This window comes from Mytilus edulis, chromosome 14 (genome assembly GCF_963676685.1).
Source record: "Mytilus edulis chromosome 14, xbMytEdul2.2, whole genome shotgun sequence".
In the NCBI taxonomy this organism is placed as follows: Eukaryota; Metazoa; Mollusca; class Bivalvia; order Mytilida; family Mytilidae; genus Mytilus; species Mytilus edulis.
In genome coordinates this window covers 43223122-43295210 of record NC_092357.1, presented here as the reverse complement: position 1 = coordinate 43295210, position 72089 = coordinate 43223122, and the positions used below count along the sequence as shown (strand labels likewise).

The 72089-nt window shown below is 32.5% G+C and overlaps 6 protein-coding genes across 6 annotated transcripts; all 6 read left to right on the top strand.

The window, feature by feature from the left end:
* Nucleotides 1-21610: 21610 nt before the first annotated feature.
* Nucleotides 21611-23068, top strand: LOC139504222 (uncharacterized). Its single transcript, XM_071294289.1, has one exon. It carries the CDS (start codon nucleotides 21611-21613, stop codon nucleotides 23066-23068), a length of 1458 nt encoding a protein of 485 aa, XP_071150390.1.
* A 440-nt stretch (nucleotides 23069-23508) lies between these two features.
* LOC139504221 (ankyrin repeat domain-containing protein 29-like) lies at nucleotides 23509-24171 on the top strand. The gene has a single exon (XM_071294287.1). The coding sequence runs from the start codon at nucleotides 23509-23511 to the stop codon at nucleotides 24169-24171; it is 663 nt and encodes a 220-aa protein (XP_071150388.1).
* A 326-nt stretch (nucleotides 24172-24497) lies between these two features.
* LOC139504220 (ankyrin repeat domain-containing protein 50-like) lies at nucleotides 24498-25634 on the top strand. Its single transcript, XM_071294286.1, has one exon. It carries the CDS (start codon nucleotides 24498-24500, stop codon nucleotides 25632-25634), a length of 1137 nt encoding a protein of 378 aa, XP_071150387.1.
* Nucleotides 25635-25776: 142 nt separating this feature from the next.
* On the top strand, nucleotides 25777-26913 carry LOC139504219 (ankyrin repeat domain-containing protein 50-like). The gene has a single exon (XM_071294285.1). It carries the CDS (start codon nucleotides 25777-25779, stop codon nucleotides 26911-26913), a length of 1137 nt encoding a protein of 378 aa, XP_071150386.1.
* A 17229-nt stretch (nucleotides 26914-44142) lies between these two features.
* On the top strand, nucleotides 44143-57628 carry LOC139502883 (uncharacterized). Its single transcript, XM_071292528.1, has 5 exons — nucleotides 44143-44546; nucleotides 52473-52702; nucleotides 53005-53194; nucleotides 55192-55266; nucleotides 55617-57628. The coding sequence occupies exons 1-5, from the start codon at nucleotides 44327-44329 to the stop codon at nucleotides 57086-57088; spliced, it is 2187 nt and encodes a 728-aa protein (XP_071148629.1). The 5' UTR covers nucleotides 44143-44326; the 3' UTR covers nucleotides 57089-57628.
* LOC139504217 (serine/threonine-protein phosphatase 6 regulatory ankyrin repeat subunit B-like) lies at nucleotides 57099-60911 on the top strand. The gene has a single exon (XM_071294284.1). It carries the CDS (start codon nucleotides 57099-57101, stop codon nucleotides 60909-60911), a length of 3813 nt encoding a protein of 1270 aa, XP_071150385.1.
* Nucleotides 60912-72089: the final 11178 nt, after the last annotated feature.

Genomic DNA, 72089 nt, shown 5'->3' with positions numbered 1-72089 from the left:
AATGATTTGTACTGCCTTGTAGGAGTTACGGCCTAACAATAATTAAAAATGACACTATTAAATGACAAAAAAAAAAGGTTTTCTGTCATTTTGACAACCTCTTTTTACATTTCATCAACCAACACCAGTGAAATATGATGTTTTCTAGATAATAAGTAAGTTTCTACATTATGATATGTATAATGAACAATCAGAAATGAAATCTGTTTTGCCTAGAGAACTTGGTAAGTGTCATGCTTATGAAAGAAATAATTAAGAAGCCTCAATATCATCTGTGTTTAAAAGTTTAATATTAAAAAAGAAAATACAGAGACATGTTTCACATTAGCAGATATTCCAAAGTCAGACACCTTTGACGTAACTTTGATGATAACATTACTGCGAAACTTAACACAGTTACCTGGTCCTCTGAAAGGATACGACCTATCACCTAGATCTACAGAGATAACGCCTGCTTCAGATTTGGCAAGGATAAAGTGTCACAGGAACCATTTAGCCCATCTGAAAAACAGCAAGATAGATAATGCTTTTTTCACTATTGCCTGGGAGGACATAAGTGAGGTATGTATGCAACCTAAAAATAAAAGTTGTATGATCTTGCAAAATATTTCAAAAGTTAAAAGAAAATAACTTGAACTGATTTAAAATATTAATGCGATACATCATATTGTGACCAATAAGAACCAATGGACAACAAAAGGCAAAGGTCACGACAAGAACAGAGAGAGTGAGATCATCAACACCAATACGAACTCTAAAATGTGTTTAAAAGGCGTTGATCCATCACATCAATATAAATAAAAAAGACAAACAAATAAATATCATAATGGCAACAGACACAAAGTATAGATCTTAGAGCACGAGGAGTTCATTAGAGCTAATTCCAAGCCCACTTTAAAATAATAGATACATAAAACCATGATGGTCGAGACACAAACGGTTCATTAAGAGTTCCGGAATTATGTTAACGCAAACGATGGGCCTAAATCGGACCGAATTCGGTTAAGTAGTCCGAACTTTACGATGAAGTAATGACATAAGGCTTCTGCAGTTGTCTTTACAGTCGGGTTGTATATTGTCATAGCCGGTGCATAACGGGAAAAAATATCCGCTTCAGTGGATATGTCTAAAGGTGATGTTAATTCTTCCTCATTAGTGGTAAGTTGACCTTGGATAAATACATGTAATAATTCTGCAACTATAACATTTGATGGAACGGTCAATATATGGTAATGTTCGAACGTTGAACAAAACGCTGATTTTTATATTTACAATCTATAAAGGAAGGTTTAATGTCTTAAATTGAAGGTTCAATAGATGTGGCTTTTTAATAGTACTATCGAATGTGTAGTGGTGGGGTAATTCATTGGACTTGTGTCTTTTATAGATACTTAGTTGTTTGTATGTTTGGTGACTCTTTCATATTCAGCTAGTCAAAGAAATGCTATTCTGTTGATTGATTTTCTATTTTTCTATTACCTCTTAAGTGAAGATCTAAACGGGGATACCAGATTGATAATACTAAGCCAATCGAGCATTCTCGAATCAAAACAGTTGCAAGGCCAAATCGAATACGAAGCTGAGGAGCATGTTTATTAAATTGTCTGAAGGAATCGGTTGCTAAATCAATCTTTATATAATCATTCACAATGGAAGCTAGCATTATTGTTAATAACAGAACGGGTACTTTTGAGTTGTACAAGTTGTACAGATTATCTAGAACGAAAAGTTTTACATATGTATAACGTTGACCGGCCTCACCGTTTTCAGAGACAAAGAGGGTGTAAAATGTCTATCATATCTTACATATAAGTATTCTGTTTGTTTTCCTGCGGAAAAAGTTTCAAATAATATTGTCTTTGTATGTAAATCGTACTTCTATGAGTGTCTTGTAAAAGAATTAGGAATAAATGAGCACTCAGGTAATTTCACATACAAAAACATATCATTTGACAAGGATGAGATTTTGGCGAATCATAAGTCCTTCAGGGCTTCAATGAACATTACATTGAACAGCAAATCGGAGGTCTTATCTTGTTTGTATAGGATACCCAAACTTCACAAAATTCCGTATAAACCACGTTACATCTGCGGGCTCGTCTGCATGTTCGACGAAAGAATTGTTCAGTAGATTGACAAATATTCTGTCCGCAGTGAAAGAAGGTCTTCAGAAATTCTGTGAAACTGTTTACTCACTTAGTGGTATAAACCATTTGTGGATTCTTAAAAACTCTAAAGAATGGGTGATTATTAAATCTCGATCTTTCTCTAAAATGAGTTCTATCAAAACTTTTGATTTTTCAACCCTGTATGACACCATTCCCCATGTGAAATTGAAAAATCGTCTAAAAGAAATAACCCATAAAAACGGTAACATACGCTATAAATTTATTACTTTGGGATACAATACAGCATATTTTGTTAATAATGAACAAAAAAGTAAAATATGCTACACAGTAAGCTAGAGTTTCTTATTGACAACATATCTGTTGAATTTGGAGGTTGAATTTTTCAACAAATTGTCGGCATTCCTATAGGAACGAACTGTGCGCCTCTCCTTGCCGACCCCTTCTTATTTTCATATAAGTCGGAGTTCCGTCAGACACTTGTCAAAAACAAGAAGATCACAGAAGTCAGTTTATTTAATTTCACATTCAGATATATTGATGATCTTCTTTCCATTAATGATCCAAATTTTTCTGATTGGGTTCCATTAATATATTTTCCAGAACTAGAAATTACAGAAACAACAGACAGAGCATCCTCTGCCTCATTTTTAGACTTATACCTCGAATTTGACACAAGTGGCCATCTCAGTACGAAACGAGACAATTTTAATTTTGAAATTATCAATTTCATCCACCTTTGTAGCAATGTACCAACTTCACCTGCATATGGGATATAATTTCCCAACTAATTCGGTACTCAACAGCTTGCAGCTGCTACTCAGACTTTGTGAAACATTACCAGTGTCTGAGCAGAAAGTTGAACCAGGGGTATGTCAAAGAACGTCTCTTCCTTTTTCTATAATACGTTCATCGTAAGACACCAAGACCTTGTTGATAAGTATTCCGTATCAACAAATAATACAGGATGATCTTGAAGTATAGATTATAGGTACTGACGATGTTTATCCTCTTAAAAACGTGTTATAGTATTCCTTTATTTGTCTTTGTAAATTATTATATTTACCGTTTAGCCTATTTTTTGGTTATATCCATTTGACATGATTCGGTAGTTATTCATACCGTCATTGTGTTATTGTGCTATGGTACATTTTTGTATTCTTGTCTTTTGTATTGCAAATGTGCTTTGTCTGTATGTTTTTTTGTTTTTCTTTGTGGACATATTTGTTTGTTTTTAAAGTAACTAATATTATATATCACAATGTTGACCTCTGTACCCCTGTTTTTGAAATTTTTACCTATTATGTCTGTTTATTTTGTTCACACATCGTTTTCAATATAATAGATTTTTATGCGACTGTCATACAAGTGAGAGGTTTAGCTAGCTATAAAACCAGGTTTAAACCCTTATTTTCTATATAAGGAAATGCCTGTACCAAGTAAGAAATATGACAGTTGTTATCCATTCGTTTGATGTGTTTGAGCTTTCAATTTTGCCATTTGCTTATGGACTTTCCGTTTAGAACTTTCCTCAGAGTTCGGTATTTTTGTTATTTTACTTTTTTCAGATGCTGACTACGGCAATGATTTGTCATCTGCGTATTAACTGATGATAATTTACTCCAGGGACCATGGAGACGTGTCCATAAAATGCTGAGTATAGAAATCTGAGCTATTGTTGAAACAGTGGACAATGCATTTAGTTAAAATGAACTTTAATTTGATTCTGTTGGTTGTCCACAAAGTCAAGATGGTATTTGATTTGCAAATATTGTATGCATGTTGTTGGTTAAATCTAGGGTTAAAGCTAACTGGAAACTTATATTTTTACTTGTATAAAAGCATCGTATATTATTGTAGGCTATTGGAAGATTAGGGGGACCCTCAATGAGGCTCGAATGTGATCAGTTAAAGACAAAGGTACTTGATCAAACAAATAAAGAAATCATTTTGGAAATTAAACACTCAAAGAATGAGATTGAGGAATTAAAATAGTCATTTAAGAATTTGAAAATATCTCACGAAGAGGAACAGGCAACTAATGCTAAAAGTAAGTGTGTGGTAAATATCAATAAGTTCCAATAAGTTAGTTCCAGTATAACATCATTCACATTTACAACAGAAAATATGGTATCACGAATTACATACAATAGTAAGCAATTGCAACCAGGTATCGAGTTCACAATTAATAACTGGTAACTACGAATGTGTTTGATTTCACTATTTGGGGGATTTGTTAGGTTCCTTTTTTTTAGAGGTTTGCGCTCATGGTGTATAGGAAAATCGATTAAGACAACAAATTGCCAATTGAAACAAAGAATCGAAAGGAGAGAAGATGGTGGGGTAATTAGATATTATTAAGAAGGAGCAACCAAAAAGTTCAATATTTACGTTGAATTTAGATTCAACGTTGCACATAGTTTGATTAGGGTCTTGATCATACTGTTAATATGTAATAATTCCTTGTGTGATGGAAAAAACATTCAGTAAGGTACAAACGTTTCACACAGTGTTGGCGTCAAGGTTTTGAGGAATACACATCACCCACTATTGAAGTAGTAGTTGTTGATTATACCATATTACTGATGAGTCTTTTGTAGCCGAAACGCGTCTGGCATACAAAATCATAATTCTGGTATCTTTGATGAGTTTATTTTTCACTGCATAAAGAACTAGCATATATTTTTGACTAAAAACAGGTCTCATATAATTTGGGAAAAAAACGATTAAAAGACAAGCAACAGTACACAAAACAGAAAACTACACTGAGCAATACGAACCCCCACCAATATCAGCGTAGGCCAAAGTATTGCTGATGACGAGAAGCTAAGCTGACAAGAACATGCAAAATTTGAAGTGCTGATGTCAATTTTCAAATCCTTTTTTTGAAAAGATTTGACTACTCTTTGTTCTTACCCATTGTATTTTCCCCTCATACAATAGATATAAAGATAAGGAGATGTAGTATTATTGCCAATGAGACAACTATCTACCAAAGTTAAAATAAAGTGGACGTATGAGAAAAACCCATACCGTGTGGTCGGATAGAAAAGGCCTCGACATGAAAAATTTGAAATAATTCAATGGCGAAAACTAACGGCCTAAATTAAAACAGTGTACGAAAAACAAATATGACAGACATGAACCTATGAAAACCACTGAACTACAGGCTCCTGACTCGGGATAGGCACAAAAAGAATGTGACAGTTTTACACATGTTTGTGAGCCCTCCCCTAACTGGAGACAATGGTGTGACAGTACAACATAAGAACAAACCATAAAAATCAGTTGAAAAAGGCTCAACTCATATGAAGGATACAAATAGAAATACATCTAACAAACAAACAATAGTTGGCGTGGATGGGTACTTGTACATTCCTAAAATATAAAGACTAAGCGTATAGATCTGAGAGTACTCGAAGTTACCGACATTTAGTTCAAACCTTATAGCAACTAATTTAAAAAAAAACGCATGTATCTAAGACTAAAATATCAATCAGTACACATCCAACATCCGATGGATTTAGTGTAAAGACGTCATTAACAGTCAGAATAATACATGACCTTGTGCAATGCCAAACTATATGTATCGATAGATGGTAGTACCGTGAAAGTACATACTAATATGAGGCAGGCATAACCTGTGAATGGGGACGAAGTCTGTATTTTTTTTAATTCAAACATGTTGATGAAAGAAACGGAAATACCGTAACGTTTCCGATATTGGTTCTTTTGTTAGGGATTTAGTTGTGACGTTATTTAAGTTAAGACGTCATATTCAATGTAAACAAAAAAACGCTGTTATCAGGTAACGTTTTTTCATATCAAACAATTATTAAAAATGATTGGGTGTTGAATTCCTTCCTATATTTGTTAATATGTTGATAAATATACATTTTGTTCAAAGTCTCGTGCAAACAAGACCTGAAAAAGAAGTAGATCTGAAAAAAAAGTTAACGATTTTGAGTTCATTAGTAGAATGAAAGATTTGGAAAATTTGCCCGAAATTTTTTTTTTTCTTTTATTGATTTATCTACCGTAATAGGGGACTTCAGAGTTTTAATCTACTGATAACAAAATCAATATTTACACCAATAAAAGAACAATATTCAAAGATTTTATAACAGTGTGGTAACCTTTTAGAATAAGTTTATTGGAAGGATTGACAAGTTTACCCTGATCGTATTTAAATTTCCGGACTTGAACTCCCCCTCCAACCAATTGTAAATTTGTCTTCTTACAAAACTATATTAAAAACAGTGGTTAATTTGTTTCCTAGGGTCTGTTTTCAGTATTTTACTATGACATCGGGGAAGCTTATCATGCGAGTCAAAATGTTATATGGCACATCAATGAAGGGCAATATTTGTACTGCCACCGAAATGAAAATGACATATTGAATGTGCAGATGAAATAATGCCTGACAAATACATTGTACAATTAAGTCCGCCTCAAATTTTGACTTACACCTAGAAATTGCTAACGAGAGTCGTTTGAAAAACAAAACGTCACGACAAAAGAGATTTCAGCTTCCCAATTGTGAAATTTCCATTTATATGTAGCAACATTCCAGCAGCGCCTGCATACAGAGCATATATCTCCCAGTTGGTACAATATTCCAGGTCTATTGTTTCCTATCATGATTTCCCTGAAAGAAGTTTACTGCTCACAAGGAAGCTATTAAACCAAGAGTTCCAATTGTCGAAGTTGAAATCATCCCTTTGTAAATTTTATGGATGCCATCACGAGTTGATTGACCGTTATTAAATATGTATTTCACAGATGACATCGTATATGTGTGAACGGACTGATCTAACATTCAAGTAAAAGTAACGTTTTCCGGATACCTTTTTACTTAATGCTAGCGCAGCCACGAAATACCAAATAAACCCAGGTTCTTTACATAAACAATGAAGACCAGTTCTGCCCTGGACACCTTGTCACACTAGGGGACAAGTGTCTACAACAACCGACATAACGGACAATTCTCTGGGAGGACATACTTGACCGGATAATGATTTGGGCAAGTATAAGCCAGCATTCTAGGAAAAGAAGTCTTAAAGAAATAATACCTCAATAATCATATTTATTTCATACCAAAATACACAATAAATATTCTAATATAATGGCAGTTAGTTGTACAACAATACAGAAGTTAAATAAAGTGGGGAAATGTCTTAATTTAAGTAGGGATTTTAATCTGTATCATTTAAACCATTTTATACCCAAGTCCTAAAGTTTAAACCCAAAATGAAGCCAAAACATTTAAGAGACGAATTGGTCCAGAACAGTAATAGTAAACAGCATGGCTGTTATGAATACTGATAGTTACTTTCCCGAATTCACATATCTTTTACGTGTTTCTTGTGCCTCTTCCTTGGCTTTTCTCTTCCTTTCCTCAACTTTTTCCCTCGTTTGTTTTGCTTCCTCCCTTTCCTTTACGTCGTCGCCTCGATATCGCAAAACATCCCTCGGATCAATGAAATTTTTATTATTAACCTCTATACACCTATATCTATCTTCAGAGCATTTATGGTCCTTAACGAGATGTTTCTTTAGTACCTGTAATTTCCTTCTAGACAAATCACATATCTGACAGGTATATAAGGTCAACTTTTCTTTGTGTACACTACCAAAGTGTGACTTGTACTCGTTAAATGAGCGGAAGAATTGGTTTTTTCCACATTCTTCTATATTACAAAACGCCCCCACAGCTGGCCATAAATCTCTCAAGTGATCATTTTGAAAACTTTTATATTCATTATCACACACATGAAATTGTAACTCCATTCTGAAAATATATAATTAATAAACATATAAATTTGTCTATTTTCAATAAATCTGTTCACAGTAATATATATATATATATTTATATATATCTATGTCACTGACTTTAATCTGCAAAAATCTACAGTAAAGAAAAAATATTCATTATTCCTGTATATACTATATACAAACACAAAAATTATGTATATGTCGTGTACATGTTATTATTTTGTAAAGGTTATTACTTGTACAAAATTTTCATACAAGTAATTACTTGTATGATGCCATCATACAAGTTATTACTTGTATAAATATAATTGTACAAGTAATAACCTGTACAAATTTTGTGAAGAAAAAGATAATAACTTGTACAAATCATTATTTTATATTGGCCTATTTGAAGTTCACAACAAATTGTTTCCCTTTTAACATATAATTCATTACTTTGCCTAAAGTTATAAACTCTCAATATGTGAGTACATTTAACATATCAAGTATATGAGCAAAACTGTTCATTTAAGTAGTCAAAACTAAAGTGCAGAGATGGAAAACAGTATAGAAAAGAAATTTAATGATGAAATAATTAAATTGTGTGATGACAATAATAAATCTTCTAATAATTCATTATTTACACGTGAAAGATACAGAGAGACTATTGGGAATGTAAAGAAAGCAAAATTAAGTTCCAAAAAGACTGCTCTTCAAAGATATTTCTTAAGGCAATATGATATTTTGAGTGTAGCAGGCATTGAAAAACTCATTCGCAAAGGCGGCAATTTTTTTTCACTATTGTACAGTAGATGAACTTTATCCATTAACATTAGAACTGCACATTCTGGAATTGGCCATGGAGGCATTCACAAGACATACAAGGAGTTAATAAAACAATTTGCCAATATCAGCAGAGAAATTATCAGAATTTTCATTCAGATGTGTGAACAATGTATTTTGAAAAAAAGTCGTACTGCAACCACAAAATTAGTTGTTCGTCCTATCACTTCTACAGACTTTAATTCCCGTTGTCAAGTAGACCTTGTTGACTATCAGTCATTTCCAAATGGAGAATACAAGTGGATCATGCACTACCAGGACCACTTTTTTTCTACTTATGGGATCTCTGCAAAGTGATAATGGAAGGGAATTTACGGCTATTGTAATTACAGAACTTAAACATGTTAAACTCATTTGGCCAGAGCTGAAATAAATGAATGAAGGGTACCAATTTATTTTTGCTTTTAACGACCATGTCACTTTGCACCAGAAGTCCGTATTTACGTGGAATCTAGCTGTTTAGCTAAATTTGCATAAGATGTCACATGAGCTTATGTCATTACTTTGCGTCCTTCGTTCATCTGTAAACTTCGTCTTCTAACATTTCAACAATAATACTGATAAACACTTGAAAATAAGAACAGAAAAACAAACACAATATAAATTTCAAAAAATACGAAAGATAATGAGTTGTACAAGTTATTATCTTTTTCTCCACAAAATTTGTACAGGTTATTACTTGTACAATTATATTTATACAAGTAATAACCTGTATGATGGCATCATACAAGTAATTACTTGTATGAAAATTTTGTACAAGTAATAACCTGTACAAAATAATAAAATGTACACGACATATATATGCATACCTTCTAACAATACCATTTATGATGGCGTGTGGGCCCTTTCACAACATCACAAACAGTAATGTAGACAAGTACTAAAAGTAAATGAACGAAAATATAAAACAAAATTACAGTGTTAATATTTGTCGGGGTTTAATAACACGACCAAAGCGAGTTGTCACTGGTGGAGTTAACGTTTGTACATTTTCGTGTGGTGTAACGATTTGCTCTTGTACAGTTGGAGTATGTGCAGCTTGGTATGGTTTCAAATGATCTACATGTACAACTAATTGTTTAGTACTTGTGTCTTTTTGTATTCTGTATGTCAAATCAGTAATTTTCTTAATAACTTTGTATGGACCAGTCCAGCCTAATCCAAGCTTCTTATTTGCTTCTGGAGGATACCATCTCCAAATAAATGAGTTATCAAAACTTCTTATTTTCAAATTTTTATCATAATTTTCCTTTTGTCTATTTGCACTTAAACCAGATTGTGTATGTGCTAACTGAAATGCATTTCTAAGAGCTTCTTGAACCCACTCAACATATGCAATTGGACAAGGTATACTTTTATATCCTTGAGGTAAGCCAAACATAACATCAATTGGACATCTTAATTCATGTCCAAACATCAAGAGATTTGGAGAACATTTTGTGCTTGCATGTTGAGTGGCTCTGTATGCCATATTAATGAATGGAATGTGATCGTCCCAATCATTTCTATGTTCATTAACAAATAAACGTAGAATAGATTGTAAAGTTTGATTGAAACGTTCAACCATTCCGTCAGACTGGGGTCTGTATGGACATGTTCGAGTTTTGTCAATTCCTAATTTGTCACATATGGCGGCAAATAGGTCAGATTCAAATTCTCGGCCTTGATCTGTATGAATTTGGAATGGACAGCCAAATCTGCAAATGAATTCTGTAACAAGTTTATCAGCTACTGTAAGAGCTTGGTGATTTGGTAGTGCATAAGATTCTGTCCATTTAGTGAAATAATCTTCCACTACCATAATGTATTCATTTCCACCCGTAGTAATGGGCAAAGGACCTATGATGTCAATTGCTATTCTGTCTAAAGGATATGTAGAAACACTGGATTTCAAAGGTGATTTACCTTTCCCTGGTCCAGGTTTCCCTTTAGCACAAATATCACAACTATTTATCCATAACTTTATAGAATCTGACATATTTGGCCAATAAAATCTTTTCTTTATGAGATCTAAAGTTTTGTCTCTTTCAAAATGAGCTGAATATTTTGTACAATGTAACTGTTGAAAAATGAAATTTCGTATCTGTTCCGGAGCTACAAATTGATAAACCAGCCCCTGATTTTCTTTTTCAAAAAATTTATATAACAGGTTATTCTGAATGGTCAAGGATTCCCATAACGCATAAAGAATTTTTGTTTCTTTTGATTTGTTTTGAATTTCAGACTTTTTGGGTTTTTCGTCAGATTGTAACAAATTGTTCAATATAAAACTTATATTTTGGTCATTCTCTTGCATTTCTCTTAATTGCGAATTCGACCAATAACTGAGCCAGTTTGATGTTATGTCAAAACTAAGTTCTTCTGTATTGACATTGACCGGTCTGATAGCTAAATGGGTCGCAAGACAACCTCTGACGCTATCAGTGTCGCCGTCAGTTTCCGTGTCATTGATAACTGATTGAACACTTTTAAAAGCAGGAGGCATGGCCATCCTTGACGGTATTCAGGTCATCAATACAATCCGTAGTTTTGACATTTTCAAAATATTCTATATCTGTTTTCATTTCGGTACATTCTGGACAATTGATTCGTTTACATTTCCGTTTTGGTGTGCGCGATAAACCATCTGCGTTTGTATGCAATGAACCCTTGCGGTGTTGAATTTCCATGTCGTATGTGTCTATGATAGAAATCCATCTCGCGATCATACCTTCCGGGTTTTTGAAATTTTTTAGCCACTTGAGCGACGCATGATCTGTACGTAAAGTAAATTTTTGGTCATATAAATAATGTCTGAATTGGCACAAGAAAATAATGACTGCTAGCAGTTCACGTTTTGTGGTACAATACTGTTTTTGTGCTCTGTTTAAAGTTCGGCTGGAATATGCAATGACATGTTCCTCACCATTCTGGATTTGCGAAAGAACAGCTCCGACTCCTGTTTGACTAGCATCTGTATCTAGTATGTAAGCGCCATCTTCACTTGGAAATGATAATGTTGGTGCAGTTGTTAAGCATTCTTTTAACGTCTCAAACGCGATTTTACATTTATCATTCCAAATAAATGATTTATTCTTTTGAGTTAACTGTGTCAGAGGATGAGCGATAGTTGCAAAATCTGGTATGAAACGGCGGTAATAACCCGCGAAGCCTAAAAAACTTCGTAACTCTTTGACATTTGATGGTGTATGCCAATTCTGAACCGATTGAATTTTTTCTGAATCGCATTTAATGCCTTCTGCAGAGACAATGTGTCCCAAAAATTTGACTTCTGTTTGAAAAAACGAGCATTTACTCGGTTTCAGTTTAAGATTTGCTTCTCTCAAACACTGAAATACGGTGTTCAAATTATCAAAAGCTGTTTCAAAGTCTTTTCCATAAATTATGACGTCATCCAGATAGCAAAGACAACGATGCCATTGTAAACCACCCAAAACCTGATTCATGAGCCGGCTAAATGTTGCGGGAGAGTTGCATAAACCCATCGGCATTACAAGAAACTGATATAAGCCTTTGTGTGTCGAAAAGGCAGTTTTGTATTTGTCTTCTTCGGCAACCTCTACCTGAAAATAACCACTGGCTAAATCAACGCATGAAAACCACTTTCCGCCGCTCAAGGTATCAAGAGTGTCATCAATACGCGGTAAAGGGTAGGCGTCTTTTACTGTTCTTTCATTTAATTTTCTAAAGTCCACACAGAATCGAATAGACCCATCCCTTTTCTTTACAATGCACACTGGTGCTGCCCATGGACTACAACTGGGTTCAATTAAATTTTTGTCAATCATTTTTTTCAATTCTTCTTCAAGAACATCCCTCTGTTTCAAAGCTACTCTTCGTGGAGATATCTTTACAGGTTTTGCATCACTAGTATCTATGTAGTGTTTTACTCTATCAGTTCGCCCAAGAGAACCATCAGGACCAACGAATATATCTTTATACTCATGTATAAGTGAAGACAGTTTTTGCTTCTGTTCATCTTTTAAGTCTGATGATACTTTATCTAACATAGATTTTAAATGCTCGGGCATGTCAACATCTTTTAAAGTATTAACTTGTTCTGATATGTCACTAAATTTTGAATCTGTTTGTGACTCATTATTATCCTCATCAAAAACTTGTTCAATTGTCATCAAGTGTGCAATCTGTTCACCTTGTTTAAGTTTAAATGATTTTGAATTCAAATTCATGATTGCTAGGTAAATTGTATTTTCTGTATCAACTAGGCTTTTTGCCACCAAAAGACCTTTACTTATCACCCATTCTAATGGTTCAATAATGCCAATACCATCTACAAATGAATCTCTTTTAGAAGCTTCAATAATCATTTCACTATTTGCAGGAATTGAAACTTGCCTAGCTATCTGAATTCTTGAGCACTGGGAACTATTTTCTTTAAAAAGAGGAATACTCTGACCATTGATACTTAAGCATTGGCTTTTAATTTGAATATCAATTTCATTTTGTTCAAAAAAATTCATTCCTAAGATCCCAGATGACCCTTTTATATCAGCTACAATAACTTCTTGTTTAACTAATAAAGGACCTATTGCTATATTCAAAATACATTTGCCTTTAACACTTAAAGCATTGCCATTGGCAGTTGTTAATATACTATCTAAGCTAATCAACTGAGAACTTAGTTTTAATTTCTCAAAAGTATCAAAAGAAATTAGAGAAACTGGTGATCCAGTATCAACAAGAAATTTAACATCAATTTCATCAATTTTGCAAAAAGCAAAAAGACAATTTTGATTCACTAAATTTATTTGAACTCTCTTAATTGGATCTGATATCAAACTTTCAATTTTGGTTTGTGGCCTTTCTAAATTTTTAACAGCTGAAGTATTGGCCTCTAAATCAGCTTTTAATCGTTTCCCTGATTGTTCAATGGACAATAGTACTGAATATGTCCTATCTCATTACATTTATAGCAGACTCTGTCAGTCGTGTTGTTTTGATTCCTATAATACCTTCCTCTGCCCCTATTATTAAATCTAGGAGGCCTATTTTGATAATATCCGTTCCTATTTCGGTTTCTGTATTAAAATGTTTAAGTTGACTTAATTTTTCATCAATTAATTTAGCAACTTGATCAAGAGTTAATAACTCTGTACTTTCCTTTTTATTATCCTTAATTGCTTGAATGGGGACTTCATTGCTAGTTAGCATTGGCTTTCTCATATTATTTTGAGGATTTATAAATGCTTCATATTCAATTGCGTATGAAATTGCAGTATCCAACGTGTTTGCACGCTGACACTGGACATGCTTTTGTAAATCCAAGTTATTTAGTCCTCTAATGAATTTATTTATTAGAACTTTTTCCATCATTTCAGAATCTTGTTTTTCATTTGGAAAAGCCAATTAACCTAACCTTCTTAAAGCTTGACCATACTCAGAAACAGTTTCGTCTTTAGAATGTCTTCTTGCTTCAAATTCGCAAACATATGCGGCTTCTCTTTCTCTAGGATTAAATCTATTATTTAAACTTTCTTTAATTTTATTATAATTTCCAAGGTCTTGTTTACTTAAAGTACTCAAAATTTTCTGAGCAGGATCTCTTAGACTCATAACAATTTGTTTAGCTCTTTCTAAATCATTCCATTCATTCCATTTTGCAACTTGTTCAAAATGAACCAAATAGTCTTGCCAGTCAATAGTTTTGCCATCAAATGATTGAGGCTCTTTTTCTCTTCTTACTATCCGTTTTTCATGTAAGGTAACAGGTTTTGGCAAGTTATCAAGAGAAGATATGTGCTTAACCCCTTCATGCCTATTTAAATCATAACTGGGGTATTTTTCAGTTGAATACCTATTTAAGGATTGATAGTCCTCTGAAAATGTATCCTTATCAACATATCTCTTGTTTGGGGGATAATCTGATCCTTGGTTCTTATTTAATCTATCCCTATCATCATACAATTCATAACTTGGTCTCCTACTAAAATGTGGTTCTTGGTATCTTTTTGAAGTAAATTTTCTATCTACTTTATAATCTGGATGTTTCAATATAGATTTATCCCTTACAGAATCATCATAGGTTTCAGATAAAGTAACAAATGATTTTAATGGAGTACTAAAATTGAAATCTTTATGTCTATACTTAACTTCATCTTTATCAGAAAATCTATCAGAATGCTCAATTTTTGCTTTATCATGCTGGCTTATACCGCTTGCATAATCTATTGAATATGCCATTTTACAAAATAACAGGAATGTTAAGGGCAATTTGTATGGTCACGGCACCAAAATGTGAACGGACTGATCTAACATTCAAGTAAAAGTAACGTTTTCCGGATACCTTTTTACTTAATGCTAGCGCAGCCACGAAATACCAAATAAACCCAGGTTCTTTACATAAACAATGAAGACCAGTTCTGCCCTGGACACCTTGTCACACTAGGGGACAAGTGTCTACAACAACCGACATAACGGACAATTCTCTGGGAGGACATATTTGACCGGATAATGATTTGGGCAAGTATAAGCCAGCATTCTAGGAAAAGAAGTCTTAAAGAAATAATACCTCAATAATCATATTTATTTCATACCAAAATACACAATAAATATTCTAATATTATGGCAGTTAGTTGTACAACAATACAGAAGTTAAATAAAGTGGGGAAATGTCTTAATTTAAGTAGGGATTTTAAACTGTATCATTTAAACCATTTTATACCCGAGTCCTAAAGTTTAAACCCAAAATGAAGCCAAAACATTAACGAGACGAATTGGTCCAGGACAGTAATAGTAAACAGCATGGCTGTTATGAATACTGATAGTTTCCTTCTAGGAAAGTATGAATTCTGGACACTGTATAAAATGTGAATTCAGTTTATAATTAATAACTAAATGACTTAACAAATGGTACTTTCTTGAAATAAGATTTGCAATTTAAGCAACACCATCTTACCTTTAACTTTTAATAACCGGTTTAGAAAAGGAGTAAAGTTATTGTGTACATACACACAGGTGAAAGTTTTTATGTAAACAATAGTAATTATATAACAATGTAAATATGCTCAAGTTAAAAAGGGAGCTAATAAATAACTCTTAGTTCCAATATTGCCACATATGTAACAATTGCCTTAACTAAAATCTCGTTCCCTTACCCTCTGAATTGAGACCTACCAAAATGAGACATATCACCGGGTTTGTATTTACATGAACAAAACGACGGATACCACATATAGAGCAGGATCTTCTTACCCTTCCGAAGCATTTGAGATCACCTCAGTTATGGTGGGGTTCATGTTGCTCAGTCTTTGGTTTTATATGTTGTTTTGTGTACTATTTTTTTTTTTTGGCAATGACGCTGTCAGTTTATTTTCGACTTATGAGTTCGAATGTCAATTTGATAGTCTTCGCCTCTCTCTTACAACAGACCGTAAACAAGCCATATCAGTTAGTTTCGCATGGTGTTCGATCTAAACGTTTCGTTAATATTCCATTTTTTCACTTACCAACTGATTGATGTGTTCTTCGATGTGAGTATTTAATATTGGCCAAATGTGTGAATTCTACATGCTTTATTATGAAAGTGATATAGGATTTGCTACTGATTACTGTATCTACTTTTAGAGAAGAAAAAAATACACTCATGTTAGATAGAAATTATGCCGAATGACTTGAAATGATAGTATTTATATATAGATTAATACATGGCCTTTTCCATATTAGCCTGGGTATCATCCAGAGACCCCCATATCAGCCCGAGACGGAGTCGAGGTGCTGATATGGGTCGAGGGATGATACACAGGCTGATATGGAAAAGGCCATGTATTAATCGCTTTATCATATACTTCCGACAATAGTTTTATGTAAGGCAAATAAACTAATGCAATAACTAAAACAGTCAAACATTTTATAAAGAAAATTAAAATTATGAATCAAATATACTATAGTTGTCCAACAACAGCATCATTAACTCCTTATATATTTATGGTAACATTATGGCTTGTGTACTTCCGCTCATTACACATATGCAAAAGCTATCATATCAATAAGTATATGATAAATAGTTTTAAACGAGGTATAAAATTCAGTACACCCCTGATATCAAAAATATAACGAATGCTCCTTTACCTAACTTCATACCTGTTTACATTTTTTGCTGCAATCAGAGCTTTAAAAAATATAGTTACTTTCATTTTATTAACATCAAGAGCAAAAACAGCTAAAGTTACTAGATGTATAAAAATAATAAACGAGGTATAATTGCCGAGTAGCTAAAATTATTCACCAAAATTCAAATAAAGTGGATATACGCAGGTCTAGGCAATCGTACAGCCTTCAACAATGAGGAAAACCAATACAGTATAGTCGGCTATAAAAGACCCCGACATTAAGAATATGAAACATTTAAATTTGGAAAACTAACGACCTATCTTATAACAAAGCAAATTACGAAAATCAAATATGATGGATATGAACCAACGACGAGCACTGAACTTCCTAAGATCCTGACTTGGGACAGGCATATAAAGAATGTGGCGGGGATTAAACATGTTTGTGAGCGCTTAACCCTCCCTTAAACTTGGACAGTGGTGTAGCAGCACAACACATGACCAGACTATATATTAAAACAGTTGAAAAATGCTTAATGCATCAGATCGATGCAAACCAGAAAAACATCAAACAAAAACACCGACGTAGACCGGACGGGGTGGAGTATTTATCCATCCCTCACCCCTTCAACAAATAAAAAATCACTGAGAACAGATTTGAGAGTACTCTCAGTTACTGCCAGCTAGTTCAAATCCAATAACAACAAATAAAAAATCATGTAAATAAGATTCATTTAGTTTACGTTAATTATAGTACTTGAAGGGGCATTAGCTGTTAAACTCATATTCACCTATTTGACTCAAATTCTCATATTTGATTTATAACATAATTAAAAGTTTATCCAACTTACAATAAATCTGAAAGAAACAATTAAAAAGGCATAGATTTGATATATATCCGCATTGTGTGTTTATTTTAGTTAAGACTCCATCTATTAACCATCGATATGACCTCCGAAGATGATGACGATCACATAACCCGATACAAACATAAACATAAATATAAGTAGATAGTGACCTCGTGCAATTGGACTATTCTAGGCCTGTTTCATTTCATGTTATAGGTTATAAAAATTAGTTAATCATCGTATAAGAATTATTATTTGTGGATCGAATCGGTCAACGAAATGGTTCACCTTTGTTTAATTTTTAATGTTGAAATTATTTTCCTTTAAATGGCTGGACACGACTTATAAATGCAAAACATATCTCTAGCTAAAGGGGCGAATTGAAGGTCACATGAATACGGACTCAATGACGTCTAATTATTCACAAGCAAGTGAATATTTCATTAGCGATGTTTCTAAATTTATTTTGACAAAATTGAACAAACCTGGCTGCTTAAAGCTAATTATTATTTCACAATTTCACTTTCATTTATGATTGAACAAAAAAAAAATCATATTTTTTATATTTTGTTGCTATTGCCCCTTTAATATAAAGACGAGTATATTACCCGCATTATTGGTAGTTATGTTAATGTATCATTACATATTGCTGTGAGTAGTTAGATATTACGTTTCCCCCCTGAGTGTAAACAGTTTAGTTTGGGTGCTACTTACACCTGCAATATGTTTAACGAGTCAGTTTGAAAGATTATTGCTGCCTTAGAAATAAAGTTTTCATATCATGGGTATCAATCTTATATAATGTTATTACAAAAAATCATGTTAGAACAATATCCAAATTTTGAATTTAGATTCACGGGTTTGATAAAAGTGTTCCTTAAGCATAGGCGTGTAAAACCTATTGTCTTGAAAAGAAAAAAATGCAGTTTAAAAGTTCACTGCATTGTTTTTAGCAAAATTGTTTCAAATCTAATACTAGTATTGTTCTCATAAGTGGATGGAATGCATTTGACAGAAAATACTTTTTTTCAGCAAAAGAAGAACTATTGACGGAAATTGAGGCATTAAAAATGATGCAGGTCGAAGTGATTCCTAAGAACATCAGAGGTAATGTGCTGTCCACAATTGTCCTAATTTAAATTTGTATATAGTTTTCTCGTTTGAATTGTTTTACATCTGATATTTCGGGGCCTTTTATAGCTGACTATGCGGTATGGGTTTTGTTCGTTGTTGAAGGCCGTACGGTGACACATAGTTAAATTTATAGATCAGCAATTATCTTGGTATTTAAAAAATATGATCGTCAAAAATTATCGCATATTACAAATGTTGTATGTTGCTATACGTGGTATTGGTCAACCAGTTCGTGATTGTGTCCCTTCGAATTTGTATTGTCGAGATCAGTCGTTCTCTCTCTCTTAACCCCGATGGAACATTTGTTCTCAATGTCATCAGCATCTGTGTTGTTTGGTCTCTTGAAGAGAGTTATCTTATTGGCAGTCATTCCACATCTTAAGTCTATATATTATTTGATTTTGTTATACCACATTAGAAACAAATGAGAAAACCGTGTCATACAAGTAAGAGGTTACGCTAGTTATAAAACCAGATTTTATCCATCATTTTCGACATAAAGAAATGCCTGTAACAAAAGGAATATGACAGTTGTTTTTCCATTCGTTTGATGTGATTGAGCTTTTTATTTTATTATTTGTAAAGATTTTTTCGTTTTGGATTTTCACTGGAGGTCAGTAATTTTGTTATTTTACTTTTACAGACCGATTATATGTACTTACCCAATAATATGTTTTTGGAGTGCCTATAACTTGTCAAATGAGTACATAATAACTCCTGAAGTCATAAAAAAATACCCCAAGTAAAAGCGTCTTGCTATGTTCTTTAATTTTATTCTCAAATATATTAGTAATGTCTTATCAATCATTAACCCAAATTTCAGTGAACGGTTGCATTACATATATCTCAGCTTGAAATAGATGTACTGTCGAAACTAATCGATCTGCATCATATCTTGATGTTTGAACTGATATTGAACTGATAATGGACGATTTGTCACCAGGTATATGGGAAACGGATCGCTTCATATGCGTTTCCATATCATATATGATGTGTTTCTCAATATCAACATTAATATTAAACGGACGTCAATACCACGAATGTGCTGATGACACTGAGAACAAATGTTCCATCGGGGTTAAGAGAGAGAGAACGACTGATCTCGACAATACAAATTCGAAGGGACACAATCACGAACTGGTTGACCAATACCACGTATAGCAACATACAACATTTGTAATATGCGATAATTTTTGACGATCATATTTTTTAAATACCAAGATAATTGCTGATCTATAAATTTAACGACTTTGTCCTATTACGTATAATGAAATTTTGTCTGAGTGATGAATCGAGTGACTGATGAAGCATGCATTCAGTCTCGCTTTATTAACGATTTTAAATAAGCAAATGTAATGTGTTGTATCTATTTCCTTCTGTAAAACATTAACCACACCTTAGACAATACTATAATTGTTATAAAGAGATGAATATTGGTCAGATACACAAACACATTATGGTGGTCCCTACATTTAGCTCATTCTGTTTGAAGCAAAACTATTACAATTAAAGCAAATTATTATTCAAAATTATGATTTTCTTTATTTGAGTACACAACAATGGCGTCATTCAAACATCATGAATGAGTCAGGGAGTTTTTATTTTTACAGGTTTTAGATATATTTTTCGTATTTAATCCTCAAATGTTTATAATTGTTACTCTAGTTTAAGTCACGGAATTTAAGGGTCAATATTTACCCGTCTTGAACCAACTCTATTGTTACACCAAGACAAATTTGTATATATGTAAGTCCTTATGTTTAGCCCTGATACTGATATGTCAGTTTGCATCATAGATGAAGATAAGAGCCATCCCATATCTTATAAAACCAAGAAGCAATTATATAGGGTCTATAGACAAACAAGTAAAGATATATGCTACAACCAATATTATATATGCTTTATATATAAGCTGTGGTTTGTAAAAAAAACTCTTATTAAAACATACTGATAAAGATGCTCTTTAAAGGTTCATTATTTGTGTTTTGCAAATTGGTAAAAATTTTAATCTCTTGAGGAAAGAATTTTTCCATCTTTTAGTAAAAGTTGGACTATTTTTGTGAGATTATATAAAGACTGTAAAAATGTGTTCTAAAGGAAGGCTTTGTTGTAACGGAATTGTATACTGTAAACCAACTTATTTTAGCGAGTGATTTATTTTCGCGACTTTCGCGAGTAGAAAACTAAAGCGAATATAAATCGTCGCGAATATGCAAAACTTGGATCTTTCCTTATTAAACTACATCAAATAAATTTGAAAATCGCGAAATTAAGTAGCCGCGAAAATAAGTTGGTTTACAGTATACGGAGTTGGGAGCATGGTTTTTGGAAAATAAGGTTATCAAAACAAATATGTACATGAAAGGAAACATTGGGATATTGTAAATAAGACAGCAGCCCGTCCAAACTAGTCTTAACAAACATACATGTGTCTATGTTATATGTCAAGCTCTACAGAAAAAAGACTGTAGACACATTTGGAGTATATTGATGCGCCACTGAAATCATGAAATAAAACAGTAACATAAAGTTGACAAGGATGACTTGGGTTAGGCACATTTTTGTCTCGGTTAAACTTCATTTCAAAGAACTATGTCTTCCCTTTTAAGTTGATGCGGAAATAAAAAAGATACATACCTTAAAAGAACTAAAATTAACAATCTATGAAAAAAAAACGAGGAAAAATGTTTTTTCTCACACCGTTAAAAAAATGTGAGTAAAGCACAAAAATTAGAGAAATATGTCAGTAGTCAGTACAACATGTTTAAGTTGTAGTTTAAGTATAAATCAAATTAGTTTGTATTTTTATTAAGTAAAACCATATTTTTTTGGCAAGATGTGTTTACAGTTATTTCAAAATGACATTTACTCACATAATTTAGATCAGATAAATAAACAAGTTGAAGATTGGAAAAGAACAGATCAGATGTTTGTGACTACAAGAGCTAGTGATCATGTTATCAAATGTTTACAAGATAACAGCTGTGGGACCTTAACTGGCCCAGCAGGAGTAGGAAAATCGTTTATCGCTAGACATACTGCACTGGTTTTACAGAAGGAGGGATACACAATATTTCCAGTTTATTCACCAACTGATATACGAGATTATTACCAACCTGGTAAACAGACAGTCTTCATTGTAGATGATATTTGTGGAAAGTTTACTGCCAACCAACAACAGATTGAGACCTGGGAACAACTGCTACCTGTGATAAAAACAATTATGGCAGACAAATGCTGTAAGGTGATTGTATGTTGTAGATTACAAGTTTTTAAAGATGATAAATTTGTAATGTTATCCCCTTTTATACTTTGCGAATGTAACTTAATATCGGATGAATTATGTCTTACAGAAAACAAAAAATTAAAGTATATTGGTACAAATAGTAAGAATCTTAAAGAAATCGCAAAGCATTGTGAATTCTTCCCTCTTTTATGTTCTCTTTATCATGAAAACAAAGGTACAGATATCAAAGAATTTTTCAGAATTCCTTTTGATATCTATAAAAAAGAGTTAGACAATTTAGGTAGACATGGAGATGAAGGAAAACATAAAATTTGCAGTCTTGCTTTATGTGTTTTATTTAATAATCGACTATTAGAGAAATGGTTCCAGGGTAAGGTTACTGATGAACAACGACAGATCATAGAAGATACATGTGAGGCTTGTAAATTGAACAGAAGTACATCAAAGACAGAACTTAAAGTGGCACTAGAATCTCTAGATGGCACATTCACGTGTAAAGAGAATGGAGTTTATAGTATTTTACATGATAAACTTTTTGACTTCATTGCTTATTTCTTTGGTCAGAAAATGATTGAATGTTTGATAGAACATGGTGATAGTTGTTTTGTAACCGAACGTTTTCTTTGGATCAAATCACAAGATGACAAAGTGGAAAAAATAGACTTCATTATTGAAATACATGATAAATATTTAGATATATATTTGAAAAGGTTGATAGAGAACTGGTTAGTAGGAATAGTAGCATTAGTATTTAGTAGCACTAATATGAAAGCATTATCATTTAGACAACAGTTACTACAGTATTTAATACAACTGGACAAAGACCAACAAATAAAATTGGCTAATACCAAAGATGTAGTGATATCAAATAAGGAATGTGGATCAGGTACTACTCCTCTAATATTGACTTGTCGCGATGGATATAAAGATATGATACCGTGGTTGTTAGATAATAAAGTCAATGTGGATTATTATAAAGATGACAGGGTCACTGCCCTGAACATGGCATGTTGTAAAGGTTATTCTGCTATTGTGAGTATGTTATAAGAGAAGAATCCTAATGTTGATCTATGTGAAAAAAGTGGATGTAGTCCGTTATTAATGGCAAGTCAGAAAGGACATACGTCTATAGTTAGGTTGCTGTTAAAGAGGAATCCTAACGTAGATTTATGTAACAATAATGGCAGCAGTCCTCTGTTACTGGCATGTCAGAAAGGACATACTGGTATTGTAAGGTTGTTGTTGGAAAAGAATCCTAATATTGTTCTATGTAATAATAATGGTAGAAATGCTCTACTTATGGCAAGTCAGAAGGGACATACTTTTATAGTAAGGTTGATGTTAGAGAAGAATCCTGATGTACTAATCTTGGGGTCTCTGCACTAACCAAGGTTTGTTATAAAGGGTATACTCCAATTGTGAAAATTTTATTAGACAAGAATATTAATGTTGATTCATTTGACAATAAAGGCTATAGTCCACTCTACATGGCTAGTCAAGAAGGACATACCGATATAGTAAGGTTGATTTTAGAGAGGGAACCTAATGTTGATTTATGTAACAAATATTCCTATAGTTGTCTCTTGACTGCAAGTCAGAATGGACATACTGATATCGTGAGGTTGCTTTTAGAGAGGAGAGCTAATGTTGATCCATGCAGCCATAATAGATATAGTCCCCTGTACATGGCATGTCAGAATGGGCATACTGATATAGTAAAGTTACTGCTAGAGAGAAACCCTAAAGTTGATCTATGTAACATACATGGGGTCACTGCACTTAACAGGGCAAGTTATAAAGGGTATACAATTATTGTGAATATGTTATTACACAAACATCCTAACGTTGATTTATGTGACAAAAGTGGCTGTAGTCCTTTGTACATGGCAAGTCAAGAAGGACATACTGATGTAGTAATGTTGCTTTTAGAGAGGAACCCTAATGTGGATCTTTATGACAAAGGTGGGTGTAGTCCTCTGTACATAGCAAGTCGGCATAGCCATACTGATATAGTACGGTTGTTGTTAATGAGGAATGCTAATGTTGATCTATGTACCAATGACAGATGTAGTCCTTTGTACATTGCAAGTCAGAATGGGCATACTGATGTAGTAAAATTGCTGTTAGAGAGAAATGCTAATGTTGATTGATGTAACATTATTTACTGTAGTCCTTTATTAGTTGCAAGTCAGAAGGGACATACTGACATTGTGAGGCTGCTCTTGATGAAGAATCCTGATGTTGATCTGTGTAGCAATCAAGGGATCACTGCACTCAGTTTTGCATGTGAGGGAGGGTATCTTGATATTGTGAACATGTTATTAAAGAAAAATCCGAACATTGATCTATGCGACACAAATGACAGTAGTCCATTGTTCAAAGCAAGTATAAATGGACATACTGATATAGTAAGGATGCTGTTACAAAGGAACCGTTGTGTGACCTTAACGGTTTAAGTCCCCTATTAGCAGCTAGTATGAAAGGACATATTGATATAGTTCGGTTGTTATTAAAAGAGAACCATAAAGTTGATGTATGTTGCATTCAAGGATTTAGTCCTCTGCTCGTAGCAACCATGGGAGGACATACTAACATAGTAAGGTTGCTTTTACAAAGTAATCCTTGTATCGATCAATGTAACATTTATGGTCTTAGTCCTTTGTTCGTAGCATGTGATAATGGGCATTTTGATATAGTACGTATGTTGTTAGCTAGAAATCCTAATATAAATATATGTGTCAATATTGACTACAGTCTTTTTAGTACAGTTAGGCAATTTGTAAATAAAACGTTTGGAGAGTCTCTGTCAGAACTGGTCCTTGATCCATGTTACTTTGAAAATGGAACGTGTCCTCTTTATGTAGCCAGTCGTGCAGGGCATACTGAAATAGTTAGATTGCTATTAAAGAAGAGTCCAAACATTAATCTATGTGACAATGATGGCTGTAGTCCTCTCCACGTTGCAATTCGGAATGGACATACTGCTATAGTAAGGTTGCTGTTAAAGAAGAACGCTAATATTGATTTATGTGACACATATGGGGCTACCGCACTGACACTTGCATGTTTTCAAGGAAACACTTCTTTTGTGAGTATGTTATTAGAGAAGAATCCTAACGTTAATATATGTGCCAAAGGCTGTAGTCCTTTGTACGTTGCAATTCGGATTGGGCATACTGATATAGTTAGGTTACTGTTAAAACAGAACGTTAATGTTGATCTATGTGACACGGATGGGGCCACTGCACTGATTATTGCATGTTCTCAAGGGAATACGTCTTTTGTAAGTATGCTATTGGAGTATAACGCTAATATTGATTTATGCACAAAAAATGGAAGTAGTCCTCTGTACGTAGCAAGTCAAGAAGGACACGATAATGTAGTAAGATTGCTCTTAGAGAGAAAACCTAATATTAATCTATTTAACACAGATAAGGTTACTGCACTTGCCATCGCAAGTTATCAAGGGAAAACAACTATTGTGAGCATGCTATTAGAGAAGCATCCTAATGTCAATTTTTGTGATAAAGATATGTGTAGTCCTCTGTTCATGGCAAGTACAACCGGACATACTGGTGTAGTGAGATCTTTTAGAGCGGAACCCCAATGTTAATCTTTGTAATAGAGAACACTGTAGTCCTTTGTTGATTGCAAGTGCAAAAGGACATACTGATATAGTGAGGTTACTATTAGAAAGCAAATCTAATGTTGACCTATGTAACATTAATGGCTGCAGTCCATTGTATATGGTAAGTATGAAAGGACACACTGGTATACTAAGGTTACTGTTAGAGAAAAGTCCTAACAGAGACCTGTGTGATAAAGATGGGTATAGTCCTCTGATAATGGCAAGTCAAAATGGTCATACTGATATAGTACGGTTACTGTTAGAGGGGAATGCTAATATTAATTTATGTGACACTCATGGCAGTAGTCCTCTGATAATGGCAAGTTCGTTTGGGCATACTGATGTAGTAAGGTTACTGTTAGAGTGGAATGCTGACGTTGATCTATCTAACGCTGATGGTAGTAGTCCTCTTTTAATGGCAATTATGATTGGATATACTGCTACAGCAAGGTTGCTGTTAGAGAATGATCCTAACGTTGATCTATGTGACAATACTGGCTGTAGTCCTTTATTAATGGCAATTCAAAACGAACATACTAATATAGTAAAGTTGCTATTACAGAAGAACCCTAACATTAATCTATGTAGAAAAGATGGCTTTACACCACTGATCACAGCATGTGCAACAAACAACACCAGTATAGTACAACTGTTGATTCAACATAACCCGAAACCGAACATTAATGCCCAGACAAATGGTGGCGGTGATGCTTTATTTTTCAGTTCACTTAATGGAAATGTAGAAATAACTCGGTTACTTTTAGAGAACAATGCTAACAGCAAAAGTTGTATCCATCGGAAACAGTCTATAGCCGATAAATTTAGTTACCATGCAACGACAACAATAGACAAAGTAAAACAAGATTGTTTTGATTGCCTTGCAAATAATAGGTCATCAAATGTAAAAGATTATGTCAGTAGGAAGTCAGCAGATTATGCCTTTGATGTAGTAGCTGGTTCTTTTCCGTTACACATTGCATGTTTCATGGGTTGGAAAGAAGTAGTCAGTTGTCTTCTGGATCACCATGCTAGCATCAGTTTGAAAAAAGAAGATGGCACCACGCCATTGTTTTATGCATGCGAACTAGGACATAGTGAAATTGTACATTTATTGTTAGAGAAAGGAGCAAACACAGGCATATGTAAAATTGATGGGAAATTCCCTTTAAACATTGCAATTGATAATGGACATAGATCTGTGGTAGATATGATGAAGAGACACATTCTACATCATATGCTTTTGTTATTGATGGGTCATGTTTGATTTCAATATTTAAATGTTTCAATCATAATGTATATTTTTCAATTTTGAACTGGTACTACATTATGAACATAGCAGCTTGAAATTTGTGTCATGGCATTATTAGTTTACAAGTAAATAAAAACATTCGGAAAGATATTGAATGAGGAATTGGGAAGCAATAATAAAAACAAAACAATCGGTTGACTTCTATGAAAATTAAGTACTGTTCAGGTTTTAATTATTTCTGTATATGAGTCTTATTTGATTCCTAGATTTTGAATACATAATGTTCCTGGTGAAAAAAGATAATCATTAATTCTCAACGGAGTGATGGAATTGGCGAGGGAAAATTAATGACCAAACACGAAATTATTTTTTTTTAGATACTTGGCACATTCATATGGAAAAAAGTGTCAAAGTATCAACAGAAGATCTGATGGCATGATCAATTCAAAATCTATAAGAAAGCGGCAATCGAAGATCATCTAAAATAGAGAAAAACTAAAAAAGTATAAATAGACAATTTCAGATCAGAATCGGATTGACTATAGTCGAAAGTTGATAATTACTAGTATATACCTAATATTGATAAAAAGCAAATCAACAAAATGTTACAACAAAAAATCGTAATAGAAATAGCAATCGAATATCTGACAACTTCAGAAGATCGGAAAATGATTAAAAAACGAAAAAAAAGCAAAGGTCTGACATAAACCCAGAATGAGCAAGTGATATAGTAGATGCAACTCAGTACAAAGAAAATGCATAATGAAGAGATGACAAGTCAATATCGGACATCATCAGTAAATAGAGAAAATCAAAACGTTATTCAAGAACCCTGGAATCAACACCAGATGATAAAGGTGGATAGAGATTAACGAATATCGTTTAGATACAATCGGGAAAAACAAATGTTTTTCGGCAAAAGCAGGAGATATGACCCCCCCCCCCCCCCAACCCCCCCCCCTCCCCCCCAAATGTACAAATCTTAAAAGTAATAAGGTACCAAGATGATATTTAGAATACAAAAAGCAACATGAGACTAACGAGGTCACAACAGAGTATCTGGCATTAATGGAGGAAAAGAAACTACTTAAAGATAAAAAGAATTACAACGAAGGATTTGACATCTATACCAACTGGACAACGAACGGGAAAAGTAACAAGGAACAAATAAAAAGTTTATATCACCAAACAGAGAAACAACACTGAATGTAGCATAAGATTATGCAATGGATTTGGCCTCTAAACGAATTTTTTTGGATTATCATTAGTTCTTCAATATAACTAATAGAAAACAAGAATGAACTCTTAAAGTAAACGGCACCATAGCATGGGGTGATTTTAATGTAAGACATACTTCATTGAATGCGTAAATATGAGAATAAATTATTTTGAACAGAAGTTAGAGAAAGTTTTATCTGACTTCTAATGGACATATAGTGTTCAAAGATTTGCTTTATAATTTAAATGTTTGTAGTAAAACTTTACGCATAGTTTGTTACAGAAAGTGTAATGTGTATATTGATATTTACAAAAGTCGCGTATCTTATTTTATCTTACATGACATAAGTTAAGATATAAATACTAATTTTAGAACTTTTCTTAACTAACTTGCAAACTTTTATTGATGGAAATAATATATAAATTTTCTGAAATTACCAGAATACTAGCATGCTAGAATCAAAATAATGCTAATATATCAAAATTTGACTCATTATAGCAATTGACATTTTTGACACATTTGAGAATTTGTACAAACTAATCACTATAGCTCTGTGTATTCATTGATAGAAATTGTTATAGATCTTAATGGCAGATGTAGTCTAATGTTTTAAAGCGATCAAGGTTTTTGAACATAAAGACATATGATGGGATTGGTAAGAATACATATTTTTTGTGACTTAACAATTATCGTTGCGATATAGGCTTTTAAGTATGATGCTGGGTAAAGCAATCGCCAACCAATCAATCAATCAATGTGTACATTAAACGACTGTAAATGTGTTTTGTTTTATTTTATAGATAATACGATGTACCCTTAACAGGCTTAAGTTTGATGATTGTCACTATGTGTATATAGAAATATATAATGTTGAATTTTTTAGCTGTTATTCTGATTGTGTCTTTGTACAGACAGGTAAACTCAAAGTAACTTTAATACTTGTTAATGAGTTTATACATGTACAGACATTTATTTTGATGTAAACAAATTTTTTTATGTAAAAATAATTTTATCAAAAAATGTAATGTTTCTAATGTGTAGATATCAGAAAATATGTTTTAATCATCTGTGGTTACTTCAAATATGTGTAAATAGTTATATATCCATATGAAACTCTAATATTCGATTACTTAAATGTAAATAGATGTCATTGTAATTACACTATCAAAGATTTGGCACCGATCATTCATCTTTTGTTGGAGAGCATGTGTTTTTTTCTAAATGGGAGATTAAATGTCGTTTTTCTTCCTTCTAATTTTCAATTTAAGAACATGCCTCCCCCCCCCCCAATAAAAAAAATAGATAAAAATCATAAGATAAACGGTCGACATAATCCATTGTGTATAATGAGTCTTAATATTTCCTTAATTTATGTAGATTTTGCAATTGCTTCTCGTCATGGGTATTTTTGTTTAGAAGTTTAAGAAACCATGCTTTAATACTTCTTATACTTTTGTTGGTGCTTCTATTTTATCTATAGTATTTTTTTCTTAAAGATGTAATGCTTTGAAATGTATAGGTTTTATAATTTTTCAATTTAGGCGGCACATTTTGTTTTTATCCTCAAATAGAATATAAAGCAGTGAGACATTTTTGCGTATATTTGGAAAGAATGTTAATTCTTTTTTTTAAGGTTTCTTATCGATAAACAGTATTATTTCTCAACATGCAATACTTAAACATGTTAAAAGTTTCTAGATTTTAGAATTTTCCTATTAAGATATAGGAAGACGTTGTATGAGTGCCAATGAGACAACTCTCCATCCAAATTATTTGTATATATATATATCTGACAAACAGGAAATTGGTAATTAAATTTTAGAATTCAGAATATTTCATTCTTAATTTTTCATAAAGTATCTTTCCCCTAATTGGTGGAAATTTTCTGTGATATCTAGTATTTTGACTTGAGCTAGAGGGTTTATGTGTTAACCAAAAGTATAATATGCCATGGAATATCTTGTTGTTTTAATACCTTTGTTCATATAATATATGTGTACGATGAATCTAGTTTTTTGTATCGTTGTACATAAAAGAGGGACGAAAGATACCAAAGGGACAAATTATATGTGTATAGTGATTCTTGTTTTTATTACCACTGTTCCTACAATATGTGTATAGTGATTCTTGTTTTTATTACCATTGTTCCTATAATATGTGTATAGTGATTCTTGTTTTATTACCATTGTTCATATAATATGTGTATAGTGATTCTTGTTTTAATACCGTTGTACATATAATATGTGCATGGTTAAACTTGTGTTTGGTACTGTTGTACATAATATATGAAAATGGTGAATCTTGTTTTTAATACTGTTGTACATAATATTTGTGTATGGTGAATCTTGTTTTAATACTGCTGTACATAAAATATGTGTATATTGATCTTGTATTTTTATTACCATTGTTCATATAATATGTGTATAGTGATTCGTGTTTTTAATACCATTGTACATATAATATGTGTATAGTTCTTTTTAATACTATTGTACATATAGTATGCGTATAGTGATTCTTCTTTTTAATACCGTTGTACATGTAACATATGAATAGTGATTCTACTTTTTAATACCATTGTACACGTACAATGTGTATAGTGATTCATCTTTTTAATACCATTGTACATGTAATATGTGTATAGTGATTCTTCTTTTTAACTTCATTGTTCATTTCATATATGTGAATGATAAATCTTTCTTTTGATACCATTTTACATATTATATGTGTATAGTGATTCTTGTTTTTATTACCGTTTTTTCATATAATATGTGTATAGTGATTCTTGTTTTATTGCCATTGTTCATATAATATGTGTATAGTGATTCTTGTTTTAATACCGTTGTACATATAATATGTGCATGGTTAAACTTGTGTTTGGTACTGTTGTACATAATATATGAAAATGGTGAATCTTGTTTTTAATACTGTTGTACATAATATTTGTGTATGGTGAATCTTGTTTTAATACCGCTGTACATAAAATATGTGTATATTGATCTTGTATTTTTATTACCATTGTTCATATAATATGTGTATAGTGATTCGTGTTTTTAATACCATTGTACATATAATATGTGTATAGTTCTTTTTAATACTATTGTACATATAGTATGCGTATAGTGATTCTTCTTTTTAATACCGTTGTACATGTAACATGTGAATAGTGATTCTACTTTTTAATACCATTGTACACGTACTATGTGTATAGTGATTCATCTTTTTAATACCATTGTACATGTAATATGTGTATAGTGATTCTTCTTTTTAACTTCATTGTTCATTTCATATATGTGAATGATAAATCTTTCTTTTGATACCATTTTACATATTATATGTGTATAGTGATTCTTGTTTTTATTACCGTTTTTTCATATAATATGTGTATAGTGATTCTTGTTTTATTGCCATTGTTCATATAATATGTGTATAGTGATTCTTGTTTTTAATACCATTATACATATAATATGTCTTTAGTCGTCAGACCTCCTTCCAATTTAGAACGTATGTAAAAGTAGCCCTACTCTGACACAAAATAGTGCTTTTGACGTCCTTGTTTACTTAAACTAACCAACAAATTTGCAGAAATGAAACTTTTGGTGAAAGAGAAATATATCTAGATCATCTTGAGCCAAAATTTACTTGTCTATGAGTTTGCATTAAAAATTGAGGATTAATGCCCTCCATAGTATACTAATTTTAGATTTCCAGAAAACCAGGTTTTTGTTTTGGAGTACCTCTGTTTGAAGGTCAGTTATTTTGTTAGAAGGCTTTAAAGGTATGGTGAAAATTGGCATGTAGAAAGCTGATACATGTACAATTAAGAATATACCTCGTTTCTATGAAGTTAAACTTAAGGTAAAATATTTAGAAAGCTGAGAAAATTGCAAAATTTGGTTGAACAGATAGGGATTTTTAATTGGTGGTCTGACACCTATATAATAGCGATTCTTGTTTTTATTACCATGGTACAAATAATATGTGTATAGTGAATCTTGTTGTTATACCATTTTACATTTAATATGTGTATAGTGAATCTTGTTTTTACACCATTTTACATATAATATATTTATAGTGAATCTTTTGTTTTGGGATACGATTGTAGAAATAACATGTGTATAGTGAATCTTTTTTTTGGGATACCATTGTAGATATAATATGTGTATAATGAATCTTGTTTTTAATACCATTATACATGTAATATGTGTATAGTTATTGTTGTTTTATTTACCATTGTACATGTAATATGTGTATGACTATTCTTGTTTTATTATACCTTGATTGTACATATTATGTTGTATGGGGATTCTTCTTTTTAAAACCATTGTACATATCATATATGTGTATGGTGACTTGTTTTTAATACAGTTGTACATACAATAAGTGTATGGGGAGTCTTATTTTTTGAGATCATTATACATATAATTTGTGTATGGGGAAACTTGTTTATGATACCATTGTACATATGATATGTGTATGATGAATTGAGTTGATTGTTACCACTGTACATTAAATATGTGTATGGTGAATTTTAATACCACTGTACATGTAAAGGTGAATTTTATTATCTGATACCGTTATACATAAAATATGTGTATCGTGATTTTGTTATACCATTGTTCAATTAGGCAGCAACCATTTAATTTTCTGGGGAGGGGGGGGGGGGCTTTTTTTTAGAAAAAAATCATTTGTCTTTGACCCTGAGAAAAAAATTGTTTGTTTCATCCTCATCTGCCACTATATGGAATGCTAAAATTGAGAGAAAAAAACTATTTTCGACTTGTCGCCAAAAAATTGTTTGTCCGGGAAAAAAATCTATAGCCCCCCCCCCCCCCCCCCCCCCCGAAAATCAAATGGTTGCTGCCTTAATATGTATATGCTGAATTTTGTTTTTGATACTATTTTACATACAATATAATTATGTGTATGGTGAATGTTATTTTTTGATACCACTTTACATATAATATGTATATGGTAAACTTTATTTTTTGATACTGCTGTACATATAAGACGTGTATGGTGAATATTTTTTAACACCATTGTACATTGGTACATTCAATGTTATTAATACCCGTATATAAGTATGCATGCAGTCTGGTTGTGATTGTGATATGTTCATTAATATTATGGAGTGAAAGTATTGTTAGTGCAGGAATACTAAAGCCAATGTTTCTAGTGACACCTCAATGTTGTATTATGAGTTTACATTGCTTCTTTGTGATAATTTTATAATATTACAGATATATAGTGCAAGGCTGATTTGATCTAGTTGGGTAATAATGCGCGAGACAATGGTAGTTTCATTGGGATTGGATGTTGGGTTTATTATAGAAAGGTTATCCAGAAAAGCACTTCAAATGCATCAAATTTATATAAAGATTTTTTTTTGATAATTTTATCGGATAAATCCGCACAACAATGTAAATACAATTTGTTTTTAATGACACTTAACGTTTGTGATGTTGATATCTTAATATAGCCATCATTGTTTTAATAGTAAACAATCTTTAAATACAAATTCATATTTCTTTTTTTTTCTCGAAGCTAACTATAGTCATTTTATATATCTGTATTTTATTGGTATATACATCGAAAACAAATCATTGAATCATCCAATATTTTTCATAGAACTGAGATGAACTATATCGGATGATGAATTACAGTTTCCAAATTAATTTCTTGAAGATCGTGTAATGACAAGAAAAGTGTGTCAAATGTGTTTTTATCACTGTACTAACATGATCTTCTGTATTGCACTGTTCATAGTTCTAAATAATATAAAAAAAAATCTCATATTTATTCAATGGCATTTAATATTTTGCCCTCAACTTTTTGTACCTTTTCTGAAAATGTGAAGAAAAACAAAATTGACAGTTTTCTGCATAGGTATAATAGAATGAACATTCTGTAAAACTAAAATTTGGATTTATATAAAATGTTTAAAAACTAACAAAATACAAAAATAACAATATTTTTATTTACATATTAATTGATTTATTTTAATACATAACCTGAATAAGTAATTTTGTAGATAATCAGTCTTTTTCAATGTTCAAATAACAAATTTAGGAAAATGATATAATCATATGAATTTTAAATATTTTGTAAAAAAAAAACCGTGTCAAGTTAGCCAATTTAATTGTTCTGTATCAATTGTGTGAATGTATAGCGTTATCATGTTTTTGTATCATGTACAATAAATTTGTGACAAAAAATAAAATATATTCACCATTTATTTATTTATAGTCTTTACGTCCTTATTTGTCTAGAACCTTTCTGTAAGCCATGGATAATAGTTATCAAAAGTACCAAAAGTAAAACTTGTACTCCGACTCCGTTTTAAAAAGATGAAGTCCATAAAAGCTGACAAAATCAAATGTTAGAATTATTCAATTAACGGAACGAATGAAAACAACTCTCTTATTCTTGACTTTGTACAGGTTTGTGTAGGAAAAACCTAGTTTTATAGCTATCTAAACATCCCACTTGTATGTCAGTTAAGAAGTTGCATCATATCAAGAAAATTTTATGAGCACCCAATATACCAGTAGTTTGAATTAAAGATGTGGTGTCTTTATGAATTAGAACGTTGCTGATGTTGAAGGTTGCATTTCTGTAAATATTGACAATTCAATTTCCCATAGGAACTTCTTTTATGGCTGAAACTGTACCACTTTTACTATAAAGTTTTGAAAATAATCTTATCCTAGAATTGAAAGTTCATATGCACCACAATTTTTTTCAAAGGTCAAAATATAGGGCTGTGCGGCATATTTTCAACGTTTATATGCCCTGAACTTCTCAGAGTTTAAACTAACACTAATTTTCTTAACTACCACTACCTCGAATGAAAGGTTACCACATATTTCAATGTAAACAATATGCACATGTAAATTTACAGGTAACATTCCCAAGTTATGTCTCTGTGAGATGGAACACAGAGAGCATACATGTAACTGGGAATCAGTATGTAAACAAAATTAATTTTCTATGAATATTCAAGATCTCCCCAAAAGAGACGTGTTTTGAGAAACAGCTGTATTTACAAAGTGCAACCTGAAAGCATCGATTCGTTTATTTGAAAACTGAATTGAAAAGAATTACCTACTTTCAATTGATACGACATTCCCGGGCTTGTATTTTCTACCATGATTTCCTTGATAGATGGTTGCTGCTCACAAGGAAGCTATTAAACCAAGATTTCCAAATCATCCCTCCGTAAATTTTACGGACGCCGTCACGAGTTGTTGACCGTTATGGGATATCCGTTTCACAGATGATATCGGAAATTTCCTTATGTCGTAGCTACATTCCCATTCTACGATTGTTACCTACCGAATAAGACTATTTATTGGGTTTGTAATAACATAAGCCTTACGACGGGTGCCACATGTGGAGCAGGCTCTGCTTACCCTTCCAGAGCGACTGACATCACCCCCAGTTTTTTGTGGGGTTTCGACTTATGAGTTTGACTGTCCCTCTGGTACCTTTCGATCTTCTTTCATCGTGCAATGGTTCTGATCTTGCTGGTTTGAATAGACGAATGAGAGATATTTCCCATTTAAAATTATATGTCTTTATATTGGGAAAAGAATATTTTATAGATATAATTATAAAAAGATGTATTATAAGTGCCAATGAGACAACTCTCCATCCAAGTCACACAAAGGGTACAGAAAACAACAACAAAACGATGAAAAGACAGAACGCACGAGAATGAAAACTAAAGTATGAGCAACACGAACCCTACAAAATACTGAGGTGCTCTCGGATGTTGCTCATTGTATCTTTAATTACAGTGATATGTAACAATGGAGAAACATTAACGGGGTTTTAAAAGATTACTTTAAAATAATCAACGGAGTGCAAGTAAAATAACAAAATTACAGAACTCAAAAGGAAAATTCAAAATGATAAGTTCTTTATAAAATGGCAAAATCAAAAGATCAAACGAATGAAACAACTGTGTACATGCATTTCGCAATGAACATTATCAAAGTAGTATTAAATGATTTTGCTAGATTCAAGTTCTTTGGTTTAAGAGGATGTTGCATAAATCTATTTAGTGCAGGTACAAGTTTGCTACCAGCTGCAAACAGTTCGTACCAATCGAAATACGGAATTTTAAATCTTCAATGCTCCTCCAACTTTGTACTTGTTTGGCTCTATAACTATCTTGATCTGAGCGTCAATGACGAGTCTTAAGTAGACGAAACACGCGTCTGGCTTATTTAATTATAATCCTGGTACCTTTGATAACTGTTACCCTTGTTATCACAAAAATCCATATAACTTAGTCAGACCTGAATATGAAGGTCACTCTAGGAACCGGAAAATCTTATCTTATTTAATAAATAGATATTACTACAATAAGAAATGTAGATGGCATATGCTTAAGTGTTACATAAAATCGCTTTGTCCATGTATCAGAAGCAATGGAATAGTCCTTGCCTAAAGTAAACAAAACAGGACTAAATGGATACAAGAGTGAACACGCTGAAATGTCTCGCCTTCTTGAAACGTGCATCTGGTGTACTAAAATATAATCCTGGTACCTTTGATAACTATTACTACTATAATCATTAATATTATGTTGATAGTCCTGAATATAAAGCTTTATTACAACTGTCACATAAGCCCTAACATTAACCAAGAAAACTAAACATTGACCAATGAACCATAAAAATGAGGTCAAGGTCAGATGAACCATGCCAGGCATGCATGTACAGCAAACAATTCGTCCATACAACAAATACTGTTGACCTATTGCATATATTTTAAGAAAAACAGACCAAAACACAAAAACTTAACACTGAGCAAATGTGGTCAAGGTCAAATAAAACCTGTGTGACTGACCTATAATCATAAAATATTTTCATACACCAAATACAGTTGACCTATTGCATAAAGTATTAAAAAAAATTAAAACTCAAAAACTTAACTTTAACCACTGAACTATGAAAATGAGGTCAAGGTCAGATGACACTTTCCAGCTAGACATGTACACCTTATAAATCATTTCATACACAAAATTTCGTAGACCTATTGCATACAGTATAAGAAAATAAGACTAAAACACAACAACTCAACTATAACCACTGAACCATGAAAATGAGGACAATGTTAGATGATACCTGCCAGTTGGACATGTACACCTGACAGTCCTTCCATACACCAAATATACTAGACCTATTGCTTATAGTTTCTGAAATATGGACTTGACCACCAAAATTAACCTTAGTCACTGATCCATGAAATGAGGTCCAGGTCAAGTGAAAACGGTCTGACGAGCATGAGGACCTTGCAAGGTAAGCACAAAACAAGTATAGTAATCCTATTAATAGTACTTATAATAGAGAGAATTTAACATTACAAAAAATCATAACTTATTTTTAAAGTAGTCACTGAACCATGAACATGAGGTTAAAGACATTGGACATATGACTGACGGAAACTTCGCAACATGAGGATTCCAGGTCTTCAACCTTCTAAAATATAAAGCTTTTTTTTAAAGAAGTTAGCGAACCCTGCCGCCGAATCACTATCCCTATGTCAAGCTTTCTGCAACATAAGTCGCAGGCTCGACAAACAACCTTACAATGACCCCTCAACACATGGCGCAATTGAAACGAAAAGAACGATGAGTTTCCTCAGATTATATATGTAACAAGTGTGCACACGCTAAAATGTCTTGCTTGGTTTAATATTCATTATTTATTTATGTTGATAGTCCTAAAGATAAATTTTATCTACAAGTATCACATAAATTTAACAATAACAAGCTTCTGGTATAAGAAAAACTGGCAAAAACTGGTCAAGATCAGACTGACATTTACATCTAATTATCATTCCAGACACTTAATACAGTTGACTTACTGCTTACAATATCTTAGACACGAACCTTATCATGTAACTGTCACCTTGATCTTGATTACAGATCATTTAACTAAGAAAGCCACATGATAACCAACTAGCAGTAGTTTTACCATGCACTAAAATGAGGCTGATAACAGCAGATGAAAAGGGGGAACAATTGGGTCCTCAAAAAAACATTCTCTCAATCAGGAATTTTGTCACAGCAATGTTGTTTTATGCCATTTCATTGATAGTTTCTGATGAATTTTAAACTTTCGGTGTTCAAAAGTTCACGTATTCTATAAATGCATGTTTGTCATTGAACAATGAATAACTTTTTATTATTTGTGATATTAGGTGTTTCATTCGTGTATACCCAACGTTCCTTTTAATTCACATATCACATATCTTATTTTTCTATTGATGGTGTAACTAAAGAGTAAGGAGTGAATCATTTGAGTTTCTACAGAAGTGTTCTTTGTATTTATTAGTAAGATTCAAACTAATATTTTAGTGCTTTTATGGTGACCTTAAAGCAATTAGAATTAAGAGATAAATAATGAAACCAAATTTCAGAAATCTTTGTATTGTAGTTCCTGGGAAAAATGTGACGAAAAATATTCATTGGACGGACAGGCTGACGGAAGGATGGATGGATGGACAGACAAAGGTAAAACAGTATACCCCCCTTTTTCAAAGCAGGGGTATAATAACACTGCAAGATCATAGGACTGGCCCATACACCTATTCACTATTTATTCCAGTCCAAGAATGTTCTAAACTAATACAACGTCTTCAAACCAGTTGAACCGACCCAAGGCCTTGTTCAACAAATGTATTGTGCATAAAACTTTTCACAAAGACATGTTTAAAATATTGTAAACACATCAAACAAAGCATTTTTAAAGACTTTAATTTGTTTATAAAAATTGCTTTAAAAATTATCCAAGTTGTACAATGTTTAATTTCCAAATATTTTTTCCTCCCTCAGCTCATTGGGCCATTCCAGTTAATATCTGCTAAAGGGGGATGGATGGTTCTTTCTGAGGGGTGTAAAATTTTTACATCTTAGGGGTGAAATTTTGGGTTTTTTCATCTGACAGGTACACTTATACGCAAAAAACTTCTGAGGATCTTGGCAGCAGTAAATAATTAAAAATGATTACATCTTAGGGGTAACAAAAATGCCTATGTCAGATCTGATAGGTGCTTTGAAATGTAGACAGTTTCGTATCATGCATTATCTGGTATTGTTTTTAAAATTCTGATGGGTACAATCCTTGCTGTAAAAAAATCTGATAGGTCATTTTTTTCCATGAAAGCCCATCCACCCAACATGAACAGGAACTCTTCATCTGATAGGTCTTGATTTTTTATATCTGATAGGTAGTTTTTCGTGATGTTTTTTTCTGATACGTATAAAAAAAAATCTCGCCATCCATCCCCACCTGTCAGAAATTAACTGGAATGGCCCATTGCTGAAGACCTCTGTTTTTTCGCAACAACTGACCTATACAGGAAGTTGTCTCTGTTTTTCCCAGATTGGACTCAATAGCAATAAGGTGTGTTGTGACTGAAATATAACAGAAAGTGTCCATTATACACGGATGCCCCATCATCACTATCATTTTCTATGTTCAGTGGACCATGAAATTGGGATAAAAATTGTAATTTGGCATTGAATTGACCCCATCATAGGGAGCATGTGTACTAAGTTTTCAAGTTAATTGGATTTCAACTTCATCAAAATCTACCAAACACACTAACCTGAAGCGGGACAGACGAACAGACGCAGATACCAGAAAACATAATGTCCATCTACAATTGTAGGTGGGGCATAAAAAAGAATAGAAAGTATGCAAGTGGTCTTTTTATTTCAATAAAACATAATTATTCTACAAATCCATTAGTTAAAATATACATTACACCTGGACCTAATATACCATTGCTAGGATCGTTCACTATCTTCACCGTATCAGCATATGTAATTTAAAAGTGGATATACTCCTCATTTCAAAAGTAAAGTTGAATCAGATTCTGCTGTCTATAATTATTTGCAATATGATCTTTCAAGCTCCATCATTTCTGTAATCTTTAATTTTAAGGTCATTCATTATCTTCTTTAAACCCCCATCCACAAATTTGTACATCTGTATATTTAAATCACTAACAATATGAATGAATCAAACCTTATAGTGATAACAAGACCTTAAGATTAAAACTAATCTTCCAATTGTATTTTTAAACATGGTATATCAGTTCTGATGAATTGTTTGAATTAAAAACTGTAAAACAAACAAATAGGAGATGGGCAATCATGAATCATGATTGCTGAGACTCCTGCAATCCAACATATGGTTGTACTACTAATTGGACTATTTAATGGGACGAATACAGTTCAATAAAAGTTTACAGCACAATACATCATAACAGTTTACATTTCAACAAGTTCATCAATATATCAATTAACATTTGGAAAATCCAATTAATTATTGGTAAATTTCTGATAGAATTTTAATATACAACATGGTTGAATAAATAATCTTTAATGTCTTGTATATTTTTCAACTCATACACAAATCGTAATTACATTGAAAAAAAACATGTTTTCCAGATTTAGCTGCAAATTTGAGATAATTCTTCAAGCTGTATCTTTTTTCCCTTTTTTATATGATTTATACGAATGTGATGTAAAATGCAAGATTTAGAATACAATTTAAAACTTATCCTATGACAGACCTCTTAAATAATACTTTCTAAGCATAGCCTATATTGTAACATATATGAAAATAGCAGTGGAAATTAGTTGAACCTATTACATTATTTAACACATGATTTTTTTGATGAATAACAGAGATCCGAAACCAATTTCTTTAAGGTGTAATACCACCAAATCATGGTACATCACATCCGGTTGTATACAAAAATAGGTCGAAAAAAATATTCCCTTGAATTTGACAGTTGTAGATAACTAATCCTACATTTCATTGCAGTAAAAGATTTCTGTGTCATAAACATATGTCTTGGGTATTTTTTAGCCCATTATTTTTTTTATTTGGGATTTCTATAGAATATTTTGTAATCTTGAGGTTACATGGTGACTAAACCTTGTACACATAATAAGGGGAGAAATTTGATAGGCTGACTTCCAGTGATGGTTATTTTCTTATTTGCAATGACATATTATGTGAACCTTTTTCTACAGTACTGGACAGGATAAAACATTACTCATACACACACGTTTACAGTAACACGATATATAAATGTAGACAACAATAAATCAGACAAATTTTCTGACATCGCATGGTCATATCACATGACCTATTCATTCCATATCTTCTCTATCCCCTCGGTCTCCTCAACCGAAAAAAATGCAGAACAGTTGTGTCTAATCTTGTCCATATATAAAAAAAAGAATTAAAATAAAATTACTTAAGCTTCTAAATGTGTAAAATTAAAATTTAAATAAATTCCGCGAAATGTCTACAATGATTTGGTGAATTTACATCACGGCAAAACACGACGTCATACGAATGGACAATTTCATTCGAAAGATTAATCGTGACTTGATCGCTCGAAATTCGGATAATATCTCATTAAAATGAAGTTTTGGAGGTAGATTCTATTTTACTTTAAATTCTGTTGCATTTTTTCAAACATTTATGGATTTTAGAAAGTCAATATGGCGATCAACTCCTTAATTACGACATGTCTATTGTGTAGCATATTAATCTATTGTAATAAAAAATCATAATATCCAATAAAATTTGTAGATTTAGCTAATAAGGTCCTTATATTTGTATAAAATAACATTTGTTTATAGTGGAAGTTTTAACGTTAAATACGCTACAATAAAAAAATGCTTTCTAGTCCCTCTCTGTGATTACCTGTAGAGAAGTTTGGTTCATTTCCCAATCAATCTATCATGAAGGGAAGATAAATAATACGAATTTCAATCATAGTCTTTTTCAAAAATGATGAACGGTTCTTTATATTGGTATGTAATCATTTTAAACGTTTTAAATTTATGAAATTATATTCGTACATCAATGTTTTTGATACACCAATAACAAAAACTGAAATATATTGAATTGATACATTTTGTAACTATTCAAATTTATATCAGAAACCTAAACTTAATTATAAAATAATGAACCTGTTAAAGGGAGACAATACTCGCATAAATTTTTCGAATTGGCACATAATACAACGGAATGTCACTCTTGCATACAAATGGCACATTAATATAATTAATTAACTGTGCAATCGCTTCACCTTCAATGATGATTCTAAATTATAAATATAACCAAAAGTTGTTAATCTATAGATAGTAAAGACTAATGAAATCTAACCCACTGTTAAAATATTTCTTTGCATTTTTTTAAAACTTCCTCAGTAAAATGCTTGAGCCACTTGACTTTCATAGCTCTTAATTAACATTTTTACACAATATTTAAATAAAGTAGCTAAAGATTATTCGCTTCTCAAAGTGTAAGACGCAATAAAAATCGTATGCTTGCACCATCTCACTCAAAAACAGATTTAATTAAGTTCTGAACATTTCGACATTTCTTCGTTAAAGCCGGTTTTAAACAAATCACAAGTACGTGTTAAGATCCGACTAAATACCCATATCCCGATATCGTCAGGTTAATTTGCTATATTGAGTATTTGATGTTTATTATAGTAGCGTTTACACATAAAAGTGTGAATTAAAAATAGCGATTATTTAGCTTAAGAATTATAAGGATTAAACACATTTTTTCTAAAGGTTATTGATGTTTTAACCGGGGCTCTTACTCACAAACTTTACATCAAAGTCCGAAAAGTCCTTCGGACTTTTATTCAGTTATGAGTTAATTCTTATATGAAATATATATATACCAATAAATGAATAAAGATATTATATTACATCAGGTTGTTTAAACGTGTACTATTGAAATTATCTAGGTTAATATTTAAAAATATCTTCATACTAACTATTTAGTAAGTGACGTAATTTATACTTCCATTTCTTATTGATCTTTACAAATGACTTTAATTACTATTTTAGTCTTCTAAATTCAAAATGGCGAAAAGGTACAATATTGTAGTGGTATATTGTGCTGAATATAGTATTCACTGATTCCATCAAAGTGAATTTCCTCAAAAAGGAAGATTATCTTAAACAGTAAGTTTACTTTTAACTAAAATTTCAAAGTTTTTGTCAAAGTCACTATTATGCCGACTGTTCCCATTTTTTTTACTTAAAGGAATATCATTAACCTTGAATTTGTTTTTAAATTTATAGTTGATAAACTCTGTAAAACATTAAAAGAGAGGCAAATGATGCCAAAGGGACATTAATAATGTTTTACGAATTTTACGTCGCCGCTCTCTGTGATTCATGCAACAACTAAAATAATACCAACAAAATAAAGGTTTATTAATTTTTAATGAGTTTTTATTTAAACCATCTGATACTAATCTTTGTGCATACGACGAGTGAGTATGGTATTCCATTCTCGCTCGTCGCATGCATAAAGATTGGAACTAGACAATGTTTTTGAAGCAATTTACATGACAGGATTTCATTCGGGTTGCAGAAAAAAGTTTCAATGGTTTAAATGGTTGTTTCTGTTTTTATGTTAATAAGACTATATATCAGGATTACAAAATTTAGACGTTAATAAAGGAAGTCTGATGTTCAAATCTCGTTAATCGATTGCGAAGACATATCAAGGTAACATACAAAAACTGAGAGACTCTACAGAAATAAAATAACAAAAATACCGCACTCCGAGAAAAAGGACCAGCATTTTACAACCATACTCAGTAGCCACACATAATATACATTGTATGGTCATTCAACATTTATCTGAAGTTATGTATTTTCCATGGAAAAAGGTAAACGCTGTCACGGATGTTTGTTAGTAATATAAAGGGGTGTTGATGAAAGTGTTTTCGATGTCGACACTAATTGTACATGTTCATGCATAGGGCAATCAATGTGCTTCATAGTTTTAAAGTAATTTTTCAAAGAAGCTATCGAAAAATGAAAAACTGTAGTAGCACACTTCTATTTTGTGAACCTAGGACAACTGCTACGATGTTTTATTGCAAAGAGATTTCACTTGACCAATTCATTTGGTATTCTTGAAATGTGAATTTTAATTGTTATTTTTTACCTTTAGATAATAGAATAATGGAATCTAAAGCGACAGAACATATCGTATAAAGGGCAAACCAATGAACTCAAAACAATTTTTCTCATACAAAAGTAATATATGTGTGTGAAGTTGTCTAAATTTGATAAATATGTGACCATGCCGTGATTTAAATAGTATTGGGATTAATAGCAAAACATACACCAGAAAGATGGCATCTCTCACCAAAGAAGAAGACAACTATGTGAGAATTGGCTTGCTGATAACAGGGATATCTCCACGTGCTGCACGAGTTTTATTTGATAGGGAATTCCATCCTTCTTTTTTATATGCAACGCTGAAGAAAGAATATAAGAAACTGAATGACTTGAAAGACAAGAAAAAAGTTATAAACTTGCAGCAGTGGAACTTGTTGTTTCCAAGGCAACCTGGTAAGTATTAATAAACTGATACATGTTATAAACCACCTGCAATGCAATTTGAAATTTCCTATGTAATCTGGATACCGTTTCATACTGTGAACAAGAAGCAATACTATTTGTTGTTTCTTAACATCTTGGCTACTATTAAAATACATGCATACAAGCCAACCATTTAAAATATTAAGTGGAATTTTAAGTTCAAGGACATATGCATATGATTAGTGTACTTATTCAGAACCTCTATGGCTTTTAATAAGAATAATGTGTTTAAATGTTTTCTATACCTCTGAATGCTTTTTAAAGTATTGAGTCTAAGTAATTGAATTTTGTAAGGGTCAGGTGTACACCGACTATGAGATTTCCCCAATAGGGTAGAATAGTTTGAAGGACTGACGTGCAACGTAGACAAATTTGCAGGCATGAAAGTTCGTGTTCCATAGTCAATATGATAAGTATTAACAAATTAAGATGTGTTATAAATTGCCATCAATTGCATCTGTTGTTACTAACTTACTTTTTAATAGGGAAATAAACTGGAAGTTCCTAAATACTAGTACTGAGACAATTATGAAACTGCCTATGCATATCATTAGGACTTTGATTTGTATCAAATGTCTAAGAAATGTAAAATATAACACCATTCTTATATGTTGTTCCTTAGGAGACATTGAATAACTGTAAACAGTAATCATAATAAGCTATAATAAATGACATATTACAATGAAATCACAGATAATTAGTAATCAATTTATTGTAGTTGACTCTGTTTCAATTTATAAATTTGAAAATGGACATGAAATTGACACAATTTAAATATAATTACAATTTAAAATATAATATTTCCTAAATATCAAACTATGAAGTTTTTCATACAATCATATTCATATTGAGAATAATAAACTATCTATAACTTTATTATGGATTATCGCTATTATTACAATTCATTGTTATACTTAAACCATTCTAACAATTGAATTAGTGATCAAAACCTGTAAAATCATAATGTTAATGTCATTGTGTCTCCGCAGACAATTTAACTACTTGATCATTATTTTGTCACGCTTTGTACCGTTCTTTTCGTTTATTGAAAATGTGCACTGAGCTGAAATATTTAATTAAAAAAACAATGTTGTTTATTCTACAGTGAAGAGACACTTGTATACATTATTAAACAATACACATGTTACAGTGGTTATGTTCAAAGTTCTTTATAACATGTAAACATTAACGATATTAAAACACAATTTTTCACTCAACCTAAATTTTTCATTTGCGAATAAAATGTCGAAAATATTTTTAATCACCGTATCCAATATTCTCGTATGCAATTCAAAGAATCATAATTATTTTAATTAAATTCTAATTCGTAAACTCAAACGAACATAAAATATTTATCAAATAACCACAAACTCTTACATGGGAGACGCCACTTGCAGAGACAAGCGCACATTTTATTATAAATATGAGTATCATATTGTTGAAAGTTCATATAAATATATAGCTATTAAGCAGCTTGTACTGGTTTCCCCACACTTGTGGTCCACAAATCTGAAAATAAATAATATGATTAATAATATTATTTATTTTGCAAAATGCTACTGTACACTTTGACTGCAATGGCTCGAATGACTTTAAACCACCCGAGTTCACTCGTGCATGAACTCAATATCACAATCGAACCGACCTTACTATAATTAACCAAAAACGTGTTAACTATAAACAAACAACATTTTACACGTTCGATTTTGTACAAATTTGAAAAATACATTTAAATTATAATTCGTAAACTCAAACGAACATAAAATATTTATCAAATAACCACAAACTCTTACATGGGAGACGCCACTTGCAGAGACAAGTGCTCTCGAAACACAAAGAACGGGAGAATAGCATTGAATATTTATTTTAATTTCTTCATTTCGACGAACAGATAATTGTCCTGGAAAGTCTTCTCTAACGTAACCATTCTTTTCTCAGTCTGATTTTTACCTGTTAAGCTTCAGAAAAATCTTATCAGAAGTACAGGTGTTAGCACTGGCTCTTGTATACGAGAGACGAATCATTTCGAAACTTATAAAATTGAGAATGAACATTTGACTACTTGGCGAATGTTTTTCTCACTAGTCTAAGTAATTAATCAAGGTGTATGTCAGCATCTTTAATATAACTATTTAAAGACATTTATTTTGTTAAATAATATACCAATATACATGTCTGAAATTCATCCATATAGCTTCAATAACAATCCGTTTTGTCTATACATTCGCCCTACATGCCCTAGTGACTTAAATAATAATATGCTAAGTTACTAAAATAATAAACAGCCTAGTTGCTTCATCAACAGTTACCTGTCCAGTGTCTTCAACAACAACCAGCCCAGTGTCTGCAATAACAACCTGTCCAGTGTCTTCAATGACAACATACCCAGTGTCTTCAACAACAACCAGCCAAGTGCCTTTAATTAAAACTTGCCCATTGTTTTCAACGACAACCACCTCAGTGTCTTTAATAACATCTCCAGTGGTGTATACAAAAACTGATCCAGTGTCTTCAACAACAACCAGCCCAGTATCTTTAACAACCAGCCGAGAATTTCAACAACCAACTCAGTGTCTCCAATAACAACAAGCCCATTGTCTTCAATAACTAAACAACCTGTACAATGTCTTCAACAACAATCAGCAGTGTCTTCAATAACAACATACACAGAGGCTTCATCAACAAACCTGCCAAGTGTCTTCAATAATAACCTACAAAGTGTCTTCAATAACAACCTACCAAGTCTTTTCAACATCAACATGCCCAGTGTCTTGAATAACTACCAGCCAAGTGTTTGTAATAACAACCTACCCACTGTTTCCAAGATCAACATGCCCAGTGTCTTGAACAACTACCAGCCAAGTGATGTGATAACAACCTGCTCAGTGGCTTCAACAACAAGCAGCCAAGTCACAGAAAGTGTCTTCAACATCTAACAACCCAATGTCCTCAACACCAAGCCCAGTGTCTTCAACATCGATCAACCCAATGTCCTCAACACCAAGCTCAGTGTCTTTAACATCTACCAACCCAATGTCCTCAACACCAAGCCCAGTGTCTTCAACATCTACCAACCCAATGTTCTCAACACCAAGCCCAGTGTCTTCAACAACTACTACCCAAGAGTCTTTAATAACTGCAAGTCCAGTAACTATCAGCCTAGTAGCTTCAATTACTAAATGTCGAGTGGTTTCAACAACAACCAGTCAAATGTCTTCAACAACATGCTGCCCACTGATGTCAATAAGAACCTGCCCAGTGTCTTCAAAAAACAACCGGCTCATTTGCTTTACAAACAACGTTAACCTTCCCAGTGGCTTCAATACCAACCTGCCCAGTGGCCTTAATAACATGCCCAATTGCCTAATTTAACTATCAGCCTATATCTTTTATAACAACATCATGCCTATATGTATTAATAATAATATGTCCAGTTGCTTGTATAATAACATGTCCAGTGGGTTAATTTACTATCAGCCCATTGGCTTTAATTACAAATTGCCAAGTTTCTTCAATAACAACACGTCCGATGGCTTCAACAACCTGCCTAGTGACGTGAACAACGACCTGCCCATGGGCATCAATAAGAACAAGCCAAGTGTCTTCACTAACAGACTGTCCACTGGCTTTACAAACAACATGTCCAGCAGCTTCAATACCAATCCGCTCAGTGGCGTCTATAACAACTTACCCAGTGGCGTCAATAGTAATTGCCCAGCGTTTTAAATAACTATTAGCCCATGGCTTTAATTACGACATACCCAGTGACTTCAACAGCATCCTTTCCCTCGACATTAATAATAAGTTTGCTCAGTTGTGTCAATAACAACATGTCCAGTGGAGTCAATAACAACCTGTCCATCGGCATCAATAACAACCAGTCCAGTGGCTTCAACAATAACCAGCCAAGTGTCTTCATCAATGACAACTTGCCAAGTGGTTTTACAAACAACCTGCCCAATGTCTTCAATACCAACCTCCCAAGTGGCGTTTATAACAACCTTCCCAGTGGCTTTAAAAATAACCTGCCCAGTGCCTTCAATAACAAATTGTCCAGTTGCGTCTATAACAACATACTCAGTGCATTAAAAACAACATGCCTAATGGCTTAGATAACTTCTAGCCCATGGCTTGAATTACAACATTCTCAGTGGCTTCAACAGCATCTTGCCAAGCGGCTTCTATGTCAACCTACCCATTGGCTTTAATAACAACACGCCCAGTGGCGTCAATAACAGCCTGCCCTGTTGCGTCCATTACATTTCGACCAGTGGCGTCAATAACACGCCAAGAGGCGTCAATAACAACCTGCCCAGTGGCCTCAACATCATCTTGCAAAGTGGCCTCAATTTCAACTTGCCCAGTGACTTTGATAACAACATGCCCAGTGGCGTCAAAAATTACTCACCCAGTGGCATCAATATCATTACGCCCAGTGGCGTCCATAACAACAGGCCCAGTGGCGTCAATAACACGCCTATAGGCGTCAATAATAACACGCCCAGTGGCGTCAATAACAATTTGTCCAGTGGTATCAATAACAACACGCCCAGTGGCGTCAAAAATAACTCGCCGAGTGGGGTCAATAACAACACGCCCAGTGGCGTCAATAACAACACGTCCAGTGGCATCAATAACAACACGCCCAGTGGCGTCAATAACACCCCAAGAGGCGTCAATAATAACACGCCCAGTGGCGTCAATAACAACTCACCCAGTGGTGTTAATAACAACACGCCAAGTAGTGTCAATAATAACTCGCCCAGTGGCGTCAATAACAAAACGCCCAGTGGTGTCAATAGCACGCAAAGAGGCGTCAACAATAAACACGCCCAGTGGCGTCAATAATAACAGACCCAGTGGCGTCAATAATAACACGCCCAGTTGCGTCAATAACAACATGCCCAGACGCTTAATTATTTATCAGCCCAGTGGTTTTAATTACAATGTGTACAATGTCTTCAATAACCACACGAATAGTGGCATCACTAACAACTAGACCAGTGGCTTCAATAACAACCTGTCCAGTGGATTAATTGATTAATAGCCCAGTGCCTTTATATAACTATCAGTAGATTTAATAATCAATCAGCCCAGCGATTAAGACAAATGATTAATTTACTCAAAAAGTACTAAACCTAAAAGAATTCGACTAGTATCATTCAAAATGCGTAAATTAGACAACAATATTCAAAATGAAACTCTTGGTTACTGTATTAAAATTTAGATAAAGCTCATGATAACTATGTTTTTTTTATCTACTGCACATGTCAGATATCTTTTTCTCCTTTTCTAACTTTTTTAATAGTTAGTACTCATTAAACATGCTAAAAATCTGATGTATACTGAACTGGATACCAAGAAAAAAAGAACTGATTAATTATTCGTAAACGTGTTGTTTAACTACATGTAGGACAAAAATGATCCCCTTTACAATTCCTTTCTCTGGATTAGCTTCTGAAACAAATTCAGCATTTTTATATAGTTCTTGTTAAATATTACAGTATAACTGGTTGAATCGTGATAAACTGGATAGAATAACCATTATCAATCATGTATAAAACGAAAAAATTTGTATCATTATTTTTCAAATATTTATGTTCTTCTCATTTCCCTAAATAGATCATGAAGAGGGATTCTTTTTCAAATTAAAATGTCATGTTCTGAATTGTATCTAAATGTTCATTTTATATAATAAATTTTTATATTCATATCAATATGATGAAAAACCATACATTATGTAAACAATACTTATCACCTTGATCTTTAAAACTCTCTTGTTATTTTTGCTTCTAGGTGCGTCAAGGTCCGTGTTAAAGCGGAGTCCGACCTAGTTTTCTTATCATCATCAGAAACCTAAGCAAGCTCGTCTGACAGATATTCTTTGACTGTATCACAACCTGCTGGTGACTTATCAGCAATCGTAATAACTTGTTCCGCTTAAGAATTGTTCAATGGTTATGTCTGCAATTTTTGTTAACATGTCTCTATCTGTTATGTCAGTATCATAATGTCATAGAGTTGACTTTCTTCACGTTCAGAACTTGTCATATTACGAAAGTACAATTCGAAGAGAAACTAATAAAATGCTACTGTACACTTTGACTGCAATGGCTCGAATGACTTTAAACCACCCGAGTTCACTCGTGCATAAACTCAATATCCCAATCGAACCGACCTTACTATAATTAACCAAACACGTGTTAACTATAAACAAACAACATTTTACATGTTCGATTTTGTACAACTTTGAAAAATACATAGAAAGGTAATCTAAATGCTATCAATTGAATTTGAATTTAATTGTAATTATACTGGATTTAATTAATATATCAAATTAGCAAATCAATCGACCAATCACTGTTCCCTATGAAACTTATGAACAACATCAACAATCTTCCAGCTCAACATTTCAATATAGTACAATAAAATTAACGGTACCAATTTTCTTGCACCAGATGCGCATTTCGACAATTTATGTCTCTTCAGTGATGCTCGTGGCCAAAATATTTGAAATCCAAAGCTTATATAAAAGATGAAAAGCTATAATCCAAAAGGTCCAAAAAGTATAGCCAAATCCGTGAAAGGAATCAGAGCTTTGCATGAGAGAGATACATTCCTTAATTTATAATAATTTCTATCATTTTGTAACAGCTAATTTTAATAACACAAAAAATCCGTATTTTCATGCTAGTACCGAAGTACTGGCTACTGGGGTGGTGATACCCTCGGGTTTAGATTTACCACAAACGATGCAAACGGGTAAGCTTTGATCATTTGTTTCTAACATAAGTTTAAGTAAACTTTGACAAACTATGCACTTGCTAGAAATACGTCTACAGTTTTTCGTTCATCATTTGTTAGTACAAACGCTACATTTGTTTGTAACTTCAACCTGATTAACCGATGTATTTGTTTCTACGTTGTGAAAAAGTCAGTTCACCAACATGTGCATGCATTTTTGAAAGTTCAAACAGGGTCAATAAACACTAATTAAACGATATATTTGTTTCTACTTTTGTAGCGTTTTGAAAACAACAACAAACGCCACACAACGTTTACATTTTTTGTGAGAAAGAAATGCACTTTAATACTCATTTAATATTTATATGTTCTCGTCCTGATATGGATTTGATAGTTGACACTTCACCATGTTCATAAACTTCTTACACTTTAATAAAAAATTTCAATCCTGGTATCTTTGATGGGTTAATATTAATCCATCATACATTTCGTTATATGAACCAACGCCAGTGAAATCGTATGTTGCTTTATACCTAAATTTGCGACAACAGTAGCTGACTGATATTCAAAACTTAAGTGTATTTTGAAAAGATACAAATAATTAAGAATTAGTAGCATAATATGTTACATTCATGGTTTAGTGATTAGCTGTTAAGTTTTCGTTACTAAGAATGACTTTAAAAGTTCTTCGTGTTGGTCTGACTAGGTTGATCTGACCTTGATCTCATCATTTTTCATAGACCTTCTTGAATGATGTGTGAGTAAAGGTTACACAATTACGCTAATTTAATGTCCACTACAATTGCAATATATAATGATGAGATGTATGTACATCTCGTTTTAACATAATTCATCTCAATTTGACTTCATAGTTCATGGTTCATTGGTCACTATTAAGTTCTTGCGTTTCTTGTAATACGATTATAATAATATTATAATGAACGATGTCCTTGAATCAAATATGTACACTTCTATCTGATAAAGCTTATATGACCTATACATTTAGGATTTATTTATACATAAAAAATGAAAGAAGAAGCTTTCAACAAAAGAAAAATATATTTTTGTCTGCTCATCCGATAACGTGTTACTAGGAAATGATGTCACTTTTATATGCATTTGTTCTTCAAAGTAATAGATTCTTATTGACAGATATTCCCAAGTCAGACACCTTTGACGTTACTTTGATTATAACATTACTGAGAAACTTAGCAGAGTTAACGTATCCTGTAAAGGGATATGACCACCTGCCTGGGTCTACTGAGACATCTCCTGCTTCAGATTTGGCAAGAATAAAGTATTACAGAAACTACATAGCGCACATGGAAATCTGCAAGATAGACAATACTTTTTTCTCAACTTCCTGGGAGGACATAAGTGAGGTTTGTATGCAATCAAAAATTTGAAAAACATTATTGATGTATGAACGTATGTTTTCTCTTTGGTGCAATCATATATGTAAATTGCTTTCACAATATATTCCAGATATTGAAATTTGTCCTATTCGAGACATGTAACATTGTCATATTGTATACTTGAAACATTATCATATTCCAGACTTGAAACATTGTCTCGGACTGTTGACTCGGAACAGGCATTTTCGGGGAAAAAACTTGAAGGTTAAACCTGGTTTTATAGCTAGCTAAACCTCCTACTTTTATAAACGCATCTTATATTATTTTAGGCTATTGGAAGATTAGGTGGACCATCAATGAGGTTAGAATGTGATCAGTTAAAGACAAAGGTACTTGATCAAACAAATAAAGAAATAATTCTGGAAATTAAACACTCAAAGAATGAGATTGAGGAGTTAAAACAGTCATTTAAGATCTTGAAAATATGTCACGAAGAGGAACAAGCAGCTAATGCTAAAAGTAAGTGTGAGATAAATATGAAAATGAGTTCCCTTAAGTTAACACATTTTGCCAGTAAAACAACATTCCTTTTTTAACAACTGAAAATAGTAAAATAACAAAAATACCGAAGTCCGAGGAAAAATTAAAAACGGAAAGTCTGTAATCGAATGGCAAAATCAAAAGCTGAAACAAAACATACGAATGGATAACAACTGCCATATTCCTGGCTTGGTGCATTTTCTTCTTTATTACATAGAATTTTTAACATGCTTTATACCTAGCTTAAGTTCTCAAAAATGGATAACGAATTGCAAACAATAATAATTAAAACCATATATTGAGGCAAAAAAAACGCAAAACCATAACAAGACAAACAACAGTACACAATATGAAAAAACCCAAAGAGACTGATCAACACAAAACCACACAAATATGAGCATTGTGATAAGCATATTCAAGTGACCGGAAGCTAATCTGACAAGAACATGCATAATTTGAAGTTGTGATATACTAATTTTCAAAAATATCCGAAATATTATAATAAAAAATATTGTTTGAAAGAGTTTAATATTCTTTTTTCTTAGTCAAGGTTTTCTCCTTCATGCTATGGATTATTCCAACCAATTATACATTCAACAATGCTTAACTTTAATTGCAGTGGTCACATTTTTCATTTGTGGTTCAAACTACAATTAAAAATCCGATCCCAGGGACTGTTTTTTCCATAGATTACTATGACCTCGGGATAATTTCTCTTGCAAGTCAAAATATCATAAATGAAAGACAATTAATATGTGTACTGACATCGAAAAAATAACGGCATGTCGGTTGTGAAAATAAAATATTGCTTTTCAGCAGTTTACTTACAAACAATGTGAGTTGGTTTCGTATGGTATTCCATCTATACGTTTCGTGATTATTTCATTTTTTAGTTTATTTGAAACTTACCAAACTGATTGATGTGCAAATGTGCAAATTCTGCATGCTTTCATGGTGTATGTTTTCCTATTCATTGCAGTGTATTTAATCTAGAAAACAAATTACACCACTGCTAGATAGCAAATATGCCGAATGAATTCAAATACGTAAAAAAAATGTTATTGGTGGTTTTAATCATGGGTGTATGTAATTTTATACTGTTGAATATTCAGTACACTCCTAATTTCACGAAGATGACCAATGTTTCGTAACATATATATATGCCGGGATAAATCTTTTTGCCACTATTATTGCATACTTCCATACAAATAGAAACGTTCAAATAACTGATCATGATAAAAACAGCGCATTGAAAACAGATAAAGTAACTTTATGTGTTTAGTTAATTTACAACCACTGGGTCGATGCCACTGCTGGTGGAGATTTATTTCCTCGATGGTATCACAAGCCCAGTAGTCAGCACCTTTTAGTGCTGACATGAATTATCATTGATATGGTTATATTTATAAATTAACTGTTTACAAAATTTTGAATTTTATGAAATACTAAGGCTTTTCTACCTCAGGCATGGATTACCTTAACTGTATTTGGCAAAACTTTTAGGAAGTTTGGTCCTCAATGCTCTTCAACTTCTTACTTTATTTGGCCTTTTTAACTTTTTTGGATTCGAGCGTCACTGATGAGTCTTTTGTAGACGAATCGCGCGTCTGGCGTATATACAAAATTTAGTCCTGGTATTTATGATGAGTTAATTTACTTAATATAAAAATGATTATATTACCCATATTATTATTAATAATTATTGGCAGTAATGCTTATGTTTCATTTCATATGGTTGCATGCAGTTTGTTTTTAGCCCTGAGTTTTTTTATATCAGTTTATTGAGGTTCTTGGATTTAAGTTTGATAAAAATGTACATAAAGTAGAGTAGTATAAATTTTATTGCCTTTAAAAGACCACATTACAAATAAAAAGGGCAATGTTTTAAATTGTGAAATGTTTTAAATCTAATACTAGTACCATTTAAATTATTGGTTATCATTATTATGATGTTAATAGAAAATACATTTTTTCAGCAAAAGAAGAACTATTGACGGAAATTGAGGTGTTGAAAACGGTGCAAGAAGAAGTGATTCCAAAGAACATCAGAGGTAAATAAGAGCAACAGTAGTATACCACGGTTCAATAGTCATAAATCGATTAAGCAAAAACAAATCTGGATATAAAAGCAAAACCGAGGGAAACGCACTAATTAAACAGAAACACTAAACTGCAACAAAAGCAAACACCAGCATACACATGATACATAAAACGGACTTGGTACTAGACATTTTAAGAAAAAAATGATGGGCTGAACCTGTTTATCGTTCACACTTGTCTATACATGCTTAAGTTGTAGCATGTATATAGATTAGATTTAGATTGTATACGTAAGCAAACTAATTATTTTGCAAGATGAGTTAACTTTATTTTTCAAATGACTTTTACTTGCATAATTTAGATCAGATAAATAAACAAATTGAAAACTGGAAAAAGAAAGATAAGATGTTTGTGTCTACAAGAGCTAGTGATCACGTCATCAAATGTTTACAAGATAACAGCTGTGTGACCTTAACTGGCCCAGCAGGAGTAGGGAAATCGTTTATCGCTAGACACACTACACTGGTTTTGCAGAATGAGGGATACACAATCATACCTATTTATTCACCAACTGATATACGAGTGTATTACCAACCTGGTAAACAGACAGTCTTCATTGTAGATGATATTTGTGGAAATTTCACTGCCAACCAACAACAGATTGAGAACTGGGAACAGCTACTACCTGTTATAAACACAATAATCGCTGACAAATGCTGTAAGGTGATTGTATGTTGTAGATTACAAGTTTTTAAAGATGATAAGTTTATAATGTTATCCCCTTTGATACCTTGCGAATGTAACTTAATATCTGATGAGTTATGTCTTACAGAAAACGAAAAAACAAAAATAGCAGATAAGTATAATATTGGTTTGAATAGTATGAATCTTAATGAAAGTGCAAAGCATTGTGAATTCTTTCCTCTTTTATGTTATCTTTTTCATGAAAAAAAAGGTACAGATGTTAAAGAATTTTTCAGAATTCCTTTTGATATCTATAAAAAAGAGTTAGACAATTTTAGTAGACATGGAGATGAAGGGAAACATAAGGTGTGCGGTCTTGCTTTATGTGTTTTATTTAATAATCGACTATTAGAGGAATGGTTGCAAGGTAAGGTTACGGATGAACAACGACAGATAATAGAAGACACATGTGAGGGTTGTAAATTGAATAGAAGTACATCCAAGGCAGAACTTAAAATGGCACTGGACTCTCTAGATGGCACATTCATGTGTAAAGAGAATGGAGTTTATAGTATCTTACATGATAAACTATTTGACTTCATTGCTTATTTCTTTGGTCAGAAAATGATTGAATGTTTAATAGAACATGGGGATAGTTGTTTTGTAACTGAACGTTTTCTTTGGATGAAATCACAAGATGAGAAAATGAAAAACATAGACTTTATTATTGATATACAAGATAAATATTTAGATTCATATTTGAAAAGATTGATAAAGATTTGGTCGGCAGGAATAGTAGCATTGGTATTTAGTAGCTCTAATATGAAAGTATTATTATTCAGACAACAGTTGTTACAACATTTAATACGACTGGATAAGGAACAACAAATAGTACTGGCCAATATTAAGGATACAGTGATACCAAAGGAGGAATGTGGATCAGGCACTACTCCACTGATATTGAGCTGTCGTGATGGATATACAGAAATGATACAGTGGTTGTTAGATAATGAAGTGGATGTAAATCATTATAAAGATGACAGGGTTACTGCACTAAACATGGCATGTTGTAAACGTTATTCCTCTATTGTGGATATGTTATTAAAGAAGAATCCAAATGTTGATCTATGTGAAAAAAAAAGGATGTAGTCCTTTGTTAATGGCAAGTCAGAAAGGATATACTCATATTGTTAAGTTGCTGTTAAAGAAAAATCCTAACGTTGATTTATGTAACAATAATGGCAGTAGTCCTATATTACTGGCAAGTCAGAAAGGACATACTGCTATAGTAAAGTTGCTGTTAGAAAAAAATTCTAATATTGTTCTATGTAACAATAATGGGAGAAGTGCTCTACTTATTGCAATTCAGAAAGGGCATACTAGTATTGTAAGATTGATGTTAGAGAGGAATCCGGAAATTGATCTATGTAACAATTTGGGGGCCTCTGCACTAACCAAAGTTTGCTATAAAGGGTATCCTCTAATTGTTCAAATGTTATTAGACAAGAATATTGATGTTGATTTATTTGACAATAAAGGCTATAGTCCACTCTATTTGGCATGTCAGGAAGGACATGCTGATATAGTAAGGCTGCTTTTAGAGAGGAAACCTACAGTTGATTTATGTAATAAAAAATTCTGTAGCCCACTGTTGACAGCAAGTCAAAATGGACATACTGATATTGTTAGGTTGCTTTTAGACAGGAAACCTAACATTGATTTATGTAACCATTATCACTATAGTCCGCTGTGCATGGCAAGTCAGAACGGACATTCTGAAATAGTAAAGTTGCTTTTAGAGAGAAATCCAAGAGTTGATCTTTTCAACATAGATGGGGTAACTGCACTTCACATGGCAAGCTATAAAGGTTATACGTCTATTGTTAGTATGCTATTACAGAAAAATCTTAATGTTGATTTATGTGATAAAAAAGGATGTAGTCCTCTGTACATGGCAAGTCGAGAAGGACACACTGATGTAGTAAGGTTGATTTTAGGAAGGAACCCTAACGTGGATTTATGTGACAAATATGGGCGTAGTCCTCTGATAGTTACAATTAAGAAAGGACATACCGATATAGTGAGTTTGCTGTTAGAGAGAGAACCTAATGTTGACCTTTGTGACATCAATGGATGTAGTTCACTTTATTTTGCAAGTATGGAAGGACATACTCATATAATTAGGTTGTTGATAGGAATGAAAGCCACTGTTGATCTATGTACCAATGAAAGCTGTACTCCTCTGTACATTGCAAGTCTGAATGGGCATACTGGTATAATAAAGTTGCTTTTAGAGGGAAATGCTAATGTTGATGTATGTAACACTAGTTACTGTAGTCCTCTATTAGTTGCAAGTCAGAAGGGACATACTGACATAGTAAGGCTGCTCTTAGAGAGGAATCCTTATGTTGATCAATGTAGCAATCAAGGGGTCACTGCACTCAGTTTTGCATGTGAGGGAGGGTATCTTGATATTGTGAACATGTTATTAAAGAAAAATCCGAACATTGATCTATGCGACACAAATGGCAGTAGTCCATTGTTCAAAGCAAGTATAAATGGACATACTGATATATTAAGGATGTTGTTACAAAGGAACCCTTGTGTTGATCTATGTGACCTTAACGGCTTAAGTCCCCTATTAGCAGCTAGTATGAAAGGACATATTGATATAGTTCGGTTGTTATTAAAAGAGAACCATAAAGTTGATGTATGTTGCGTTCAAGGATTTAGTCCTCTGCTCGTAGCAACCATGGGAGGACATACTAACATAGTAAGGTTGCTTTTACAAAATAATCCTTGTATCGATCAATGTAACATTTATGGTATAAGTCCTTTGTTCGTAGCATGTGATAATGGGCATTTTGATATAGTACGTATGTTGTTAGCTAGAAATCCTAACATAAATATATGTGTCAATATTGACTACAGTCTTTTTCGTAAAGTTAGGCAATATGTAAATAAAACTTTTGGAGAGTCTCTGTCAGAACTTGTCCTTGATCCATGTTACTTTGAAAATGGAACGTGTCCTCTTTATGTAGCTAGTCGTGCAGGACATACTGAAATAGTTAGATTGCTATTAAAGAAGAGTCCAAACATTAATCTATGTGACAATGATGGCTGTAGTCCTCTGCACGTTGCAATTCGGAATGAACATACTGCTATAGTAAAGTTGCTGTTAAAGAAGAACGCTAATATTGATTTATGTGGCACAGATGGGACTACCGCACTGACACTTGCATGTTTTCAAGGAAACACTTCTTTTGTGAGTATGTTATTAGAGAAGAATCCTAACGTTGATATATGTGCCAAAGGCTGTAGTCCTTTGTACGTTGCAATTCGGATTGGGCATACTGATATAGTTAGATTACTGTTAAAAAAGAACGTTAATGTTGATCTATGTGACACGGATGGGGCCACTGCACTGATTATTGCATGTTCTCAAGGGAATACGTCTTTTGTAAGTATGCTATTGGAGTATAACGCTAATATTGATTTATGCACAAAAGATGGAAGTAGTCCTCTGTACGTAGCAAGTCAAGAAGGACACGCTAATGTAGTAAGATTGCTCTTAGAGAGAAAACCTAATATTAATCTATTTAACACAGATAAGGTTACTGCACTTGCCATCGCAAGTTATCAAGGAAAAACAACTATTGTGAGCATGCTATTAGAGAAGCATCCCGATGTCAATTTTTGTGATAAAGATATGTGTAGTCCTCTGTTCATGGCAAGTACAAACGGACATACTGGTGTAGTGAGATTGCTTTTAGAGCGGAACCCCAATGTTAATCTTTGTAATAGAGAACACTGTAGTCCTTTGTTGATTGCAAGTGCAAAAGGACATACTGATATAGTGAGGTTACTATTAGAAAGCAAATCTAATGTTGACCTATGTAACATTAATGGCTGCAGTCCATTGTATATGGTAAGTATGAAAGGACACACTGGTATACTAAGGTTACTGTTAGAGAGAAGTCCTAACATAGACCTGTGTGATAAAGATGGGTATAGTCCTCTGATAATGGCAAGTACATTTGGGCATACTGATGTAGTAAGGTTACTGTTAGAGTGGAATGCTGACGTTGATCTATCTAACGCTGAGGGTAGTAGTCCTCTTTTAATGGCAATTATGTTTGGATACACTGATACAGCAAGGTTGCTGTTAGAGAATGACCCCAACGTTGATCTATGTGACAATACTGGCTGTAGTCCTTTATTAATGGCAATTCAAAACGAACATACTAATATAGTAAAGTTGCTATTACAGAAAAACCCTAACATTAATCTATGTAGAAAAGATGGCTTTACACCACTGATCACATCATGTGCCACAAACAACACCAGTATAGTACAACTGTTGATTCAACATAACCCGAAACCGAACATTAATGCCCAGACAAATGGTGGTGGTAATGCTTTATTTTTCAGTTCACTTAATGGAAATGTAGAAATAACTCGGTTACTTTTAGAGAACAATGCTAACAGCAAAAGTTGTATCCATCGGAAACAGTCTATAGCCGATAAATTTAGTTACCATGCAACGACAACAATAGACAAAGTAAAACAAGATTGTTTTGACTGCCTTGCAAATAATAGGTCATCAAATGTAAAAGATTATGTCAGTAGGAAGTCAGCAGATTATGCCTTTGATGTAGTAGCTGGTTCTTTTCCGTTACACATTGCATGTTTCATGGGTTGGAAAGAAGTAGTCAGTTGTCTTCTGGATCACCATGCTAGCATCAGTTTGAAAAAAGAAGATGGCACCACGCCATTGTTTTATGCATGCGAACTAGGACATAGTGAAATAGTACATTTATTGTTAGAGAAAGGAGCAGACACAGGCATATGTAAAATTGATGGGAAATTCCCTTTAAACATTGCAATTGATAATGGACATAGATCTGTGGTAGATATGATGAAGAGACACATTCTACATCATATGCTTTTGGTATTGATGGGTCATGTTTGATTTCAATATTTAAATGTTTCAATCATAATGTATATTTTTCAATTTTGAACTGGTACTACATTATGAACATAGCAGCTTGAAATTTGTGTCATGGCATTATTAGTTTACAAGTAAATAAAAACATTCGGAAAGATATTGAATGAGGAATTGGGAAGCAATAATAAAAACAAAACAATCGGTTGACTTCTATGAAAATTAAGTACTGTTCAGGTTTTAATTATTTCTGTATATGAGTCTTATTTGATTCCTAGATTTTTAATAAATAATGTTCCTGGTGAAAAAATATAATCATTAATTCTCAACGGAGTGATGGAATTGGCGAGGGAAAATTAATGACCAAACACGAAATTATTTTTTTTTAGATACTTGGCACATTCATATGGAAAAAAGTGTCAAAGTATCAACAGAAGAAAAACTAAAAAAGTATAAATAGACAATTTCAGATCAGAATCGGATTGACTATAGTCGAAAGTTGATAATTACTAGTATATACCTAATATTGATAAAAAGCAAATCAACAAAATGTTACAACAAAATATCGTAATAGAAATAGCAATCGAATATCTGACAACATCAGAAGATCGGAAAATGATTAAAAAAGCGAAAAAAAAAGCAAAGGTCTGACATAACCCAGAATGAGCAAGTGATATAGTAGATGCAACTCAGTACAAAGAAAATGCATAGTGAAGAGATGACAAGTCAATATCGGACATCATCAGTAATTAGAGAAAATCAAAACGTTATGTAAGAACCCTGGAATCAACGCCAGATGATAAAGGTGGATAGAGATTAACGAATATCGTTTAGATACAATAGGGAAAAACAAAATGTTATTCGGCAAAACCAGGAGATATGACCCCCCCCCCCCCCCCAAATGTACAAATCTTAAAAGTAATAAGGTACCAAAATGATATTTAGAATAAAAAAAGCAACATGAGACTAACGAGGTCACAACAGAGTATCTGGCATTAATGGAGGAAAAGAAACTACTTAAAGATAAAAAGAATTACAACGAAGGATTTGACATCTATACCAACTGGACAACGAACGGAAAAAGTAACAAGGAACAAATAAAAAGTTTATATCACCAAACAGAGAAACAACACTGAATGTAGCATAAGATTATGCAATGGATTTGGCCTCTAAACGAAATTTATTTTGGATTATCATTAGTTCTTCAATATAACTAATAGAAAACAAGAATGAACTCTTAAAGTAAACGGCACCATAGCATGGAGTGATTTTAATGTAAGACATACTTCATTGAATGCGTAAATATGAGAATAAATTATTTTGAACAGAAGTTAGAGAAAGTTTTATCTGACTTCTAATGGACATATAGTGTTCAAAGATTTGCTTTATAATTTAAATGTTTGTAGTAAAAGTTTACGCATAGTTTGTTACAGAAAGTGTAATGTGTATGTTGATGTTTACAAAAGTCGCGTATCTTATTTTATCTTACATGACATAAGTTAAGATATAAATACTAATTTTAGAACTTTTCTTAACTAACTTACAAACTATTATTGATGGAAATAATATATAAATTTTCTGAAATTACCAGAATACTAGCATGCTAGAATCAAAATAATGCTAATATATCAAAATTTGACTCATTATAGCAATTGACATTTTTGACATATTTGAGAATTTGTACAAACTAATCACTATAGCTCTGTGTATTCATTGATAGAAATTGTTATTGATCTTAATGGCAGATGTAGTCTAATGTTTTAAAGCGATCAAGGTTTTTGAACATAAAGACATATGATGGGATTGGTAAGAATACATATTTTTTGTGACTTAAAACAATTATCGTTGCGATATAGGCTTTTAAGTATGATGTTGGGTAAAGCAATCGCCAACCAATCAATCAATCAATGTGTACATTAAACGACTGTAAATGTGTTTTGTTTTATTTTATAGATAATACGATGTACCCTTAACAGGCTTAAGTTTGATGATTGTCACTATGTGTATATAGAAATATATAATGTTGAATTTTTTAGCTGTTATTCTGATTGTGTCTTTGTACAGACAGGTAAACTCAAAGTAACTTTAATACTTGTTAATGAGTTTATACATGTACAGCCGTTTATTTTGATGTAATCAAATTTTTTTATGTAAAAATACTTTTATCAAAAAATGTAATGTTTCTAATGTGTAGATATCAGAAAATATGTTTTAATCATCTGTGGTTACTTCCACTATGTGTAAATAGTTATATATCCATATGAAACTCTAATATTCGATTACTTAAATGTAAATAGATGTCATTGTAATTACACTATCAAAGATTTGGCACCGATCATTCATCTTTTGTTGGAGAGCATGTGTTTTTTTCTAAATGGGAGATTAAATGTCGTTTTTCTTCCTTCTAATTTTCAATTTAAGAACATGCCTCCACCCCCCCCCCCCCCAATAAAAAAAAATAGATAAAAATCATAAGATAAACGGTCGACATAATGCATTGTGTATAATGAGTCTTAATGTTTCCTCAATTTATGTAGATTTTGCAATTGCTTTCTCATTGGTATTTTTGTTTTGAAGTATAAGAAACCATGCTTTAATACTTCATATACTTTTGTTGATGTTTCTATTTTATCTATAGTATTGTTTTCTTAAAGATGTAATGCTTTGAAATGTATAGGTTTTATAATTTTTTAATTTACACGGCACATTTTTTTTTATCCTCAAATAGAATATAAAGCAGCGAGAATTTTTTGTGTATATTTGAAAAGAATGTTAATTCTTTTTTTTGTAAGGATTCTTATCGATAAACAGTATTATTTCAAAACATGCAATACTTAAAAGTTTCTACATTTTAGAATTTTCCTATTAAGATATAGGAAGATGTGGTATGAGTGCCAATGAGACAACTCTCCATCCAAATTATTTGTATATATATATATATTTGACAAACAGGAAATTGGTAATTAAATTTTAGAATTCAGAATATTTCATTCTTAATTTTTCATAAAGTATCTTTCCCCTAATTGATGGAAATTTTCTGTGATATCTAGTATTTTGACTTGAGCAAGAGGGTTTATGTGTTAACCAAAAGTATAATATGCCATGGAAAATCTTGGTGTTTTAATACCTTTGTTCATATAATATATGTGTACGATGAATTTAGTTTTTTGTATCGTTGTACATAAAAGAGGGACGAAAGATACCCAAAGGACAAATTTTATGTGTATAGTGATTCTTGTTTGTATTACCATTGTTCCTATAATATGTGTATAGTGATTCTTGTTTTTATTACCATTGTTCATATAATATGTGTATAGTGATTCTTGTTTTAATACCGTTGTACATATAATATGTGCATGGTTACACTTGTGTTTGGTACTGTTGTACATAATATATGAAAATGGTGAATCTTGTTTTTAATACTGTTGTACATAATATTTGTGTATGGTGAACCTTGTTTTAATACCGCTGTACATAAAATATGTGTATATTGATTCTTGTATTTTTATTACCATTGTTCATATAATATGTGTATAGTGATTCGTGTTTTTTAATACCATTGTACATACAATATGTGTATAGTGATTCTTCTTTTTTAAATACTATTGTACATGTAGTATGTGTATAGTGATTCTTCTTTTTAATACCATTGTACATGTAATATGTGTATAGTGATTCTTCTTTTTAACTTCATTGTTCATATCATATACATGTATGTGAATGATGAATCTTTTTTTTGATATATTATATGTGTATAGTGGTTTTTGTTTTTATTACCGTTTTTTCATATAATATGTGTATAGTGATTCTTGTTTTATTGTCATTGTTCATATAATATGTGTATAGTGATTCTTGTTTTTAATACCATTATACATATAATATGTCTATAGCGATTCTTGATTTTATAACCATTGTACAAATAATATGTGTATAGTGAATCTTGTTGTTATACCATTTTACATTTAATATGTGTATAGTGAATCTTGTTTTTATAACATTTTACACATACTATATGTAGAGTGATTCTTTTTTTGGGATACCATTGTAAATATAATGTGTATAATGAATCTTGTTTTAATACCATTTTACATGTAATATGTGTATAGTGATTCTTGTTTTAGTTACCATTGTACATGTAATATGTGTATGACTATTCTTGTTTTATTATACCATGATTGTACATATTATGTTGTATGGGGATTCTTCTTTCTAAAACCATTGTACATATCATATATGTGTATGGTGACTTGTTTTTAATACAGTTGTACATACAATAAGTGTATGGCGAGTCTTGTGAATCTTTTTTTGGGGATACCATTGTAGATATAATGTGTATAATGAATCTTGTTTTAATACCATTTTACATGTAATATGTGTATAGTGATTCTTGTTTTAGTTACCATTGTACATGTAATATGTGTATGACTATTCTTGTTTTATTATACCATGATTGTACATATTATGTTGTATGGGGATTCTTCTTTCTAAAACCATTGTACATATCATATATGTGTATGGTGACTTGTTTTTAATACAGTTGTACATACAATAAGTGTATGGCGAGTCTTATTTTTTGAGATCATTGTACATATAATTTGTGTATGGGGAAACTTGTTTATGATACCATTGTACATATGATATGTGTATGGTGAATTGAGTTGTTTGTTACCACTGTACATTCAATATGTGTATGGTGAATTTTTTTGGAGAAAAGAATAATTTGTTTTTGACCCTGAGAAAAAAAATTGTTTGTTTCATCCTCATCTGCCACTATATGGAATGCTAAAATTGAAAGAAAAAAAATTATTTTCGACAAAGGCGAAAAAAAAAGTTTGTCCCGGAAAAAAATCCATAGCCCCCCCCCCCCCCCCACTGAAAATCAAATGGTTGCTGCCTTAATATATGTATGCAGAATTTTGTTTTTGATAGCATTTTACATACAATATAATTATGTGTATGGTGAATGTTATTTTTTGATACCACTTTACATATAATATGTGTATGGTAAACTTTATTTTTTGATACTGCTGTACATATAAGATGTGTATGGTGAATATTTTTTAACACCATTGTACATTGGTACATTCAATGTTATTAATACCCGGATATAAGTATGAAGTCTGTTTGTGATTGTGATATGTTCATTAATATTATGGAGTGAAAGTATTGTTAGTGCAGGAATACTAAAGCCAATGTTTCTAGTGACACCTCAATGTTGTATTATGAGTTTACATTGCTTCTTCGTGATAATTTTATAATATTACAGATATATAGTGCAAGGCTGATTTGATCTAGTTGGGTAATAATGCGCGAGACAATGGTAGTTTCATTGGGATTGGATGGTGGGTTTATTATAGAAAGGTTATCCAGAAAAGCACTTCAAATGCATCAAATTTATATAAAGATTTTTTTTTGATAATTTTATCGGATAAATTCGCACAACAATGTAAATACAATTTGTTTTTAATGACACTTAACGTTTGTGATGTTGATATCTTAATATAGCCATCATTGTTTTAATAGTAAACAATCTTTAAATACAAATTCATATTTCTTTTTTTTTCTCGAAGCTAACTATAGTCATTTTATATATCTGTATTTTATTGGTATATACATCGAAAACAAATCATTGAATCATCCAATATTTTTCATAGAACTGAGATGAACTATATCGGATGCTGAATTACAGTTTCCAAATTAATTTCTTGAAGATCGTGTAATGACAAGAAAAGTGTGTCAAATGTGTTTTTATCACTGTACTAACATGATCTTCTGTATTGCACTGTTCATAGTTCTAAATAATATTAAAAAAAATCTCATATTTATTCACTGGCATTTAATATTTTGCCCTCAATTTTTTGTACCTTTTTCTGAAACCTGAAGAAAAACAAATTTGACAGTTTTCTGCATAGATATAATGGAATGCACATTCTGTAAAACTAATATTTGGATTTATATAAAATGCATTGAAAATTGTTTAAAAAAATAGTTAAACTAACAAAATAACAAAAATAACAAAATAACAAAAATAACAAAATAACAAAAATAACAAAATAACAAAAATAAAAATATTTTTATTTACATATTAATTGATTTATTTTAATATATAACCTGAATGAGTATTTTTTTAGATAATCAGTTATTTTCAATTTTCAAATAACAAATTTAGGAAAATGATATAATCATATGAATTTTAAATATTTTGTAAAAAAAAACGTGTCAAGTTAGCCAATTTAATTGTTCTGTATCAATTGTGTGAATGCATAGTGTTATCATGTTTTTGTATCATGTACAATAAATTTGTGATAAAAAATAAAATATATTCATCATTTATTTATTTATAGTCTTTACGTCCTTATTTGTCTAGAACCTTTCTGTAAGCCATGGATAAAACTTGTCACAGAAATAACGTACTCCGACTGCGTTTTAAAAAGATGAAGTTTATAAACGCTGACAAAATCAAATGTTAGAATTATTCAATTAACGGAACGAATAGAAACAACTCTCTTAATCCTGACTTTGTACAGGACAGGAATTTTCCGAGGAAAAACCTAGTTTTATAGCTAGCTAAACATCCCACTTGTATGTCAGTTAAGAAGTTGCATCATATCAAGAAAATTTGATGAGCCAATATACCAGTAGTTTGAATGTAAGATGTGGTGTCTTTGTGATGTAGAACGTTGCTGATGTTGAAAACATCGATATGTTTATTTGAAAACTGAATTGAAAAGAATTTCCTACTTTCAATTGATACGACATTCCCGGGCTTGTATTTTCTACCATGATTTTCTTGATAGATGGTTGCTGCTCACAAGGAAGCTATTAAACCAAGATTTCCAAATCACCCCTCCGTAAATTTTACGGACGCCATCACGAGTTGGTTGACCGTTATGGGATATCCGCTTCACAGACGATATCGGACATTTCCTTATGTCGTAGCTACATTCCCATTCCACGATTGTTACCTACCGAATAAGACTATTTATTGGGTTTGTAATAACATAAGCATTACGACGGGTGCCACATGTGGTTACCCTTCCAGAGCACCTGACATCACCCCCAGTTTTTGGTGGCCGGGGTTCGTGTTGCTTAGTCTTTATTTTTCTATGTTGTGTCATTTGTACTATTATTTGTCTTTTCAATTTTTAACAATGGCGTTGTCAGTATGAGTTTGACTGTCCCTCTGGTATCTTTCGACCCTCTTTCACCGTGCAATGGTTTTAAAAAGACGTTGTATTAGTGCCAATGAGACAACTCTCCATCCAAGTCACACTTTGTAAAAGTAAACCATTATAGATCACAGTACGGTTTTCATAGGGTACAGAAAACAACAACAATACTATGAAAAGTCAGAACGCACGAGAATGAAAACTAAAGTATTAGCAACACGAACCCTACAAAAAACTGAGGTGTTCTCGGATGTTTCTCATTCAGTGATATGTAACAATGGAGAAACATTAACGTTACGGGGTTTTAAAAGAATACTTTAAAATAATCAACGGAGTGCAAGTAAAATAACAAAATTACAGAACTCAAAAGGAAAATTCAAAATGATAAGTTCTTTGCAAAATGGCAAAATCAAAAGCTCAAACGAATGAAACAACTGTGTACATGCATTTCGCAATGCACATTATCAAAGTAGTATTATAAATGATTTTGCTAGATTCAAGTTCTTTGCTTTAATAGGATGTTGCATACATCTATTTAGTGCAAGAAGAAGTTTACTACCAGCTGCAAACAGTTCGTACCAATCGAAATACGGAGTTTAAGGTCTTCAATGCTCTTCAAACTTTGTACTTGTTTGGCACTATAATTATTTTGACCTGAGCGTCAATGATGAGTCTGAAGTAGACGAAGCGCGCGTCTGGCTTATAAAAGTATAATCCTGGTACCTTTGATAACTATTATCCTTGTTTTCACAAAAATCTATATAACTTAGTCAGACCTGAATATGACGGTCACTCTAGGAACCGGACAATCTTATCTTATTTAATGAATAGATATTACTACAGTAGGAAATGTAAATGGTGAAGTGTCTCCACAGGTTTATGCTTCATAGTTACTTAGAATCGCTTTTTCCATGTATCAGAAGCATGGAGATGTTCTGGATAATAACTGGAATAATCCATGCTTAAAGTAAACAAAACAGGACTAAATTGATACAAGAGTGCAAACGCTGAAATGTCTCGCCTTCTTGTCTAATCATTGATATTATGTTGATAGTCCTAAATATAAAGCTTAATTACAACTGTCACATAAGCTTAACATTAACCACGAAAACTAAACATTGACCAATGAACCATGAAAATGAGGTCAAGGTCAGATGATTTATGTCAGACAGGCATGTACAGCTAACAATTCTTCCATACAACAAATAAAGTTGACCTATTGCTTAAAGTTTAACAGACCAAAACACAACCAGATGCTCCGCAAGGCACAGCTTTATACGACCGCAGAGTTCGAACCGTGAACAGTTGGTGCACGTATGGACACAACACCCAAGCTTGATACAGCTCTGAATTTGGATTGTGATTAAATAGTTGACACTACATAAGTTTCTGACACAGAATGAATGTGGTCTAAGAACTTTAACTTAAAACCTTAAAAAAATTAAATTGGACATTTACCTTTTTACCAATTTGATAACCAGGCCCAAATATCAAGTCTAAATACATGGTAGGATTCCGCATATATGAAAGAACCCCATATATTCAATTTTTGTTGAAATCAAACAAAGTTCAATTTTGAACCCCGATTTGGACCAACTTATAAACTGGGCCCATAATCAAAAATCTTAGTACATGTTTAGATTCAGCATATCAAAGAACCCCAAGAATTCTATTTTTGTTGAAATCAAACAAATTTTAATTTTGGACCCCGATTGGACCAACTTGAAATCTGGGCCCATAATCAAAAATCTAAGTACGTATCAAAGAACCCCACGAATTATTTTTTTGTTAAAATCAAACTAAATTTAATTTTGGACCCTTTGGACCTTAATGTAGACCAATTTGAAAACGGGACCAAAAATTAAGAATCTACATACACAGTTCGATTCAGCATATCAAAGAACCCTAATTATTCAATTTTTAATTTTTAACAAACTTTAATTTTGGATTCTTTGGTCCCCTAATTCCTAAACTGTTGGGACCAAAACTCCCAAACTTCCTTTTATGGTCACAAACCTTGTGTTTTAATTTCATAGATTTCTATTTACTTATACTGAAGTTATGGTGCAAAAACCAAGAAAAATGCTTATTTGGGCCCCTTTTTGGCCCCTAATTCCTAAACTGTTGTGACCAAAACTTCTTAATTCAATCCCAACCTTCGTTTTAAGTTGATAAACCTTGTGTGTAAATTTCATAGATTTCTATTCACTTATACTCAAGTTATTGTGCGAAAACCAAGAAAAAATGCTTATTTGGGCACTTTTTTGGCGCCTAATTCCTAAACTGTTGGGACCAAAACTCCCAAAATCAATCTGAACCTTCCTTTTGTGGTCATAACCTTGTGTTTAAATTTCATAGATTTCTATTTACTTAAACTAAAGTTATAGTGTGAAAACCACTAAGTCTTTGGACGACGACGACGACAACGTACCACTGAGCAATGAACCGTGAAAAAGAGGTCAACGTCAAATAAAACCTGCGCGACTGACCTATGGATCATAAAATATTTCGATACACCAAATATAGTTGACCTATTGCATAAAGTATTAGAAAAAAGACTGAACTCAAAAACTTTACTTTAAGCACTGAACCATGAAAATGAGATCAAGGTCAGATGACACCTTCCAGCAAGATGTGTACACCTTACAATTAATCCATACACCAAATATAGTAGACCTATTGCATAAAGTAAAAGAAAAAGACCAAAACTCAAAAACTTCACTATAACCACTAAACCATGAAAATGAGGTCAGGGTCAGATGATACCTGCCAGTACGACATGTACACCTTACAGTCCTTCCATACACCCGATATACTAGACCTATTGCTTATAGAATCTGATATATGGACTCGACCACTAAAATTAACCGGGTTCACTGATCCATGAAATAAGGTCAAGGTCAGGTGAAAACTGTCTGACAAGCATGAGGACCTTGCAAGGTAAGCACATACCAAGTAAAGGTATCCTATTACTAGTAGTTATAACAAGAGAGAATTTCACAATACAAAAAATCTTTTTTTTAAGTAGTCACTGAACCATGAACATGAGGTCAAGGACATTGGACATGTACCTGATGGAAACTTCGAAACATGAGGCATCCATATACAAAGTATGAAGCATCCAGGTCTTCCATCTTAAATGAGTAAGGAGTTATCCATTCAAGTTTCTTAGGAAGTGTCCTTTGTATCTATTAGCAAGATTCAAACTGATGTGTTAGTGCTAGTATGTGGATAGAATTGTGTGATGATAAATAATGTACAACACTGCTATACCATAGGACTGGCCCATAGGCATTGCTGTTGTACCTACATATTTGTGAAATATTTACCTATTGTGTCCGTTTGTTTTGTTCACACATCGTTGTCAATATAATGGAATTTGATGTCAGTGAGAGGTTTATCTAAAATTAAAACCAGGTTTAATCCACCTTTTCTACATAGGAAAATGCCTATGACAGTTGTTATCCATTAGTTTGATGTATTTTAGCATTTTATTTTGCTACTTGATCAGGGACTTTTTCTTTTTGAATTTTCCTTTGATCTCACTATTTTTGTGATTTTTCATTTTGCTATCTATTCCAGTCCAAGTTTTAAGTAATACAACTTCATCAAACCAGTTGAAGCTATCCCGGTCCTTATTCAAACAATGTATTGTGCATAAAACTTTTCATAGAAACATGTTTAAAGCATTGTAAACACATCAATCAAAGCATTTTTAATTACTTTAATTTGTCTTTAAAAGTTGCTTAAAAATTATCCAAATTTTACAATGTTCACTTTTCAAACATTTTCCTCCCTTAGATCATTGGTGATGACCTCTGTTTTCGCACCAACAGACCTAGACAGGAAGTTGTCTTTGTTTTCCCTAGATTAGACAAAATAGCAATAAGGTGTGTTGTGACTAAATATAACAAGAATGTGTCCTTAGTACATGGATGCATCATCGACACTATCATTTTCTATGTTCAGTGGACCGTGAAAAAACCTCTTAATTTGGCATTAAAATTAGAAAGGTCATATCATAGGGAATATGTGT

What these genes read in the sequence shown, in the direction of transcription:
- LOC139504222 (XM_071294289.1), top strand. Translation starts at nt 21,611, where the DNA reads ATGTGTTTACAGTTATTTCAAAATGACATTTACTCACATAATTTAGAT.
- LOC139504221 (XM_071294287.1), top strand. Translation starts at nt 23,509, where the DNA reads ATGGCTAGTCAAGAAGGACATACCGATATAGTAAGGTTGATTTTAGAG.
- LOC139504220 (XM_071294286.1), top strand. Translation starts at nt 24,498, where the DNA reads ATGAAAGGACATATTGATATAGTTCGGTTGTTATTAAAAGAGAACCAT.
- LOC139504219 (XM_071294285.1), top strand. Translation starts at nt 25,777, where the DNA reads ATGAAAGGACACACTGGTATACTAAGGTTACTGTTAGAGAAAAGTCCT.
- LOC139502883 (XM_071292528.1), top strand. Translation starts at nt 44,327, where the DNA reads ATGGCATCTCTCACCAAAGAAGAAGACAACTATGTGAGAATTGGCTTG. An exon ending in GTTGTTTCCAAGGCAACCTG is followed by an intron (nt 44,547 to 52,472) that starts GTAAGTATTAAT and finishes TCTTATTGACAG; the next exon opens with ATATTCCCAAGTCAGACACC. An exon ending in ACAAGCAGCTAATGCTAAAA is followed by an intron (nt 53,195 to 55,191) that starts GTAAGTGTGAGA and finishes ACATTTTTTCAG; the next exon opens with CAAAAGAAGAACTATTGACG.
- LOC139504217 (XM_071294284.1), top strand. Translation starts at nt 57,099, where the DNA reads ATGGCAAGTCAGAAAGGATATACTCATATTGTTAAGTTGCTGTTAAAG.